Source organism: Orbicella faveolata, unplaced genomic scaffold (genome assembly GCF_042242905.1).
Source record: "Orbicella faveolata isolate gen_17 unplaced genomic scaffold, um_ofav_v1 contig_47, whole genome shotgun sequence".
Classification (NCBI taxonomy): domain Eukaryota; kingdom Metazoa; phylum Cnidaria; class Anthozoa; order Scleractinia; family Merulinidae; genus Orbicella; species Orbicella faveolata.
Genome location: NW_028301577.1, coordinates 13,535,350 through 13,605,160, shown reverse-complemented (window position 1 = coordinate 13,605,160; position 69,811 = coordinate 13,535,350). Strand labels below are relative to the sequence as shown.

The 69,811-nt window shown below is 41.4% G+C and overlaps 8 protein-coding genes and 1 pseudogene across 8 annotated transcripts in view; 5 read left to right on the top strand and 4 right to left on the bottom strand.

The window, feature by feature from the left end:
• Positions 1–1,149: 1,149 nt before the first annotated feature.
• On the bottom strand, positions 1,150–4,565 carry LOC149097244 (uncharacterized). Its single transcript, XM_089279873.1, has 2 exons — positions 4,498–4,565; positions 1,150–3,834 (listed from the first exon to the last, which is right to left on the bottom strand). The coding sequence occupies exons 1-2, from the start codon at positions 4,563–4,565 to the stop codon at positions 2,469–2,471; spliced, it is 1,434 nt and encodes a 477-aa protein (XP_089135999.1). The 3' UTR covers positions 1,150–2,468.
• Positions 4,566–9,425: 4,860 nt separating this feature from the next.
• Positions 9,426–34,079, bottom strand: LOC110054296 (uncharacterized). The gene is made up of 16 exons (XM_020760677.2): positions 33,884–34,079; positions 33,134–33,246; positions 28,900–29,006; positions 27,686–27,784; positions 26,209–26,307; positions 25,750–25,805; positions 25,103–25,173; positions 23,904–24,207; positions 19,728–20,002; positions 18,314–18,506; positions 17,373–17,470; positions 16,003–17,118; positions 14,773–15,029; positions 13,693–13,839; positions 11,603–11,908; positions 9,426–10,946 (listed from the first exon to the last, which is right to left on the bottom strand). The coding sequence occupies exons 1-16, from the start codon at positions 34,002–34,004 to the stop codon at positions 10,778–10,780; spliced, it is 3,531 nt and encodes a 1,176-aa protein (XP_020616336.2). The 5' UTR covers positions 34,005–34,079; the 3' UTR covers positions 9,426–10,777.
• On the top strand, positions 29,104–32,787 carry LOC149097243 (zinc finger protein 862-like; annotated as a pseudogene).
• Positions 34,080–39,352: 5,273 nt separating the features above from the next.
• Positions 39,353–42,629, top strand: LOC149097242 (uncharacterized). Its single transcript, XM_089279872.1, has 3 exons — positions 39,353–39,388; positions 41,212–41,541; positions 42,493–42,629. The coding sequence occupies exons 1-3, from the start codon at positions 39,353–39,355 to the stop codon at positions 42,568–42,570; spliced, it is 444 nt and encodes a 147-aa protein (XP_089135998.1). The 3' UTR covers positions 42,571–42,629.
• A 2,149-nt stretch (positions 42,630–44,778) lies between these two features.
• On the bottom strand, positions 44,779–50,060 carry LOC149097241 (uncharacterized). The gene is made up of 2 exons (XM_089279871.1): positions 48,994–50,060; positions 44,779–48,029 (listed from the first exon to the last, which is right to left on the bottom strand). Exons 1-2 carry the CDS (start codon positions 49,937–49,939, stop codon positions 44,779–44,781), a joined length of 4,197 nt encoding a protein of 1,398 aa, XP_089135997.1. The 5' UTR covers positions 49,940–50,060.
• Positions 50,061–50,755: 695 nt separating this feature from the next.
• On the bottom strand, positions 50,756–52,192 carry LOC110054274 (uncharacterized). Its single transcript, XM_020760648.2, has 2 exons — positions 51,997–52,192; positions 50,756–51,138 (listed from the first exon to the last, which is right to left on the bottom strand). Exons 1-2 carry the CDS (start codon positions 52,141–52,143, stop codon positions 50,956–50,958), a joined length of 330 nt encoding a protein of 109 aa, XP_020616307.1. The 5' UTR covers positions 52,144–52,192; the 3' UTR covers positions 50,756–50,955.
• Positions 52,193–52,829: 637 nt separating this feature from the next.
• LOC110054349 (uncharacterized) lies at positions 52,830–53,920 on the top strand. Its single transcript, XM_020760733.2, has one exon. The coding sequence runs from the start codon at positions 52,915–52,917 to the stop codon at positions 53,794–53,796; it is 882 nt and encodes a 293-aa protein (XP_020616392.1). The 5' UTR covers positions 52,830–52,914; the 3' UTR covers positions 53,797–53,920.
• A 2,308-nt stretch (positions 53,921–56,228) lies between these two features.
• Positions 56,229–57,565, top strand: LOC149097240 (uncharacterized). The gene has a single exon (XM_089279256.1). The coding sequence runs from the start codon at positions 56,955–56,957 to the stop codon at positions 57,486–57,488; it is 534 nt and encodes a 177-aa protein (XP_089135382.1). The 5' UTR covers positions 56,229–56,954; the 3' UTR covers positions 57,489–57,565.
• A 2,491-nt stretch (positions 57,566–60,056) lies between these two features.
• The window catches only part of LOC110054322 (uncharacterized), an 11,939-nt gene continuing 2,184 nt past the window's right edge, over positions 60,057–69,811 (top strand). Inside the window, exons 1-7 of the mRNA XM_020760705.2 lie at positions 60,057–60,440; positions 61,521–61,609; positions 65,775–65,826; positions 66,681–66,746; positions 67,454–67,521; positions 67,988–68,143; positions 69,373–69,439. Coding sequence (XP_020616364.1) covers positions 60,347–60,440; positions 61,521–61,609; positions 65,775–65,826; positions 66,681–66,746; positions 67,454–67,521; positions 67,988–68,143; positions 69,373–69,439 — 592 coding nt within the window. The 5' untranslated portion in view covers positions 60,057–60,346. The remainder of the gene's footprint in view (positions 60,441–61,520; positions 61,610–65,774; positions 65,827–66,680; positions 66,747–67,453; positions 67,522–67,987; positions 68,144–69,372; positions 69,440–69,811) is intronic.

Here is a 69,811-nt window from a genome sequence, read left to right as displayed (position 1 = left end):
CGTTTGTTCAGAGAAATCCCTGTCATGCGTAAGTTTTAAACCAAAAGAAAAAATATTATTTTAATTTATTCGTTCCTGGTTGTGGGCGGAGGCTGATCAAACGTTCGAGCGGTTTCGTGCAGAGGTTCCTTCTCTTCTGTCGCCCAGGAGAAGGAGATGGGAATTTCTCTCGCGTGGTAGGGTCGAGGGGAAACAAAAGTCACCTTGGGGCCAGTCATGAAGTGTTCTCTTATACCCCCCCAACTCAAACATAGGCACGCAAGGCGTGCAAGGGTTACTTTTTTTGTGAAGTGTCGGAGATAGGAGCATTCATGGAGCTGTTTACAGACATGATTTGGTTAATTTGACAAGTTTTTTGGTTGCCATGTACAGCAAGAAAGAAACTGGGAATTTATGATCTACATGCGATGTTACATTGGTCATGGTAAGATAGCTAAATAGTAAGCCATAAAATGTTTGACTGAACAAACTACAGTAATCTGACACGTCTCCAGATTAATGTAGACACCATCTTATTTTCTAACAGGCAATTTGATTCGTTCTTTGATACAACCCTCACTGTGATTGCTGTGACACGCGCACATGCATAACTCCCTCACTCACCGATCACAAAGGCCTTCCACCCCCAAGAGGAATTTTTGCTTAAAATTACTCAAGTTAATTAAGAGACCTTTTCGCATTTTATACGAGTCGTAAGGTTACCCTTTTTACTCAACACAACACTACTTCACCGAAAATAGAAAGAAAGAGAAAAAACCTCTGACACGTTGAAAGTCTGATTTAATTGAATTGCACTTTAACCTGGTGCCACGCATTCTTCAAAGAACATTTGAGCAATTTTCATACTTTTTACCTTTGAAAAGATCGGACTGAAATGAATGTCATCAAATAAAACTATTACGTAAAATACGGGCTCCTGATTTAAATAATTAAACTTAGAACAAAACACGATGAAGTCTATTTAATCAGTGAGCAAGATGTGAAGAAATTGATGAATTCACGCAGCGTTGTGTCTAGAATATAGCGAATTTTATTAGAATTTAGAATTTTAATTTCCCAAACAGAACAGCTGTGGAGCGAGGGTGTTTCACAGTTTCTAGATGCCATAATTCACTCTTCTCTATCGATAAAGATGCTCCGAAGCGAGTGTTTCTTTTTGTCACAAACTTGAAGAATACGCAAAGTTCTTAGTGAAAGGACTCGATGTTCATTCCGGTAGGTGCCCTCCATAAAAGCCTGGGTATAAAAGTCATGCATGATAGGATTCCAGTCAAATTCGAGGACCATTCATTCGACGGCAGTGGAGAACACTCCGACGTCCACACAAAATCAACATCGTGTTCGAAAGAACTGCCTTGGAAATTCGTGTAAAGTGCGCATGAGAAGAAAGAGACTGCTTTAGCCGTAAATGTAAAAACGTAAAAACCGTCCAGAAATGAAAGCTTCTCTTTTGTTTAATATCCTGGAAACAATAGCCGATAACTTGTCAGCTCTAATTGAATTTACTCCCATATAAAAAACAGAAGTGTTAAGTTACCATTTGTAACTAAAGATAGCAAACATCTCGTGGGAAAGAGTGGTGACGATTCGTCAGCTCTGAATTTACTCCCTTGTGAAAAACACCCGTTACCCTTTGTAACTAAAAACTAAAAATATCTCGTTATATTTGCATGCAACAAGAACAAAACAATCGTTACCTGCACTTACTATTGTAAACGCTAGAACTGTTTCAAATCTAAATAGTCTCGTCTCCTCTGAACATGTCCTAAGAACTAGAAGCGACGATTCGTGACCTCTAATTGAATTTACTCCTTGTAAAAAACAAAAGTATCAAGTTACCTTTGTAACTAAAAATGAAAATGTCTCGTTCCATTTGTATACTACTAACTCACGAACTGTTTCAAATCTCCAGGCTCATCTCGTTCATAACTAAAATCCTCAGCCTAACCCACAGAAAATGTCGAAGTAAGCCCAATATATGAATACTTCTTCCTCTTTTATAGAAGAATAAATATGGCCGTTCTGAACTTTATCGGGATCAAATCTTCTCACATACCATTTACCTTTACAACAAGAAATTTGACTGGCTGTTTACAGTATATCCAATCTGATTGGTGTGGTATACATACATACATACTTGGTGATGTACCACTTGATGATGCACCACTTGATGATGCACCCCTTGATGATGTCCCACTTGATGATTTACCTCTTGATGATGTACCACTTGATGATTTACCACTTGATGATGTACCACTTGATGATTTACCTCTTGATGATGTACCACTTGATGATTTACCTCTTGATGATGTACCACTTGATGATGTACCTCTTGATGATGTACCACTTCATGATGCACCACTTGATGATTTACCTCTTGATGATGTACCACTTGATGATTTTCCTCTTGATGATGTACCACTTGATGATTTACCACTTGATGATTTTCCTCTTGATGATGCACCACTTCATGATGTACCACTTGATGATGCACTACTTGATGATGTACCACTTGATGATTTACCTCTTGATGATGTACTACTTGGTGATAGCTTACTACTTGGTGATAGCGCATTACTTGGTGAAGGCGTACTACTTGGTGATGGCGTACTACTTGGTAATAGTGTATTACTTGGTGATAGCGTCCTACTTGGTGATAGCGTACTACTTGGCGATAGCGTATTACTTGGTGAAGGCGTACTACTTGGTGAAGGCGTACTACTTGGTGATGGCGTACTACTTGGTGATGGCGTACTACTTGGAGAAGGCGTACTACTTGGTGATGGCGTACTACTTGGTGATAGCGTACTACTTGGTGATGGCGCACTACTTGGTGATAGCGTACTACTTGGCGATAGCGTATTACTTGGTGAAGGCGTACTACTTGGTGAAGGCGTACTACTTGGTGATGGCGTACTACTTGGTGATGGCGTACTACTTGGTGATAGCGTACTACTTGGTGATGGCGTACTACCTGGTGATGGCGCACTACTTGGTGATGGCGGACTACTTGGTGATGGCGCACTACTTGGTGATCGCTTACTACTTTGTGATGGCGTACTACTTGGTGATGGAGTACTACTTGGTGATGGCGTTCTACTTGGTGATGGCGCTCTACTTGGTGATGGCGCACTACTTGGTGATGGCGCACTACTTGGTGATGGCGCACTACTTGGTGATGGCGCACTACTTGGTGATGGCGCACTACTTGGTGATGGCGCACTACTTGGTGATGGCGTACTACTTGGTGATGGCGTACTACTTGGTGATGGCGTACTACTTGGTGATGGCGCTCTACTTGGTGATGGCGCACTACTTGGTGATGGCGCACTACTTGGTGATGGCGTACTACTTGGTGATGGCGTACTACTTGGTGATGGCGTACTACTTGGTAATGGCGTACTACTTGGTGAAGGCGTACTACTTGGTGATGGCGCACTACTTGGTGATGGCGTACTACTTGGTGATGGTGTACTACTTGGTAATAGTGTATTACTTGGTGATAGCGTCCTACTTGGTGATAGCGTACTACTTGGCGATAGCGTATTACTTGGTGAAGGCGTACTACTTGGTGATGGCGCACCACTTGGTGATGGTGTACTACTTGGTGATGGCGCACTACTTGGTGATGGCGTACTACTTGGTGATGGCGTACTACTTGGTGATGGCGCACTACTTGGTGATGGCGTACTACTTGGTGATGGCGCACTACTTGGTGATGGCGCACTACTTGGTGATGGCGCACTACTTGGTGATGGCGCTCTACTTGGTGATGGCGCACTACTTGGTGATGGCGCACTACTTGGTGATGGCGTACTACTTGGTGATGGCGTACTACTTGGTGATGGCGTACTACTTGGTCATGGCGTTCTACTTGGTGATGGCGCACTACCTGCTGATGGCGCACTACTTGCTGATGGCGCACTACTTGCTGATGGCGCACTACTACACGGCAGTATTATCGAGTTTTTCATATGTGTTATGCCCAAACAAACAACCGCAAAGAGCACTAGAAAGCTGATTGGCTCCTAACGACCTCCCTAGGATGTTCTAATCTGACAGACACGGTGATTGGTTTCTAAGAATAGAGGATGTGAGCCTGTGATGTGCTAGAATGGTAATCGCTATGTTTTGGTTGTGGTGGACTTGCTCACCCGTGCAGCGAAAATGATACCCATTCACGGCAGGCAAAACTGTAGCCAGTGCTCTCATAAGGGACGTTTACTGTGGACGTGGCATCCCTGAGTCAATGTTGACAGACCGTGGCTGCGAATTTGACAACCAAGCCCTAAGCGCAATTGCCCGAGAATTCGGCATTGACAAGAAGCGTATCTCGGCTCTACATCCCCAAGCCAATAGAATCGTTGAGAGGAAAACAACAGACTGATGTGGAGATAACTGAGATTTAGAGATTCCTTTTGTGCAGTTTCACTACATGAATCACCACCACAGTGCCACTGGTTACTCGCCATTCTACCTGTCCTATGGCTATATCACCCTTGCACCACGATTGGTTCTTGCACCACCTGCCACATAGCGCCAGCAAACAGCCCATCAGTGGGCATCAACTCTGGCCTCGCCTCTCAAATTAGTGCATTCTGGAACTGTCACTCGTGACTTGCAAGCAAAGCAAAGGAGAGTTGTTAGATGTCCTCAGGAGCCAAGTCCACTTTATGTTGGGGACTCTGTTATGATGTACGCTCCCCCTCGACCTGGATACCCTACTAAGTTGCAGAGTTGCTGGTAGGGTCCCTACATAGTTGCTGGAAGGGTACCTACCCTATCTAACACGCTAAAAATTTCCAGAAAAGGATACTGCGACACCGTGATCAACTTCGTGTTCTTCATACATGCCCAAAAAGGTTACAACCCACTCACAGTGAGACCCCCACTGACCCTCCCTCCGTAGTCCCTGCTACTGTTTGTCCGGGAGCGACTGTTTCTGTGTCACTCCTATCCAGCCAAGTGAAGGACACTGCTAATCCTGAAGATACCGCTTCTGCCCTACACCAATCTGGCCAAGTGAAGGACAGTGTCATGCGGGAAGATACCCCTTCACAAAACACACAAACCAGAGCTTCTCTAGGCCCCCGGAATAACATTGCTCCACCAAGTGTACCTACTGCTCACTTAGAGAAAGGAAGTGTACCCGAATCGTGCCCAACGTTACCTTTGGAACTTCGTCGGGATGAGAGGTCTCGCAGGCTTCCCCAAAGATATGGAGACTGGGCACTGAACCCTTCGGATGATGACAGTGATGTTTACTTTACACAGTGACACATAGTTACCCTAAGCCCGTAATTGTTTTGTTAATTTTGGTTAGGAAACTGATATTTCTCAAGGGGGAAAGAGTGTGACAGTCCTGAGTGACGCGGCAATTACGTCACTCCCATGAGGGAGAGACTGAGTCCGAGATTGAGTCTTCTCGCGGAGAGCTTCGTGTGTCGAACTCTCTGTTAGTTATCTTAGGTTTTTGGCCCTTTAGTAACGTCTACACAGTGATCTTAGATTATAGCGTTCGCGGGTTCAGTAGCCTACGTCAGTGTAACGTACATAGCTGCCGCGTATGCGAGTCAAGGAGCGTGACAGCAGAGGTCGCGAAGACGGCGTTTGTGACAGCAGCGTTTACGAGAGCAGTGATCGTGACGGCAGTGTTGGCGAGTCCAGCGTATGTGACCACAGCTTTTCTGAAGACCAATGTTCACGAAAGCCGCGGTTGTGAGACCAGCGTACGTGAGAACAGTGTTTGTGACAGCATCGTTAGCGTGCAAAGTTGTCATAACGCCAGCGTTCCGTGTGTGAGGCCCTACACCTGACAGCGGGGTTTTCGAGAGCTTGCTGCGTTTAAAACTGCAGCGAGCTGAGTGCGGGACGCGACGGCAGCATGTGCCGGGGTTTGCTGCGCGCGTGAGTTCAGCGACCGTGACAGCAGGTTCGTGTTCCATGAGCGTGACTGCAGCGTTAGCGAGACCAGTGATCGTGACGGCAGCGTTGGCGAGTCCAATGAACATGTGGCAGTAGTGTTGAGACCAATCTTCGTGACAGCAGCCTCGACGAGTCTAGCATTCACAACAGCACGTGGGGGTCCAATGTTCGCCACAGCAGCGTGTCAGAGTTTAGCGGTGATACAAAACAACAGCGTTGGGGAGTCCAGTGTTCGCGATCACAAATTTCAGCGAGTCTGGCATCTGTCATGACAGCGCTACCATTGTGGTGGACAGAGCTCGAGACGGCACTTTAAGGCAGTCCGGCTTTCGGTACGGCAGCAGCATTTCCGTTGTTCTACATTCTGTACAGCAGTAATTTGGGAGAATAGTGCTCCTGACAGCAGCATGTGGGAGTCCAATGTTCGCGACAGCAGCGTTTACGGATTCGGTGTACGAGACGGCTGCGTTCTCGTATCCAGTGTTTAAAAAAGCAGTGTATGTAAACTCCCACAGAAGGTGTTTGCGAGTGCATGCAGTGCTCATACCTGCGGCGACTGCGAGACGTGACGGCAGCGTATGCTAGCACAGTGATCGAGATTGCAGTGGGTGTGCAAGTCCAGTGAACGTGACATTCAGTGTATGTGATAGCAGCGTACGTGACGGCAGTATTTGGGATGCCAGTGTTCGCGGAAGAAGCGTGTGTGTATTGTGTTCGTAACTGCGGCGTGTGCGAGTTCAGTAATCGTGTCGGCGGCGTTCATGTACCGTGTTCGAAACTGCGGCGTGTGCGAGACGTGACAGCAGCGTGTGCAGATACAGTGAACGAGGGAGCGGCGAGAGCGAGTTCGGTGATCGGGGCCAACGGCGTTCGTGTGCAGTGTACTTAACTGCAGCGCTTGCCAGTCCAGTGAGCGTGACAGCAGTGTTCGTGACGGCATCCTGTGGGATACTAGTGCTCGTGACAGCAGCGAGTGCGAGTTGGTAATCGTGGTAGCGGCGTTCATTTGCAGCGTTCGTGACTGCAGTGTTTGCGAGGCGTGACGGCAGCGTGCAAGTATAGTGATCGAGGTTGCCACATGTGCGAGTTTGGTGATCGTGGCAACAGCGTTCGTTCGTGCAGCATTTAGGAGACTACAGCGTTGGCGAGTCCAGCATCTGTCACAGCAGCATTTGGGCAGGGAGTCCAATGTTCGCCACAGCAGCGTTTGCGAATCCAGTGTACTTGAAAGCGATTTGGGATGCCTTTGTGCGTGACAGCCGGCAGCAATTGGGAGGCTGGTATTAAATCTGGTCTACATCAGGCGCACCCCATTACGTGGCTGAGGTTCTTGCGAGTGCAGTATTCGTAACTGCAGCGTTTGCGAGTCCCCTGTTCCTACCTTTAGTGTTCGTGAGACCGGCGATGTTCGTAACAGAAGCGTATGTGAAACCAGTGACAACAATTGGGAGTCCAGTGGTCGCTACAGCAGCGTTTGCGAGTCCAATGCATGTGATGGGAGCATTTGGGACGCCAGCATGCGTGACAGCCGGCAGCAGTTGGGAGGCTGGTATTAAATCTTGTCTGCATCAGGCGAGTGCGCCGTTCGTGACCGCAGCGATTGCAAACCCCATTATGTGGCTGAGGTATTTGCAAGTGCAGTATTCGTAAATGCAGCGTTTGCGAGTCCCCTGTTCCTACCAGTGGTGTTCGCGTGTCCAGCGAAGTTCGTAACAGAAGCGTGTTTGAAATCAGTGACAGCAATCGAGGGTCCAGTGGTCGCGAGTGTGGGTAAGTCGGTACCAGCGGCGACTACGTATCTGATGTCCGGGTGACAAAGACAGGGTTGCGAGGGCCGTGTACATTTGAGACAAGAGAGATACCAGCCGAGTCTTCGTAACACCAATCCTGAGTTCGAAACAGAAGCAACGGCAAAGCGAGTCTTTGGTAAGTGCAACATGGCGAGCGGAGTAGATATAGAATTAAGTTGGACATCGATCCTGCTCGATCTGGACGAGCGAAATGGTCGTGATGTTCGAAGATGCCATCGCGTAGGTGTACGCAAAGCTGAACAATCGAAACGGCGAGCGAACCGAGCGGAAATAGCAAAATGCGCAGGAAAACCCGGCGAACGACCGCTACGCGTATAGACCCAAACGTGGAGACGAACGTACCAGGCGAAACGCCCCACAACTGAGAGCGAGAGTGAGGTTGAATAGAGCCTAGGCCTGGACCTTCCTTCGCTAAACATTAACTTCTGTCAACGAACTTGACACCAATTAACGAAAACACTGTATCCCAGAGGTCTTCGTTTTCCCGTTCTGCCGGCCAAGGGTAACGAAGGCTCTGGGAACGAGATTGGTCGAACTTATGTCCGGCTACAAGGCAAACGGGCGTCACGTACGCTGCTATCACATACACTGAATGTCACGTTCACTGGACTTGCACACCCACTGCAATCTCGATCACTGTGCTAGCATACGCTGCCGTCACGTCTCGCAGTCGCCGCAGGTATGAGCACTGCATGCACTCGCAAACACCTTCTGTGGGAGTTTACATACACTGCTTTTTTAAACACTGGATACGAGAACGCACCAATTAACGAAAACACTGTATCCCAGAGGTCTTCGTTTTCCCGTTCCGCCGGCCAAGGGTAACGAAGGCTCTGGGAACGAGATTGGTCGAACTTATGTCCGGCTACAAGGCAAACGGGCGCTTACTAAGTACGCGTTTCTTAAATCTATCGTTTGACACATGATTGGTCAACGAACTTAATGTTCCCATGGGAATCGTTTTTACAGGCTTGAATTTTCCATTTCTTTTCCACTTTTTGGATAAATTAACCTTTCTCTATCGATCTGGCCCCGGTTGTTCGAAAGGTGGATAACAATATCCAAATAATTCACTATCCGGTGAATAAGTGTTACCAAAACAAACCACGCTATCCGCTATTCGCTGTATCCGGTGAATAGCGTGACCCACCCCTCGAACAACCCGGGTCTGATTGTTACGTACACGTTACGGGAAAAAAAAAAAACATAAGCTCCGTGACGGTGGAGTTAAATCCGTGACAGTGAAGTTAAACCTACAATCCCGGACAAAAGTGGGACAGCTGAGCTGGATCACGTATCCCCCATCCCCCCTAATCAATGTTGGAAAATGTCGCGTTGTTTCAACAAAACGGGAAAAATCACCTGATTATCAACATTGTAAGTAGGGGGAGGGGAGAACTTGCTTCGTGTCCTAACGTTTTTGACTGGGATTGTCTGAAAGAAATGTCACACCTCTCGTTGTAACAAAGGTTGGAGGAAGAGGGAGTTGTACCGTCTCGCGGGGTACAGCTAACCAGCGCTACCAAAAAGAAACAGCTTGCAACGACAAGTTTTACCTGACCTCAGCCCCTAAAGACGGTGGAGCGAAAAAAGGAGGGGCTGGGTGCAAGCATTCGTTGTGCACCCCAACTAACTGAACACTGGAACTCGATAAACCTTACCCGGGGTTAGCGAGAATTCTGATTTCACTTTTGTAACTTTCGGTTAAGTTTTCTGTTTTATTGTTTGCCGTTCAATTTTAAGTTTGAATAATCTAAAACTACACAAAACATAAGTGAAAAACATATTTATACTAGAAAAATTAATACGTCAGTTTACTTTTAATCCTGGGTTAGCGTAACCCGGCTTCCAAGATTCACAGCAATAAGTGAAACACGCGCCCGATAAAGTATAACTTAAAGCGTGAAAATAATTTTGTTCGATCTTTTTTGGTACTATAATATTTGAAGCATATCAGTTATACAGGATTTTTGTATCATCTACACTTCTGTCAACTTGAACAAAAAAAACAAGACCAGCATTCCCCAATACGGTCGAATAAACTAGCTCAATGAACTATTTACTTTTATGGCTCTTTTATAATTCTGCTGTAAATTAATGCGTGTGCAGAATTCTCTTTTTCAATTTGGGCCAGTTTTCCGTTTAATATAAATTGCAATACTTTTGCATGGCTGGCTGTTTTTGTTTATATATCTCACTTAGGGAAAATGTTTTCCTTTACTCGCCCCTGGCACTATTGTCCGTTCTCACTTTGTCGTCGCAGCAAATTCAAGGCGTGGGTTTAACTTTCTGCGCACACATTTGTTTGCTTTTTCCCATTACCAACGTCTTTGGAAATAGTGCAATATTACTACTTTCACTTCCTCATTCCGTGAATTTTGCCCCTTCAGTCGGAATCAGGTGGTTAGTGTGAACTCTTCAAGTGTTAACTTCACAGTCAGAACTATCCCATTTCCTTTGCTGCTAGGGAAACACGAGACGTCTGCAGCCCCAAAGAAAGGTGTCTGGTAGTGATTCTAGATCCCGCCCAATTGTCAAACTTGAAACAAACAGTTCAGTTGAAGCCAGCGAACAGGTTTGAACGATCACTTCGGTCATTAATTTACGTCGTGAATCTCTTGGCACTCTGTTCAGTGAAGGGACAGCATGAAAAAAGCCCTTTCATCAACTGTTTAACCGGGTCCGGTTTTAGGATTCCCTCGTGCTTAACTCGCAAGCAGTCGATGATTAAATTACCAGCTCGTATCCTTGTTACATTTTACCTTGATTGCTTCTTCTTGGCGTTCAAACAGAACGGAAGTGCTGACGCAGTACAGATGTTCTGCCATTTCGCGGCACCAATGTCTTTACGTCACAACGAACCAGCTTTTCTTCGTAATCATTGCACACCACCTTGTCGCGAATAGCAGATCACAATCCATTGGCGTAAGTTACGCTGTTGATGGATTAACTCCTCGATGAATGCTGTTCGAGAGTCCGTTTTTCAGTGCTTTATCCACTGCGATATCGGCCAACACAAGACTCCGTATGATAACATGTTGTTAACCCCAAGGTTTTGTCACAGCAAACATGACCAGAGCCAAGAATATTAGAAACAGAGACAGTGCCAAAGCCTTGTCACGTGGTTCGCCTTGGTAAGCTTCAGTCAGTACCCAGAACAGCTCCTCCTTGCATACATCTCTGTAACATATTCCACTCTGATCCGCAGTCCTGCGAGTAACAGGAACAACAAGCGTCAATTTAAAGCAAGGACTTTGTTTTTCTGAAGGCGCGGTTGCCTCATGGTTAGTGCGCTCCGGATCGAGCGGTCCGGGTTCGAGTCCTGGCCGCAGTTGTGTTGTGTTCTTGGGCCAGACATTTTACTCTAATAGTGCCTCTTTCCACTAAGCTACGTAAATGTTTACGGGTGAATTTAATGCTGGGTTAGACATAGACAGAGACAGATTTTTTAGGATAATTTTGTCTTACGAGGAAAGGCGCCATGAGGTTAACCCTATGTGAAGCACCAACGTGTGAGACAAGGCCACACCACAACACCGGAAACTCCGTGCCGTACTCCTTGCGATGAGAGTGTGAGTTCTTTAACGTCCCCTGCTAAACATGTAACACTGAAGATGAAGGAGACGGGGCCTACGGTTTATAGTCCTTATCCGAGAAGACTTAAACGTCTAACCATTTGCAGATGCTCATGTTATTAAAAAAGGCAGCACGTTCTCCTCAGTCATTTTAAGACCATGAGAGTTGGTCCGGGGAGGGTAGAAATACCTCTAGTCGCTTCATACCAGAGACAGCGGGAAGATAAGCGCCGTTCTGACGGGCCACTTGGCTCGTATAGAGTCTTTACCATTAACATTAACCGAACTCACCTTTTGACCCGCTGAGGCTTGACGGCGGGTACTTGAACGAAAACAACCGAGCTCGTGATCATAAAGTGCTGAAAACGAGGGGCATACTCCCTGGCTTCTGTGCCGTTCACATTGGAACTGGAGTTGTGTTTGGCTGGTGTTACAGATGAGTTGGTTATACTAAGGTTGATTGATGAACTGGCAGCTGTTGGAGTGATGGCTGAGGGACTGGGTACCACCTGTGTAAAGCTTGTGTCATTTCCAGAAAGAGAGCAACTCAGGCCGTAACCGCTGACACACTTGAACTGCCAGGTGCTATACCGGTAGCTGGTATGAGTTAACAATAATATGCAAGTTTCTTAAAATAAATTATAGAAAGTCGACCTCTACCAACAACTGATTGGCTGATACATTCCGTTATAATCAAGAGATAGAAATGACATGTGTCTTTAAATCAGCTAATGCAAACGTAGAGGCGGTTTGGGAGAGTTCGAAATTTATTGTAATCTGGAGCCACAAGTGAGAGTTTACTTGATGAGTACATGAAGTTTACAATCAGTAATATCGTCACCAACAGTGCACCGGTTACGTCATAACTGCGCCTAGTTCAGATCATCATAACGACCACAGCGAATTGAAGCACAAGTTATATGATCAGAACTTCATAGTGACCAATCAACACGTTTGAAGGTTGAGTTAACAAAGTTAAGAAATTAGTTTTGACTCAATCTATACGAAGTGAAAGATAACTTGTCTTCAAACAGAACCGGCCGCTAATTATTCACAAAATTATGCGCGGTAAGGTTGCCTTGTATAATAATAGAGTTTTAATATAATTTCCAGAGGTGAATATAAGAATTGGACATTTTGATTTGTCGAAAAAGCTCATCATATGACGCTATATTCACCCCGCTAGAGCTTGGTTACTAAGCTCGTCATCTTTGCCATCCCGGCAAGTAAACATGGCAGACAGTTGCTGAATTTAGTTTTCATTTATTCCAAAGACATCACTCCAAGCCAGGATATTTGAAAGGGTGGAGAATTTTCAAAATGACTGCTGTCGCCCTTGGACCAAAAATCTTTTCAAGAACTCGTATTCAACGCTTTTAAGAATCGTAAATGAAGTGGTTGCGTCGATCGCTAGCAGGTCAGATCGATTGACCGAAATTTAGTTTTCTTCAAACTAAAGCTACTCATTTTTAGGCGGTGATGACAACTCTGAATGAAGCCAACAACGATAAAACAAAGGTACCGGATGAATTCTTACTTATTCCTAGTGTACCCAATTAATTTTAATTCGTATTCTTAACTGTACATTTTAAATTTCAATACATTGTAACGTAGTAGTGTCCCCAATTAGCTTCTGAAAGCTAAATACCTACCCTGACACTTAAATAAAGTTATTATTATTATTATTATTATTATTATTATTACTATTATTATTATTAATTTTTCGTGGTGTTTCGCTCGTTTCCTTTACTGCGGAACTCGATGAGTAAATTGATTGACAGTCGGAGTACATGTAAGCTTATTAGGGAGTTAAAGAAAACCACGACGACAACGACAACGGGAACGTCACTGAACAAAAGGTTTAATGAGCAGAACAATGGCTGTGCACGTGGTACATTTCTTTGCCGTCCTCTGCAAAACATCAACGTGAAATGACCGAATTCTGCCTTGTCTGGAGAACGTGAACGACAACGGCTAATTTTTGAAATTTATATTCCGTATTTAACACTGTGTTCCATATTCAGTTTCGAGGTAATTTTGACCGTGAGAAGCAAACTAAATGACTTTAGGGTATCGCGAGATTCGCAGGTAAAATATAAGTTCATTTTTTAACCGACGTTGTCCTCGGCGTCGCCGTCGTGGTTTCGTAAACTCCCTAATTATTAAAACTACGGCTGCATATATGCACACGAACAATTGCGTCTGTGCTTTTATGTTTTAGTCCGTTATTTTGTAGTCCTTGATATTCACCTCTGAATATTATACTTAAACAATTATTCGTCTCAGGCTCAGTGAAGATTGGTGAATATTCACCAATGTTCTCTTTGGCATTTAAAAGCTACGGGCATTCTACTTTCGGCAGTGATTACTGTGATTTTTACCTTATTTTTGTTCCCACTACTTCCATTTGAGGTACTCCTGCATATTGACCGGCTTCTGTGACAAGCATCTCAATTACCAGCCCGCTTGGGATTCCAGAGCACGTTCCTTGTTCTGAGGTTAAGCCTGAATTATTGCTTCGCGATTCACTAAAGAAAAGCAAATGAGGAGGCTTTTGAACTGTATGCTCTTGGTTTTATGTTTTTTGACTAGTAGTTGAAAAATATAAATCGTATCTAGATTCCAGGCATCTCTCCATGTCATAGATGTGTCTTCAATATTTAGCTCTTATTAACCGAGCAGGAGGTCTGTATGGGAGAACATTACCGGTCTTAGATGCCGGTCTAGATGGGAAAATCTAGACCGCTTTCAATATCGATTTCAGCCAATCAAATTCGTGAATTCGGTAGTTCCCAGTCCTTGTGAGACAGAGCCATATAATAACCTAAAATACTGATGTTGGACTTAGCGTCATTCTTGAAAAGTGTAACCGACTAGTATGTTAAATCAGGCACCTATTTCGATAAGGGCAAAGTCAATCTTACGTTGTTGTGTATCTTACATGGCTCGTCTTTGACATAGTTGCAGTCGTAGTGGGGGGACGTGAATTTAGACCACGAGCGCGCAAACTCGAATCATCACAGAAGCTGCCACACCGAAAAGGGAAGGTAGGTAGATAAAGTCTGTCTACGAGCCTACTGGTCCATGAGGCCGGAGCTTATCCCGGTTTCTGTAGCATGAAGCAACCAGGAATATTTCCACTCTCCCCTGGATGGGATGCTAGTCCATTGCAGTGCTACCTACAGCATTAAGTTCGCCGGTACCCAATTATACACCTGGGTGGAGAGAGGCCTTGTGAGAGTAAAGTGTCTTCCCCAAGAACACAACACTGTCCCCGGCGGCTGAAACCCGGACGGCTCGATCCAAAGTCCAGCACACTAACCATGAGGCCATGACGCCTTCCGTGCCATTAAGGGTAGGATAATTACAAAGGTACTAAAGCAATCAAAAACTCACCAAAATAAGATTTTTCAGGGGTCCTTATCAACGCTTCAAACAATGAGGGACAGACGTAATCTCACCTTATTACTGGAAGCCAATCGTCGGGAAAAGCCAGGTCAGCGTTCCCAGTGCGGCCGACATGCGTGGCTTGAACCAGACGAGCCTGATTGGTTGACACCATTTCCTGTAACGAGGAACAGTTGTTTATGTCATCTAATGATAATCTCAGCAAACAGCCTGAAAATGAATTCTCGCCATAAAGGACTGGGGTGAGAGTTGAGCTCGCGCACAAGCTGTCAGAGCCTGGTGACCAGAGTTGGATTTTTCCAGCTGTGACCTAAAGGAATTAAAAAACAAACATAGAGAGACTAAATTCAAAGAGAGAAATGATAAGCAGGGGAGTAACGTCTACGTCTAGTTATGCATTACAACCATCCAAAATCAAATAAGTTGTAACCTTCTCATGTTTCAGCAGGCAACAATAAACGTGTGTAGAAGCAATTCTCCTATTAACTTTCTTTTCTCGACCAATCAGAAGTGCGTATATTTTTTGGAGCTAAAGCCCTTTCCCCGCGCATAGATAAGTTTAATTTTTATACGGTAATAGAGCGCGTGTTGTTCCTGTTGCCAACTCTCCGCTGGTTGAGAGAGACCTTTGAGATACCAAAGTCTGCACAGGTACGTCATCAGTCGGCAATTAACTGTGTCGAATCTCATTGAGCGGGAGAGGAAGAGCGTTTACAGAGATCATGCTTCTGTTTGTATGATCATTCACAGGTAGTCACCTAAGTTAATTTGCACTAAAATCCCATGCCAATTGTCCTAAATTCCTTGACTTTCCTTGGAGAACAATTTTAATACAACAGAGGTGTCAATCTCTTTAAATTACACGCGGATAACAGCGGAAAACCACACGGACCTATGACCTCTAACGGCTCTACTCTGGTGAAATGTCCTCCTAAAAACACAGGATTATTGCTTAGCAAAATGTTCAAAGACCCCCCTATCGTACCATACAAAAGGGGCAGATCCTTAAAGATATACTAGTTCGAGCAAAACTTTCAAAGCGGCTGTTACACGTGGATAGGAGTTGTGTAGGCCTGTCACCCCATAGTTATCATATACGCTGATTACAGCCGGAACATTCTGCGCAACTTGCTGGAATCACAAAAATCAAATCCTTCCAGAAAAATGCCGACCTTTCCAAATCCCGAAATATGTATCAATATTGCAAAACTGACGAAACTCGAGCGCAAAATATCTCATGCTATGCTTCAACAAAGATTGAAGGAAAGGAGCAACGAACTTACCTGTCCTGAATTGTTCTGCAGGCGACCCAACACTGGACGACCACGCACATAGCCTGGGTTCCCTGAACGCTGAAAAGGAGTCTGACTGGCACTAGACGAGTTTAGCGCTGACGAGTGAAGAAACTTCACAGAAAAACTCTGGCTGAGAGTGCTAATGAAGTTATTAGATGTGGCGAGGCCAGAATTGGCTTTGATTTCTGGAATTTCAACGTCTCCAAGCGTCACTTTCGCCTGTACCGCGTCTACTCGTCTTTCACGCCATTTAAATTCGTATTCGACTTTGACCACCACATTGGAGCAGATTCTTGTTGTTTTGTTAAAAACTGGCGCCGGTGGCAAAGTCTCACCGTCATCAAAATTGCATCTTGCCGGAGTTTTATTTTCCTGTGTGTTTCTTTCAAAAAATGATGAACTGTTAACAGAGTCTTGTGATTGAAGGCTTGCCTCGGAAACATATTCGGCAACATCGGCACAGTAATATTGTACCTCTGTGGTTGATATCTCGGGTATGCCGCCAACAGTGTCATTAAGTCTGCCCTCAGCTAGCACTGCCGGGGGCAATGGGCAGGCGGGTCGACTGAGTTTATTGGGCATTATATAGTTCAAAGCGCTCCAAGGTGACTCTGAATCACAAAAAGACTCTTCCAGCTCAAGGACACAACCAGAAGAGACGTCTTCCAGAAATCGTACGGCTGCATTCTGCAAACACAAGCCGTTGAAAAAAGACTGTGGTAGATTAAGAATGCCAAGTGTTGCTCTTGCATAGTTGACGTCTTCAGTATTCGCAGCAGTTTTGATCGTTGTCCCTGCAGAGTACAAGCCACCTGAAAAGCTCGTTTGTCGTTCCTCGCTCTCGATAAAAGCGAAAACTTCTCTCTTTTTCTTATCAGCCAGCGTATTGAACGAAGTAGCATCCTGCGCTAAAGGAGGGGAGGTGAGATTGTAGAAGTAGCCAATCACCGGGCTGTTGTTAATGGTAACACAGAGAAATGGTTGCCAGTCTCTAGAGTCAGGCCAGGAGGCTTGGCAGCTAAATTCGAAAAGCTTCTCTGACGTGGCGCCTCCAAAGAATCCTGGGATACAAGTGGAGGTCTCGTTTTCGAAGTCAGTACAATCCTAATAAACAACATGAAAGAACAATGCACCATTACTCAAGCAACCCAGATGGAAGGAGCTGCCGATACGTCAAACAAACCTTTAAGCCAGACAACTGTTTTAAGGCGACACATAAAGCGGACTTTCTTTTGAAAGAACCGGCCGGATATAACTTGATTGTAGAGACTGTCATTTCGTTGTAGTGTTTCCGGTTCACGGGGTTTCTTACAAAAATAGATCAATGTATTATGACATAGACTGTTTTTTGGTAATACCTCGTCACAACAACAGCCTGTGTCGCAGGAATTTTCCTTCAAGTCACACGGACAAGTCAAATCTACATCAGAGACCAGCGTGCTTTTCCTTGTTCCACCTACAAACAGATGTTTGAATGAATGCTTAACGATTACTATTTTCATTTATATCAACATCATTTACCGTGTTACGAGTTGTTCTACCATGTATCCGAGCTGGACCATCATCTAACTATTAAATGTATGAAGGTCTGTACACGACTGCTACACTCTTAGTTATCAGCTCTCAGCTATCAGATGCAATCTCAACCCATTTCTCAGCTGTCAGTAAAGGCGAGAAAAGAGGAGAAATCGTTTATTTAATTAATACAAGGTAAATTATTGTTTGATGGGGAGTTCCAGCTTTTCCCGAAGCACGCTTTTCTTCTCTAAAGTATGAAAACAGCAACATTTCTGAAGCCTATTGTGCTTCGTGGGCAGGCAGACATTAGGGAGCTTAAGCAAACGACGGCTTAATGAGCAGAACAATAGCTGTGCATGTGCGTTATAAATCTTTGTACATTTCTTTACCGTCCTCTACAAAACAAGAACGTGAAACGACCGAGTTCTGCGTAGTCTGAGAAACGCGAACAACGACGGTTAATTTTCACGTTTTTAGAGCCATTGGCGTACTCAACAGATCTAGACAACTGCGAATTTCGCTGGTAAAATATAGGCTGCGTTGCTTTGGGGTGATCTAGATCAGGATCAGTGTGACCTTGGATCACTGATGATCACTGATGATGTGATCTTGATCCGGATCACCCAAAGGAACGCACCCATAAATTCATTTTTGACTAGGCGTCGTCCTCGGCGTCGCCGTCGTCGTTACTTAAGCTCCCTAACAACACAAGAGGGTAAAGTACTCAGTGCCCAGCTCAGTTAAACGTAGTTTATCCCGGTTTCCCTATTATTTTACTTACTCGTTATACTACTCCAGTCTATAGGTTGAAGTTTACGGAGTTCAACCCAAGTGAACGCCACCGCTGACTCGTTGGCGTACCGAAGGCTCAATCCCGTATCTTGACCGCAACACGTGACTCGCACCAGGCTCTGTGTGCGCCATGCAGGACTTCCAGACAGCGTCAAGCTTATTGTCTGGAATAACTCATCTTTCTAAAGAGTGAAACAAATTTCCAAATGACATGTTTTAATTCTTTAACATTTCCTTTTTCTGTGGCTGTTTTGAGGTGTTCAGATATTCAGATTTTAAGAAGAGAACAATTTCTTTTCAACAATATGTATATTTCAGCAATTTTGAAAAAAAGGAAATTGTACATTTATTGCGCTACAGTCAAGGAAATTCAAGCCGAGGGCTATTTAAGTTCAAACTAAGTTCTTACGCTTCTGAAGATGCGTGTTGTAACACACGAAACGTCAAGTTGAATATACCATGTGTAATCTATTTGTTATGTTTGTTACCCCTGTTTGTTTTCTCTTTCTCCTGAAATTGAAATGGCCGAAAAACAAGAATGTTTATGAAGTTATTACAACTTATGACAACCTGGCTGGGAAAATTTGAGTTAAATAAAGGTGGGTTACTTTTCATACCCTGTCAACTATAGATCCCAGACGTCTGTTCAAATTACTATTGATCCCAGAGTCTGCTGAAATGGCCTTTTTTCAGTCCATTGCACGCACCGTTGGTTTCATTCACGGATTCAAAAAAGTGATCACGTGATGACGAATTTTATGATCGTGTGATGAGTGGTGAATCTCCTGCTGTCAGGAAAGGTGCTTCTTAGTTTGCTTGCAAGTTTGTTGAGTTTCGCACTTTCTAATAAGATACAGTAAGAGAAGCAGAGAAGAGTTCGAACGATGTAAAATCCATCGCATGGATAAGATTTGTCTCAAACTTGATACTTGTGAGGAATTTGCAACAGCTGTGCTGCAGACTGTAGCCAAGAGATGTTTGTCATCAAGTGATCACTTTTTTTAATCACGTGAATGAAACCAACCGTGCGTAAAACGGCCTAAAAAAGCCATTATGCACATTCACTGATGGTAAGACTGCTAAGTTCACTGAAAGCGAAAAGCTCAGTTTAAATGGCAGCTATCAAATTGTATTTGAAAGCGTATTATAGAATACTTCTTCACATTACTGAAGAACACTTGGTCAAATAGAAATGCTCTTTTTTGGGAGCAAAACATCTATCTTGATTCTGCGAAGACACGTGTTCAGCCAAGGGAAGATTTTTGGAGCAATCAGAGTATTTGCTGGGTAATGAAGGTTTCATCTTTCTGGGTGGTGGCACGACAGTGTAGGGGAACGGTCTGTAAGAGTGTTAAGGATCTGCATGTATCATGTTCTACTTTTGTTATCTACGGTCAACAAACCTGGAACTGTATGTCTTTCTTGTCGAGCTTAATCTCCACAGTAGTATTAGTAAATGCAACTTGGTCTCTCGGGGAACCGAGGCAAAGCTCCGAGGTATTATCCAGTTGAGCCCCAGGGGGAACAGTATCCAGTGAACACGTGATGTCTACAGTGTTCTCAGCTAGTTCGTCTAGAACCAGGACCGCGCTAAAACTACCGCTAGGTACCCGGATGAAACCAGCTGGAGGGAGAATCCGTAACGGGGCAACATCCATAGCAAATGTAACAGGAGGCCCTGTGAGGGAGGGAACAGTTACAACAGCAAATAACATTAATGTACAGTGATATTCACGGATGCGCAGCAAATAACAGGTCAACAAGTGACTTTCCACTTTAATTGGCTTCATCAACTCATAGTTTTGAATTTGTTTTAAAGTATTTAGCTCTTATTAACCGAGCAGGAGGTCTGTATGGGAGAATCTTGACCGAGGTCGGGAGTACAGACCGAACGCAGTGAGGTCTGTACACACGACCGAGGTCAAGATTCTCCCATACAGATCGACTAAGCTCGGTTAATAAAATGTTTATTATATGGCAAACAAGAGAAAATTAATTTGTTTAATGTAACTGGTTTGTACTAGCTGACATTTTACTTGCGAACGGCGATGGGCTGAACTTAATTCTGCCGAACTCGTCCTTTACTTTTTTCCCTCATCAGGCTTCGCACTTCCATAATATGGATATTTTCTGGAACTAATATTTTGGAAGAAAATAGTCAATATTTTTGTATTTAGTTTGCAACTTTTTCACGGCAAAATGTAATCGGTCAAGATGCCCGTCTAGATGGGAAAATCTAGACCGCGGTCAATATCGACCTCAGCCAATCAAATTCGTGAATTCGGTAGTTCCCAGTCCTTGTGAGACACAGCCATGTAATAATAATCAGTATTACCAGGAATCATAATCCAAAATTAAAAATTACCTTTCTTTCTGAGGTTTTCGCCTCATCAGATTTAAGACCCTCTAAGGACTTGACGTCTTACAACGTTTTAGCTCGAAAGGGTTCTTCGTTTTGTAATAAAGCACGTTTGAATTTCCAAGCTTTTGTGTTGCATAACATTAAAGTGGGTCAAAACATGACTTAACTGAACAGTTCTTGCACTAGTAGAGTACAGAGTAATAACTTTTTGTTTCAATAGCAAAACTCAAAGACAGATGTTTCTGTTAATTAAGGGGCACCAACATGGCGTCTCCAGACAAAGCTCTTTAAATCTGGGTAAAACACTTTCCCACATAACGCGCGAATGAAAAACCGCACAGACATAAATTTTAGCGAGGTTGATTATGTATCAATCATCTATCACATCCCAGATTCTTGACTTTATTTTTTTTAATGGTTACGACTCTTATTTTCGATGAAAATCATAAATAGAGGAAATCACCGAGTTTGTATCCAATCTACTTTAGCCACAGGACTACCAAGCTCCTTGGGATCCGTGAACATTTTAAATATTTTTCACTCAGTGGCGTAACACAGTGTAAATATAAGAGTTTGTATGGGAATGAAACCAGCGTTTACAGTAGTTCGAAATATGGCCAAGAAATTATACCCTTCTATGTGCCCCTTGCCGTTTACGTGACGTTTTGAGGCCGTTTCAAAGCGATTATACAGCAAGTTTTAGTTTCACTGTTTTCCTCTCTTCGTTGAGAAGAAAACAGTGTAATACAAATGTTCACGGCTCGCGAGGAGCTTGGGAGACCTGTGCTTTGGCGTGAGTATTCCCGTCGTTGAGAAATACATGTAGGAGGAAATAACACTGCGACTCAGAGGTTTCTATGGATTGGATGTTCCATTACACGCATTCCAGTGCAGCTGACCCGGAAAGACGGCACGCTCGTCAGGAATTTTGAAAGAACCACTAAAAGGAACCAGAATTTCGTTTTGTGGGTGTGCCTTAAATTTATTTTTACCCCAAAGAGGAACGACTTCTAAGGCAATACATCAACTGACAGTGATATTACTTTTGGCTCGCTGTGGATATCACGATTATTTAAGTGTTACCCCAATTGCCACCCATCGCTAATTTGTACTCTTTGATGACTACCAGCAGTACCCCCATCATTTTTATAGGAGCCCACCTTCCCCCCCCCCCCCCCCGCCACCGAGACAGCTTGGTGCTCTAAATTTAATAAGTAAAATCACGAAGCTGTGATGCTTTACAGTAATGCAACGGTTTGTTTGATCTTACCTGAATATTGCTCAGATAAACACAGAATAAGGACAAATTCAAACAGCAAGTTGGTTTGCAGCATCGGGATGTTTTAGTTCCCCGGGTTTAGTTCATAGTCAACGACGTTGAACACTTAAGGTTAACGTTTAAAATTAAGACAGATTTAAACAAGTCCACCACATTGCTTCTTTCACTACTTTCCTTTCCTCGGCTCAACTCCAGTTTTTAGTGGCAGAAATTTCTAATTCATCAAACGCTTTCGATATTTGACTCGCTCTATCGAACAAATACAACACCGAAAAACATGGACAAAGGTTAATCTATTGTCAGTGAGTACAACGAGACAAAAAGGAGTTAAAGTTTAGAGCAGCTTGAATGAAGTGAATTATGAACACCCCAATTTAAACAAACCAAACACAAATACTCTGACTTGTCCACAAGCCAGAGACACAAATATAATACTTCGCCTCTACTTCTATCTGTTATTCAAACAATTCTTTTAGTAATGCTTTTCAAAAAGCCTTTTCATGAATACAGAAGATTTAGACTCGTTAACGAGTCAGACAGGAATTTTAATCATTTTGATAGTAGTGAATGCAATAAAAGCACTAGCTATTGTATTTTCTCTGTCAACCGTTTCTCCTCAATCTAATTACGAAATGCCAATACCAGTCAAAATTATGCACATTCTGATAGTACTTTCATGAAATTATATGGGAACTGTTTTTGTTACCCAGCCGTGTATGTTTATTTAGCTTAGAAGGGAAAAACCAACAAGCCACAAAAAGGTCAGCTCCGATCACAAGATGCAGTTTCAGAGCGTGAATTCAAATGATAAATTAAATCATAAATAAAATCAAAAGACAAATTAATCAAAGTGTCATTTTGCCAGTTATATTTCATTCTTGCATAGCGCAAGGGTCCACGAAGAGAACAGGCGGTGTAAGAAAGTAAAGGGGTTGTCGCGATACGCCAGTGCAAGCGGTAATTAATCACGATAGACGGCGCGTATGAAGCGTCAGGACGAAGCGTTTATCTCGAATATGAAGGCACAGCGTTTATCATCCATTGTTCTTCAACCATTCCAATGGTCTTTTTGATATTTAAAGGAGAGAAAACATTTATTCTTGGTTTCAGTAATTTCAAGATAGCACTTTGGTTTGCACCTCATGGGCTACATATACAATGTACTTTGTTCACTCACACCCACCCTCAAGAGTTTTTTCCTTGCTTTGGTTTAGATTTTCTTCAGTTCTGTTCGGTAAAATGATCCAATACTTACAACACACAAAATTTGACTGAATAAAAGCTCTATGAAGAACAAATGAGGGGTTATGAAGACATTTAACTCTCTGTAGCGCAACTTGATTTTCGTCATAAAGATTATTCCAATGAAGTGGAATAGCGCAAAACATATATGAAACGAAACTCGAGATAACCATGAGGTAAAGCCGGAAAGGTAACATTAATTTTTTGTCTCTTGCCACTAAAGTCTCGAACAGCCAAGAAACTATATTGAAATATACATACCAAACAATTTGATTATAAGTTCGAGATTTCTATCACGCAAAGAAATCGAGAGCAAGTAATCTAATTGCTTAGTAAAAATCTACCAGTCGTTCAAAACTTTACCTAAATCCTCTTCACAGACACGCAAAGAAGCGGCGGTCATTTCGTTAACAAGAGTACACTGCTACGCCACTCACTATTTATCACAGAATAGATAGTGAGTAGCGTAGCCAATCACAGAACGGTATTCGTGATAGAACGGGAATTTAATTATCCATTTGCATCGAAATTTTCCTCCAAAACTTCGGAAGAACGAAAAAACGTCATTTCCTAGACGATCTCCAGCCACTGCACACTAATGGCTGATAGTGTTCAATGGCTCAGCCAATCAGATTACAGCATTTGCATTAGTATACTAGTAGAATTCTACTAATAGTGGATATAGAGTGTGGTTACCTGCAGAATTGTTGAACCAGTACTGAAGTCCACTCCTGTTAGGAGAGACACTTCTCCGCCGTCTCTTCTTAGCACCACCTCCTGCCACAGATGCAGATCCACTTACTGCCAGTGAACTGAACGCCGAGGCAGCTGTCACAGTAATCTGATTCACACTGCTTGTGACTTGATGACTTCTGCTTGGTGAGATCCGTGGGGTTGAGGAGGAGGAGGAGGAGGACACTGGTAGTGCTGTGACATTGGAGGACTGTGCTCTGCATATCACTTGCACAGGACTACCGACAGACACTATCTCATAAGGAACCTGCAATAAAGAAACAAATAAAAGACAGGCTGCTAAACCTATGCTGGGTGGGGATGGGAGGAAGAGGCACCCAAGGAAAAAAGTGACTGGGAGATCAGAGGGATTGGGGTATGAATTCTATTATATTTTGTTGGCAGGTTCTTTTGGGGGTTAACTTAAATATCAAGTTCTCACATCATACAGCTTATTTGACAAAAAACATTTTATATGTGAGGTAAAAAACAAAAAGTCTGTATACAAACCAAGTGGCTTATCAGGCCAGCCCTTATGTCTAGTTTCTGTAGCATGAAGTGACTAGGAGTATTTCTACTCCCCCCTGGATGGGATGCTATTAATCTGTCATTAAACTCAGCATTAAATTCATCCATACCCATTGATACACCTGGGTGGAGAGTGACACTGTGAGAGTAAGGAGTCTTGCCCAAGAACACAACACAATTCCTTGGCCAGGACTCAAACCAGAACTGCTTGATCTGGAGGTGAGTGCATTAACCATGAGTCCCATCTATGGGGCACCTCCTACTTATGGGAAGGAGGAAGGGGATACTAAATAAATTATCCTAGCTTTACTTGCTACTTTCGTTCAGTAGCCCTCCTGAGGATCAGGATTACAACTCTAAAAAGTGTGATAAATAATGTATAGGTCTAAAGTCAAGAACAAAATAATGGGATTTCCGAATCAAACAAACTTTGCCCGGGACTCCAAGCAACAATGGAACTATTCCTGATGACATTACAGTGTACAGTGTAGCTAGTCCAACTGAAGGCTAAACACTACGTGAAAATTTAGATAGATTATCAAATAATCTCATCAATACTCTGTGTTCATGGAAAGAGGGTACTCCATCCAAAAGGCATAAGATACAAAAGTGATGAGTCTCATTTAATTAAATACCTGAGCTGTAACAGCATCAACACCAACCCTTGTCTCTGTGAGTTTTAACTGTAGCACCCCTGATGTGTTTCCTATGAAGACCAAAAATTACACATTTCACACAATAACACAGGTGAAAAATCTTTATTCATGCTTGCCGTACTTCTGTCTATTCAACCTAGAGACACTAGTGGCTTGTACGAAACAATTTAATCTCTATCATGATGTGACTGACTTTCTTCACTATAGAGATGAACCACTTCTTTGGTGTCTTGCATGCATTCCACACAACTCATTGTCATATGTTTAAATTTGATTGGAAGCTTTGCAAATTTGCTTTTTTGAATCGGAAATTAAATGTCCTTTTATCTGTTAAGTCTTTATTATGGTGATTTGAGCATGGCTACATCAAGTAAATCAATGGTTTTCAAACAGATGGATATAAGCCGTTGAAACTCCTGCAGACAAATTATTTACACTTGGACGTCTCCAGTGTGATCTTAACTTTTCTCATCAACCAATTCCCATATGCCAAGACTCCCACTACATCCCCAACCCAGGGCAAAAAGCCTTAAAAACAAGACTTACTGGGTAAGAGAGGAACCGACTCATTAAAGACCCACTTAACAATTCACTTTTTCTCAATCTGAAAGCTGTAATCTGCTTACCAACTGACTCAACAACAGAACATTGAACATCTACAGGCAAATCTCTTATCCTCTCACTGTAGAATAAACAAAGTGTGATTTTAACTTTTTTATTAAAAAAGTTATATAGTCTTAGCTTGTGCCTATAAGACTTGGACTGAGGTAGATTGTCACTCACCCACTTGTACCAAACACTTGAATGTGCTGTTTTCCCAAAGTACATTCTTGTCCATTAGGGGCATGTTTCAATAGTTACATGACTGTACAACTCCAAGGGATTTGCTCACCCCCCAAAAAGTTCATTTTAGGTACTTTGGGGGTTGAATTAACACCAATGTTAATTTTGGACGATCAAGAAAGGTAATTTGGGGATCTCCTAAATTTTGAAATTTTTAGGTTGGTTACAAAAAAGCTAACAAACTGTGATAGCTAACTGTGCTTAAAATAAATTTTTCAACTACAGGGTATTATCATTTTCACCTGAATTGTACTTGAAAAGTTGATTTGGGAAGATACTTGTGAAGCAAAATAACATCTGGACATACATGAAGAGTTGGTGCTTTAGTTACACGTAATGACCTAAAACACAGGCAGAGTTATCATACATTATCAATCAAACAGGAGTAATCAGTGAAACCTTTTACTACCTAGTTGTATTGGGTGCATATCTATAAAACAAGAATGATCATCTCAATATAATAGGCTACATTTTTGCACTGGTCAGTTAATTAATAAACTCAACTCCAGTAGATGAATTTGATAAGAAATGACTAATTTGTGTTTGTATTTTAAACATGAAGTACATGAGTTAACCATGAGTTGAGAAAACTTAAATGACTAAAACACATACAATAACCACTTACTCCCTATCCAGGATAACATCAATATTAATATAAATTTATTATACATGTATTATATAATAAATTGTTATATTTTCTAGAGTGCCTCCATGAACACCATGTACTTTTACTAGTTAATAATTATGAGTTTACACTAAGCTGCCCCAACTCAAGCTGAATCCCCTTTAACTAAATTTTCATAAATGGATGACCAACAAAGAGTGAAATGTTGAATATTCTTAGTGACCATGAAGCTGCTATATGTCATTTACAAGATGATTGACTGGGAAAAAGGTCAGATCACCACAGGATTGTATTAAGTAAAGATGTTGAGTTAAATTACCAGTTCGTTTACTGAGTGTAAACCATGCTTGAAGCTAAGATATGGAAAAATCCAATAAGTTCTAGTGATATGTTTCAAACTCCACTACCGGTATAGGTGATTGAATGAACACGATTGTTATAACAAGGTTATGTCAGGAAAATTAAGAAATAATTTAGTATGTATCTTTAAGTTGTGGAGTCTAAAAAGATTGCTGGTTCCGTGACCTTTGCTTGCCCATCTATTCTGGTTGTAGATCAAGTCTGTCAACCCTGGTTTTCTCATTGAGTACATACTACCTTTTTTTGTCCAAGGCAAGAATTATTGTTTTGGATTGATTATTTTAACTTTGGTGCTCTCAAATTCTTTCTTTAATTGTGTAGCCTAATGAATATTCAACAGAAACAATTCAAAAACAACTCACTTCATAAACCTCAAACACTAAACAACAAAACAATCCCATGGTCTTATCTTAGTGCAAGCTGTGAAAGTTTTACCCAAGACTACCTTGCACACCTCGCTGTTCAACCGAGATTTATTCTCTATTATCTATATTATTCCTTGAATATCAACATCATTAACTCCTTATTCATGTGGGTCTGCTAGAATGCCTCCTTGGGTTTTGGCTTCTGTAACACTGTGGGGCAGTAAGGATGGAATACCACTTTGATTTATAAAACGCATTTAAATAACTTTTGAACCACTGGTAAAACAAATCAAAACATATTTTAAAACTTGCACCCTCATGTTGTCACTTAGTTGGACATGAGTAAGTAGATAAGAAAAAAATAATTACCCATTGTTTCCCTTTGATTCAGAAAATGTGAACTGTTCGCTGTTGCCATCACTCTGACCTGAGCACTGGATTGTAACAGCCCTACCAGCTGATGTGATTCTGTCAATGCATCATAAATATTTATTTTATTTGTTAGAAAACAACCCTAAGAAAATATGCAAGCTGACTGGTTAAAAATCGTGTTTCTATAACTTGATAGAAACACAGAACTACATGTAGCAAGAGCTGATGACGTAATGATGGCATGAGCAAAGGGAATTTACATTTTGATGATCAAATTAAACAAGCTGTTTTTCCTTTTTTCGTTGCGGTGTTTTCTAAAAGAAATAGAAAACATGTTCTCTGTGTTTCTATCGCAGTTATAGAAACACTCATGAAAGTTTGGGAGAACTCGAAAAAGTTGTGGAAACACTCGCCTGTGCCTTGTGTTCCCACAGCATTTCTCATTCTCCCAAACTTCCACTTGGGTTTCTATAACTTGATAGAAACACGGTACATGTTTTCTATTTCTTAAACATTAATCAAGAGAGTTACATGACTGTATGAACAGCTGATGCCAAGTCAAAAAAATGCCAGTACCATATGTGCACATTTGTATTGGAAAAGTGAAGAATTTGTAGCAAGATGCTTCTCTCACATTATGCTGACAAATCTCATTGAAACAGGCATATTTTACTCATTTCAGTTATTGACATTGATTGGTACATAATGTATTTCAGTAGCTTATAAATACATTGAGGTCCGTGCATGTTCTCACACCCAGGAACAGACTAGTGTGAACAAAGCAAAGGGCTACAAGTGCATATTGCAGAACAAACTGTATTATGAAAGTATCTCTAATAATTTTCATATTTAACATCATTCTTTGCACAGACAATACCTTACAACCCTGACAACAATGTCACCAATTTGGCCAGATGGGCATCTAGGCGTCCTGTGGACAGCCACTTATTAAAGAAAATTGTTTTATTTTTCACATGTTGTCTTATAAATTGTTCATTTGAGCAGTCCCTATAACATATTTTGGATGCCCACTTTTCAAATCCTGGCTAAAAGCCTGATTGTCACAAATGCCATACTCTGGTGATCCTATGTAAGAGACCACCCATAGTTAAAAGGGAGAACAATGGTCACCCTAGGGTGAGTAAGTTGGACACTGAATCAAGGAGTTGATGGAAAGTTCTAATCTATGATTTGCTGTAGTTAATATATACCTGAATGTAACATCCACCTGAGTTGTACCAACTGGGGCTGAGGTATTCCTAAACTCTACACTTGTTAGGCCAGGACCAGTTTCCAAAACACTGCAAACAATTGTGACCTGAAAGTAGTTTTGTTTTAATTTAGACAGGCAGTTAAAAAATAAGTACTCTAAAAATTAAGAGAACATTTTTTTTTATATTTAGAACATTCATGTTATGGAGTGACTCTTCAAGTTTTTAAGCCTCCTTCTATAATTTTACACCTCCACTGCTCCCCAAGATACACACATATGTAGTTATTCAAGATAATTTTTAAGTGGAAAAGCAGCATTATTTGACTAAGTTACATCAATTGTACAATTTGCATCTCTTACATAGCTCTAATGTACATCTATCTTGAACACCAGAAAACAGAGATCCTGGTACAATTCACAATTTCTCCTTAAACAAGTCCCCAGGGGTATAAGTGGGTTATGGCTAGCACGAGAATCTTAAGGCAACTTGTCCAAAACCTTACCAGGGATAAGGGATACATTATTAGCCTTTAGAAAATAGCCCAAATAAAATAGACATGCTGGCTGGTTAAAGGAGAAGGTCACTCCAAAAACCTTACTTTTTTTGTCTCTTGATCTGGGTGAGAACTACCTCAATGATCATGCTTGTCAGAAGTTTGTTTTGTCAGCAGCGAGTATAATTCGTGATGATATCAAAAGTATTGTGGCCAAGAACCATTTTGTTGTTGAACAAGAGATTGTTTACTTGCATTATATCGATTTTGATTTCATGGCTATTACAAGGCTAATTGAAATAGTACTGCTTGAGAAGGCAAATGCAGTAGGAATTTATGTACAGCAGCATTCAGAAAGGTCTAGAAACAGTAAATCTGAGTTTTGAGAAACTTCAGCCATGGCTCCAGGACCCAGCTTGGTGTGTGCAAATTTTGATGGTTGCAATGTTATGCTTGGTCAAAGGGGAGGGGTCATTAGCCAAATCAAGGAAGTTATCCCAACAGCTCTTGGAACTCACTGTGTTGCCTATAAACCTGAGCTGGCAGTCCTTGATACAAGCAAATCTTGCCCACAAATGTGTGGTTCCAGAAAAAATCCATACCCCCCCTGCACGGAGGGTCACGGAAATTCCGAGGGGTAGGGGTGTCTGACATAGGTAAATTTCCGAGGAGGGGGGCTACTCAAAGAGTTTTCTTTCCAGTGGGTGTGAAATGCAATTGAATGAACACTATTGTACTTTCCCAATCGATTCAGGTAACTAAACCAACAGAAATGTTCCATCCATTGAAATAAGCATTCAATTCTTGGTCATATACTTTCCATTTTTCTTCCGACGTAGTACGACAGACGGGAATCTTGAGCATCGTGTTTGTTGGACATGAAGTTGAACAAAATGCCGACGAAGAGGTGGAGCAATACATGAACAATGATGATATTTTATACTTTGAAGGTTGTGCTGTACTTAGCTTAACTGCAGCTCAGATGCTTTTTCCAGCATTGTTCTTTGTTTATTTTGTTTGATACTCGTATAAAATTATTCCCCGTTTCGGACTTGCCGTAACTAGGTTATCGCATATTTTCATTGTTATCCGTGTAGTTAATAGTTTGCTAAGTGAGCAAAGTCAATTCAAAGCCATTTGTCTTGACCTATATGTAACTGTGGACAGCGAGGAGCGTTGGAGCAGTAGCCGAGATTTCATTCAGTCATTTATAGAATGACTGAGTAATGCGTGTTTCACGTATGACATGTATGACAAATTAAAAAAAACTAAGGCATAAAATGATTTTACTATCATTTACAAACTACAGAGACAAAGCGTATGACTTAATTGATGTATTCATTTGGTGAAAGGAACAATAAAGCGGCATTTGAGAAACAGCTGTTTTGAAAAAATGTTGCATGACAACTTAACTGCGTGTGTAAAGTAATTCGACATGTTGTTTTGACCATGCATAAATTAAAACTTCAACTGGGTTATCTGAGCGAGCTTTATGTACGTTTTGAGATTCTTGACAGTATGAAAACACCTTTTAATGACGAAAAAGTCAGTGGCTATGCCATCTGGGAGTGAAGCACTTCTAAGTCAGTTGTTTATTAGTTCAAACACCGGTTCAAACATTCTAACATGACATGAAGGAATGCGCCGCGTCTGCAGTCTACCGTGAAAGAGTATGTCTTCATCTACAATGTAACTATAAACAGCTGCGGTTAAATTTTATTACAATTAATATTTCCGAGGGGTAGGGGGGCCTAAGTAGAAAAATCATGGAAATTCCAGGGGGTGGTGGGAGTACCGTGAAGCCCCCTGGAACAGAAAATCCTGGTGGGTGGGGGGTCATACTGAAAAAAACTCTCCATGGGGGGGGGGGGGGTATGGATATTATCTGGATCCACACAATGGCAAAATTTGAGAACACACTGAAGGGAATATTTAATTATCATCATTTCTCTCCTAAATGCCAAAGGGAATTAAAGGAAATCAACCATCTTTTTGAAACCAAACTTGCTCATTTCAGTGTAGTGAAACAGGTTGGATGGCTGGCAAGCAAGGAATGTGCTGTTTCTGCACTGAAAAGAAATCTGGCTACTGTGGTACTGCATGTTGAACATCGCCACACTGAGGGAACAAGGGCAGAAGATTCAAATCGAGCAAAAGGCTACCACATAGAGATCACATCAGTCAGCTTCATCAAGATGTTGTATTTTTGCTTTATTTCTTGCCAGTCATTGCAAGGCTTTCAAAAATTTTCCGGAAAGAAGAATTTCTTACTATATCTTTAAGATTCAAGATGTTGTTGAAAGAGCAGTCATTGAGCTGTCTGCCCTGAAACTTCATCCAGCAATGAACATGAAAGAATTTCAGGAAAACTCAATCTTAGTGAAAGAAAATTTGGAGACATAGAGCTGACTGGCAATCAGGAAAACTTTGTGAGTTACTGTGATGACCAAACCACAAGAGAACTCATTGAGAACACAATCCACTATACAGAACAAAAGCAGTGAAAAACATTTTTATAAAAGAAAAATGAATACTGCTGTTAACTTTTAAACCTGGGTTAGCGTTAACCGGCTTTCGAACAACCCGGCCCTAGTCTAGCAACTTGAAGGAGGAGCCACTGTCTCTAATGACAGTGTTTGACTTTCACAAATGGCCACTTGGGTCTCAAGAATTGGGAACATTTGGAAACGATGAAATAAAGGAACTTGTTTGTGAACACCTGGATCACTTCTTTCTGCCAGAGGAAAGGAAGCAATTCCTGCAGAGTGGATTTTGCTGAAGCTTTTTGTGCTTTCACTGAGAACAAATCCATTAGTGGATGTTTAGTCACTTGTGCTAAAGCAGAAGCCTTCAGCAATGAGTCACATTCTCAAGTTATTAGAGTACCTCTTGGTTGCAGGGTTGTTATCAGAAGCTGAGACCTGGGTACCAGCACCCATCTACTTTGAAAGGAATACCCAGCTTCTTTAAGTGTGTCAAGTACAAAATTGAAAAACAAAAAAGACACACCTCAACCTCCAATAAAAATGAATTATTCTTTGTGAGTTGAATATTACCTTTAAAAACCCTTTTTTGTCAATTACCTCGCATCTTTTTCTTTTGCGAGAAAAGTGCTTTTTGGCGGTTGCACTTTGCATTCATCGGGCCTTTCTTTTGTGAAATGCCTTTGCTGTTACATAACTCTTGCAGGTGACATGTTGCAGGGCATACTTTACAAAATTGTAAGAGGGTGGAAAGTGCTACTTCACTGGGAGTTAACTTGGTGAAGAAGTAGCTGAACTGAGCATGTGCAATGCAGCTAACAATTCTCACATTGAAAGCTGATGTTTGAATGACTTACACTGTTGCGTTTTCAAAAGAAAATTTATTTCAAGCATTGAAATGAATGGCGGTACTCAAAATTCAGAAGTGCATTAAATGGATGTTGATATTTTGTAAGTTTCAATTTTTTGGTCTGTGTGTGTGTATTTAAGCATAAGACTGTCTCACATAACAAATGTGTACTCACAGGGCTAGAGCTCTCAGGTTCTGGGCGAGTAAAGTAGCAATACCAGCTAGCTCACAGCCATAAAGACTTCAAAAACGTCTGCCTGCCCTATGTACTTGGAATTCCTGTCTATAGAATCCCCATTCCCTCAAGAATCCTGAGATGAAACCTGTGGTATGGGTATGGATATTTTCTGGACCAACCCAATACATTCTACAGTATTATCATTAGCTAAAAAGGGTAAAGCTTACTGGTTCGGAGTTCACTGCTTCTGTGAGATCAACTTGAATCTGTCCTTGCTCCTGATTCTCTGGCACACTCAGTATACCATCCTGGAATTCTACAAGGTTTATATTTACTTCCCCTAGAATTGGAAAGTAAGAAGAAAATGATAAAAAGACATCTTAACTTTACAATGTCCATAATTGTTTTCTTATGTAGCATAAAACAATAAAATTCTCTGTTTCAAAATTAAAGTTGTTAACATATTAAGTAGAATAAATTTATGCTATTATCATCTCAACTTTCCAAGGAGTATAATGCCTATTGGTATTATGCAAAGTGTTACAAAAGATTAAAATGAGATGTTTGCACTGGGTGCTGCATTCCTGTCGCCAGAGCTGCCTGTCCCTCCTAGCTGGACAGCCTGGTGAGACCATTCCATAAGCAAAAAGTGGTTCTGAAGACACACGATTTGATTAACAGGGATCCTTGAACTAAGTTTTTCATCCACAAATATGACTTGTGATTTACGCTATACATTTTTATTACGTAAATAAGTAATCTTACATCTAAGCTCAAGTATAATATGCCATTGGCTTGTTTTGTACATGCAAAATGTACAAACGTGATTGAAATATTAAGACAACCAGTTCACAAATCTGCCTTCTCATCCAAACGCCTCCCTTAGTTATTGCTTACTACTTCAGTTTCTCTTACGGTTTTAAGAAGCTACAGTTATGGGCTATAAGCTTAACTATTAAGAAAATCTCTCAGCTTACCTCCATTGGCTAACAATACGATATAATTGGACACAAAGGTAAATACCAGAATTAACGCCCTAGTTTTCATTATTTCGACTGTTACTGAACAAATTCTGACTTTACAGAGCAAAGAGTACATGCAAAGAGCACATGATTCCTAAAACTGTTGCCATCGCCATCTTGAAAACAACTCTCCAGGAAGTACGTCATGTATGGGGACATATCTTGTACCGAAATATATGTCTCGATGCTTACTTGAGGTGCTTTGCTTACTTGAGGTGCTTTCCTTGCTTGAGATGCTATGCTTACTTGAGGTGTTTTCCTTACTTCAGGTGCTTTGCTTACTTGAGATGGCTTTGCTTACTTGGGGTGCTTTGCTTACTAGAGCTGTTTTGCTTACTTGAGGTGCTTTGCTTACTTGAGATGCTTTCCTTATTTGAGTTGCTTGACGTACTGGAGGCGCTTTGCTTACTCGAGGTGCTTTGCTTATTTGACATGCTTTGCATACTTGAGGTGCTTTGCTTACTCGAGATGCTTTGCTTACTCAAGGTGCTTTGCTTACTTGAGATGCTTTCCTCACTTGAGTTGCTTTCTTTTCCTGAGGCACTTTGCTTACTTGAGCTGCTTTCCTCACTTGAGGTGCTTTCCTCACTTAAGGTGCTTTGCTTGCTTGAGATGCTTTGCCTACTTGAGGTGCTTTGCTTACTTGATATGCTTTCCTTACTTGAAGTACTTTGCTCACGTGAGGTGCTTTCCTCACTTGAGGTGCTTGCCTTACTTGAGGTATTTTGCTTACTTGAGGTGCTTTCCTCACTTGAGATGCTTTCCTCACTTAAGGTGCTTTGTTTACTTGAGGTGCTTTGCTCACTTGAGATGCTTTGCCTACTCGAGGTGCTTTGCTTACTTGATATGCTTTCCTTACTTGAGGTGCTTTGCTTACTTGAGGTACTTTGCTTACTTGGGGTGCTTTCCTCACTTGAGGTGCTTTCCTTACTTGAGGTGCTTTACTTACTTGAGGTACTTTCCTCACTTGAGGTGCTTAGTTTACTTGAGGTGCTTTGCTTACTTGAGATGCTTTCCTTATTTGAGTTGCTTGACGTACTGGAGGCGCTTTGCTTACTCGAGGTGCTTTGCTTATTTGACATGCTTTGCATACTTGAGGTGCTTTGCTTACTCGAGATGCTTTGCTTACTCAAGGTGCTTTGCTTACTTGAGATGCTTTCCTCACTTGAGTTGCTTTCTTTTCCTGAGGCACTTTGCTTACTTGAGCTGCTTTCCTCACTTGAGGTGCTTTCCTCACTTAAGGTGCTTTGCTTGCTTGAGATGCTTTGCCTACTTGAGGTGCTTTGCTTACTTGATATGCTTTCCTTACTTGAAGTACTTTGCTCACGTGAGGTGCTTTCCTCACTTGAGGTGCTTGCCTTACTTGAGGTATTTTGCTTACTTGAGGTGCTTTCCTCACTTGAGATGCTTTCCTCACTTAAGGTGCTTTGTTTACTTGAGGTGCTTTGCTCACTTGAGATGCTTTGCCTACTCGAGGTGCTTTGCTTACTTGATATGCTTTCCTTACTTGAGGTGCTTTGCTTACTTGAGGTACTTTGCTTACTTGGGGTGCTTTCCTCACTTGAGGTGCTTTCCTTACTTGAGGTGCTTTACTTACTTGAGGTACTTTCCTCACTTGAGGTGCTTAGTTTACTTGAGGTGCTTTGCTTACTTGAGGTGCTTTCCCTACTTGAGATGCTTGTCTTACTTGAGGTACTTTCCTCACTTGAGGTGCTTAGCTTACTTGAGGTGCTTTCCTCACTTGAGGTGCCTTCCCTACTTGAGATGCTTGTCTTACTTGAGCTGCTTGAGTTACTTGAGACGCTTGACTTCCTTGTGATGCTTGTCTTACTTGAGGTGCTTAACTTACTTGAGATTTTTGTCTTACTTGAGATGCTTGTCTTACTTGTGATGCTTGTCTTACTTGTGATGCTTGACTTACCTGAGATGCTTGACTTACCTGAGATGCTTGACTTACTTGAGGTGCTTGTCTCACTTGAGATACTTGTGTTACTTGAGGTGCTTGTCTTACTTGAGATGCTTCCCTAACCTGAGATGCTTGACTTACGTTAGGCGCTTGTGCAAAGCCCCAGAACACTTTGAAATCCATCATCAGTCAAAAAACCGAACAACATGTGTAACTTCTCGCTATCAGGAGTTTTCGGCTTTTTGAGAAAGTGGAGGAAATTTTTAATGGCATTCTGGTAAAGGAAGATGACTGAAAATCCCCAGTATTATTAAAACGATAGGCGCACATAAAAAAAAAATGGTTTATAAAACAATGCTGCTCTACGAAAAAATTAATAACGAGAAATCAAGAGGTGTTTTGTTGTATTTAACAAATTCAGAAGCTTTTCTTGAAGAACTTTGTAGTTTAATGATGCATCTCAAGTAAGCAAGCATCTCAAGTAGGCAAAGTACCTCAAGTAAGCAAAGCGCCTGAAGTAATCAAAGCACCTCAAGTAAGCAAAGCATCTCAAGTAAGCAAAGCACCTAAAGTAAGCAAAGCACCTGAAGTAATCAAAGCACCTCAAGTAAGCAAAGCATCTCAAGTAATCAAAGCACCTCAAGTAAGCAAAGCACCTCAAGTAAGCAAGCATCTCAAGTAAGTAAATCACCTAAAGTAAGGAAAGCACCTCAAGCAAGCAAAGCACCTCAAGTAAGGAAAGCACCTCAAGTAAGCAAAGCATCTCAAGTAGGCAAAGTACCTCAAGTGAGCAAAGCGCCTGAAGTAATCAAAGCACCTCAAGTAAGCAAAGTATCTCAAGTAAGCAAAGCACCTAAAGTAAGTAAAGCACCTGAAGTAATCAAAGCACCCAAGTAAGCAAAGCATCTCAAGTAATCAAAGCACCTCAAGTAAGCAAAGCACCTCAAGTAAGCAAGCATCTCAAGTAAGCAAATCACCTAAAGTAAGGAAAGCACCTCAAGCAAGCAAAGCACCTCAAGTAAGGAAAGCACCTCAAGTAAGCAAAGCATCTCAAGTAGGTAAAGTACCTCAAGTGAGCAAAGCGCCTGAAGTAATCAAAGCACCTCAAGTAAGCAAAGTATCTCAAGTAAGCAAAGCACCTAAAGTAAGCAAAGCATCTCAAGTAAGAAAAGCATCTCAAGTAATCAAAGCACCCCAAGTAAGCAAAGAATCTCAAGTAATCAAAGTATCTCGTTTAAGCAAAGCACCTCAAGTAAGCAAAGCATCTCAAGTAAGCAAAGCACCTAAAGTAAGCAAAGAACCTCAAGCAAGCAAAGCACCTCAAGTAAGGAAAGCACCTGAAGTAGGCAAACCGCAACAAGTAAGTCAAGCATCTCAAGTACGTCAAGAGCCTCTAGAACGAAAAGATCCTCAAGCATCTCAAGTAAGTCAGCAATTCATGTAACGTAAAGTACGTTAAGAACCTCAAGTAGGCCAAGAACCTCAAGCAAGCAAAGCACCCTACGTAAGGAAAGCACCTCAAGTAAGGAAACCACCTCAAGTAAGTCAAGTATCTCAAGTAAGTCAAGCAATTCAAGTAAGCAAAGCACCTCAAGTAGGCAAAGCACGTCAAGTAAGGAAAGCACCTCAAGAAAGCAAACATCCTCAAGTAAGCAAAGCACCTCAAGTAAGTCAAGCATCTCAAGTAAGACAAGCATCTCAAGTAAGACAAGCATCTCAACTAAGTCAAGCATGTCAAGTAACCTTAGAAAAATCAAAGATCCTCAAGTAAGCAAAGCACCTCAAGTAACTCAAGCATCTCAAGTAAGACAAGCATCTCAAGTAAGTCAAGCATCTCAAGTAAGACAAGCATCTCAAGTAAGTCAAACATGTCAAGTAAGTCAAGCATTTCAAGTAACCTTAGTACGTCAAGAACTTCAAGATGGCAAAGCACCACAAGTAAGCAAAGCACCCCAAGTAAGGAAAGCACCCCAAGTAAAGAGCACACCTCAAGTAAGGAAAGTACCTCAAGTAAGCAAAGCACCTCAAGTAACTGAAGCACCTTAAGGTCATTCCCTAGTATTGCATTGCGCATCGTTACTGCGCATAATTTATGGCGTCATTAGCGCGCATTCGTGTACGCGCACATTGAAAACATGGCAGATTTGCCTTGATATTGAGCTCTGTCAGTTGAAAAATGGCTATAGCTCACTAACGAGCTCGGGCACCCCAAATTTTTTTCCAGTCATTTTAATCAACTAATCATTAGCTTTGTGTAAAAACTGGCTGATCTGATATCTATTGTTGAAAATTGAATAAATAAGGAAAATAACAGCTGCACCGTGGTCTTTTCTATTTTGTAGTTTGATAGCCGTGGCAAGCAATTTGGTTGCAATATTTTAACAAAGATTCAGCTGTCTGTCAAAATCAAACTTAAAAAGTTTATTTGTGTCCGACACAAGTATTGACTGTAGTTTGAGGCGTGCTTTCATGAGTCTGGGGTCACAAAGAGTTTACAATAACTGGAATGAGTTCTTGTAATAAGGATTAAATAACGCTAAAATGGGACATTTTCAATACCTCACTGCTCCTTAACGAACATGGACACCCCCCTTTTTATTTCATAATTAAAGTTCTCATATGATAAATATTCATTGGACAAAGTTTGAACAAAAATCTATGTGCAGTTTTATTTCAGGGGAATTACCTTAAGTAAGTCAAGCACCTCAAGTAAGGAAAGCATGTCAAGCAAGACAAGCATTTATGAAACATATTTTTCGGTAGAATATATGTCCCCATACATGACGTTCCCACCACTCTCCAGATTTCAACCGCTTACCACGTTGTGCGCCCTCTGTTGCTCACGTACGACATGTACGAGCGTGCGACGAGCGAACTGCCTGAACGAACTGCGTGTTTAAAGTAAACGGCTCGCAGAATTATTCCATGTTTCTAAAAAACTACTTTTGTTTTTCTTATGTATCTATGGAAACTCCTCAAGGAATAGCGCTTCGGTCCTCTTTCGACAAATACATCAAGACTGGGCTGAATTTGAGTGTAGCCTGCGAGCAGGCTCATGTTGGAGCACAAGCGCGCGCGGCGTAGCCGCGTGCGCGAAATCAAGCGGCGAAGCCGCGAGATGAGAAAGTGACTTTCTGGGCGCCTCTTCACCAGACTCCTTCCCGTCGGATCGCTTTGCTCTTCGCCGCTCGCGCGTGTGACTCAAAGCTGAGCCCGCTTGCAGGCTAATTTGGGTGAGGCAACACTTACCTTGTAATCGTATCTTTTTTAGTTCGCGGGGATATAAGTGAGAGTCTGGTCAAACCGAGTTTGGTTCGTATTCTGACAAGACCCAGTCGGGACGAAATGAGCCTAATAAGGCTAATTTCGAATACGGTAACCATACAGTAAGATCAAGGCAGTATGAAACCTATTCACACCCAAGTTATAATATCCATCGAGCAATCATATATCTTTTAGAATTTCGTTCTGTTCTCACTTTTTTCACAAAAACTTTGTCAAACGGAATTAGTTATACCATGGCAAGACTGTGGGAAGTAAAACTCTCTAAACAGGTAAGTCAAGTTCTTTATCGAGAAGAATAACATGACAAAAATCAGTCATTTGCCATTTGATTATTTGCTAAAACCAAAAGCCGTGATGACACAGAAATGACGTTCCAAACCTTGAAGCCTAAACCCAAGAAAATTGTCAATTATTTCTAGTATCACTGCGTAATGGGTAACACACCAGGAAATTCTGACTGACTCTGACTGACTGACTGACTGACTGAATTACCAATGAATCTGTTAGAAGCTCTGTCACCACTTGTTACCTTAAAATTCCCGGTGACACCCTCCCCCCTCCAAAAGTAAAACCCCACGGGCGCCCTTAGTTACCGTATCAAAATTTGTACTCTAATTCGCGAAAAAAAGTGCAAATGTTAAGCTGAACAGCGCAAAAGTGATCATTTACACGGGTAACTTGCGAACATGACGCCTCACAGAGCTACTTGCAACTCAACTCGACTGCGCGCGCACGAAAGCCAGTGCGTTCTATCTTAATGGCATTCTTATCCTTTATGATGTCATTGTTTCCATGGTTCCAAGTAACGAAGTCAAACTTTCAAGCTGTGGATACAGACGGTAGGCTTCTTTTCCAAGAACACACATTCTCTAAGGTGAGCTGTCTTACTTACGAGAAAAAGATCACCAAAAATATATTTGCTTATTTCATGGTTTGAAACAAAGAATCCATTTAGGGTAGATGAATTTTTCTCTCGTTCCTCTCACGATGGAGATCTACATCTCAAAGTGACTCCATCGTGAGACAAACGAGAGAAAAATTCATCTATCCACGATGAATAATGTACACATCTTTAATGACAAAGAATCCATTTGTCTATACCGGATATAATCTCCAAGAAACTGGCATATCGTTTCTGCATTGAAACAAGTTAAACTCTGTTTTTTTGTTGTTTATTCAGTTTTTGTTTGTTTTTCAGAGAGCCGACTAACTGATTAACTTTAAAATAAACAATGGAATCTGTCAGCGACAGAGCTTCAATCTCGGCCAATCAGTTAAAGCAAAACAATCCAGATCGTATAATTCAACAGGTAGGGACAAGAGTAAGGGTTATCCCTCAAAAGAAAACCATGTAGAATGTTATTCACAGTAGTATGCTTGTTTCAAGAGATATGATTTCCAGCTTAACTTGCCATGTGAATTATTACGTACAGTCTAAACCAACAAATAGAACATATGATGACTTTTAACATGCGTTCATTTTCTCGCGCTTTGCATCAGTCACATGTCTTTTGACTGGCGTTTGTTGTAACTGACCAAACGCGATATAATTATAAACGCGATATTATTCCCCAATTAGCCCACATGGGCTCAATACATTGACACTTAAATAAAGTTCCTACTTATTCAGTTGGGTTTAGGCTTAACAAAAGCTTCCTAGAAAATGTCTAATACAGTTCATACGGAAACCATATGGACACGGACACAGTTTTCACGGTTTAATTCTGATAGAAAGAAAAGAAGTACAATTCAGAAACTTGACGAAAACACAAAGCTGAAGCCATTTTCAAACATTGAGCACGCCTGGTGCCAATCGTTAACACAACCCACTGTCAGCTATCGGGTAAACGCGTAATCTGATTGGCTACACAGTGCCATCTAACGTTCAGTAGACGGCACTGGGAAACTGAAAATCAACGAACATGCTTTTCTGAAAGAAAAATAACATGTTTGCTTTATAGACTTTTATAGATAATTATATTAGACAACCCATATGTAGTCAATCGGATGGCGCATTTACATGATAGTTAGTTTGTGCTTATCAGTCTAATTATGCGTATTGTAATTATCGATTGCTTTGTGCTCCAAACAGAAATATTCCCAAGAAGAAATTGACGCGGCTCATGCTCTTCTAGCGCTGAGCAACTCAACCCCAGCAGTCTCTCCATTAGGTTTCAAGACCGCAGTCAACAAGCCTGAGGCAAAACTTCAGTCAGCAAACTGCTCGAGAGAGAACCAGTTCTCGCCTTTATCCCAAGCTGTGCCCGAGCAACGTCACCTTCAGACTCCTCATCGGATGCCAGAACTGATACCAGCTAGTCAAGTATCACCTCTGGTTGAACTTAACACATTTGTAGCTGCGACTCTACCGGTTAGAGAGGAAATTTATGTCCACAACCCCCTGTACCATGTTTCTCAGCCTGTGAGTTTTCTTCTTTGATGAGGCGCTGCATCATTTTGCCACAAAGTAAGGCCCCGTCCCCTTACGCCGGAAAAATTTGAAAAAACAACAATCAGTCACTGGCGACAGAAACACCTCAGTGTGTAACCTTGAGGATTATCGTGATTATGATTATCGTAACGTTGTCGTTTTCAAAAAGCTCCGTTTTCAAAATGTTTTCCGTCCACACTAGAACGCAGAGCCATGCAGCGTTTTCAAATTCCTCCGGTTTGAAGAGCATTTTCGAAAAGTTTCGTATCCAGTGGACAATTTCTCTGGAGTTGTGTGGAACGGTAGACCTAACTGTAGAGATGAAGCTGTTTTCTCAAATTTCTCCGTCGTAGTTTGGACGGAGCTTGGCAATATCCATGTCATGTTTTCTCCGCGAAATTTAGGTCTAAAAATAACCTACTCACAAATCTGTTAGAGCGCGTCGTCATAAGAGATGTACACTTTTAACATTATATACTTCTTTACATTATCTGCTCTTTTGCATTATGTACTTCTCTGTGAAAGAAAGCTAAAATTGTCGTTTTATATCTGATACTACTGTGAATTATAACTTAAATATAAAACAAGCGACGGCTTACAAAACACGCCGCATAAATGAGGAAATTGAGATTTTTGTGCAAACCTGACCCGCAGACGAAAGTCATAATTATACATGGACTTTAGAGTTCTCCCATTACCTGAGCATGGTTAATATGTCTAGCCCTGCTCTGAGCACAACTGAGTCAGTATTAGCATAATTTTAACCTATAATACTTTGCTAGAGAAAATGGTCCCTTATACTTCTTAATTAGACAATGTTAGTTCCATCCGCTCTCTCGAGTCTTGTATCATTCCTCTACGTGAGAAGAGCGCGGGCTCCTTTCCTGAACAGCGGCTGGCAATCGAGCTAAACATCTAACTTATTGCTTAACTCTGTTTCAGCGAGACTTTACTATGTGGAGATGCGAAAATCATGGATCGTGGTCTTGTCAGCAATGCTTCCATGCTGTAAACCCGTAACGTGTTATTTTGTTAGTCTTGAGTAAAAATGTTATAATAAAGAAGCTTTGTTTTGTTCAGTCTCGACTATTGATTTTAAGTCAGTACGTGTAGTAACATGATAACGGAAGAGAAGCCCCAAAGATCCCCGGAAGACTCAGCTAGGAATAAAACTGGCTGAACTTGGTTAGGTCCCATAACATCAGTTCTCATGGTTGAACAGGTGTCTTTCATTAAAATGTAACCTCATTAAATGAAATTTGCTTAAAAGCGGCTTCTCGTGAAATACTATGATACTGTCGGTTCAAATAAATTAAGACCGAATAACTCACGCCTGCTTGAAACGTAGTTTGAATGCCTTGCCGAAAAGAGCCCTAAACCATTTTGGCGCATTTTTTTAGAATTAATGTGAAATTTTGTGGGATGCCTGATTGAGATACGAAAATGTCTTGAGTGTTCTCGCCCGCCCCTGAATGGACCTTAGCTTGTTTTTCTTTATTGGCATTTTTCTTGGAAGTTTTGTTAATTGAAATCACGAGTCACGTGTCTCTTTGGAAACTTGCAGTAAGAGGTGTTATATTTCCATCCTTTTCTTTCGCCTTCCCCCTTGGTTCCGTAAAAAACCAAGCAGACAATCTAATTGGGCTACGCCAATCGTATAATTTATTCCAGGATTCAAGATTATTCGATCTAAAGAGGTAATACAAAATTCCATTGAGAAACCAAACAGACGATCGGAATATAAACGCAAACCTAAGTTACATTGTTTTAAGCCTGAGTTACAGTACTAAACTTACTTCTTTGACGATGTCCAATCAGATTGTTTTGCGGTTTGTCCAGGTCAGGCAACAGATAAACAGATTTGAAAACAGCAGAAAACGGGTCAGCGAAACAGGTCAGCAACGAAGGCGTTCACAGTGAAAATATCTGCGACAATAAACTAACTATCCAAGCTCAAAGGTCAATTGACCGTATCGGTTACGCGGCTAAATGTCAATCAAAAGGTATTTACGAAATCAAACGTCAATCAAATGCTAATTGTTCATATATTAACGGAACATTCTCCGCCCCGATAAGGGCGTAGTCCTTATCTTATCAGCTGTTCGTTCAGTCGTCACCTTCTACAGGGTGAATGACTGCAATCTTTGTAACTGGACGGCTGTACTCTCCTGTGGCTGTTCTGACTTTAACATTACGAACTCGTCCATCTGGTCCAGGATAAACTTCGATTATTCGGCCCACTGCCCACTTGCCTCTTACTGCATTTTGCTCAGCCACTGTTACTATGTCATTAACTTGTACGTTTCGCTTCTCCACGTGCCACTTCTTTCTCGGTACTAGGACAGGAAATACGTCCCTAGTCCAACGCTTCCAGAACGAGTCGACAATTTTTTGCACGAACTCCACTCGTCTGCGTGGGTTTCTTGTGTCTTTGAACGGACCTTGTGGTACTTCTGGTGTTGCTCTTCCAAGGAGCATGTCGTTCGGACACAGGTAGGCTCCGTCATCTGGATCAGTGGGAATGCGACCGATGGGGCGTTGATTCACTAAGTTTGCAACTTCTAAAAGACAGGTGTACAGCTCAAAAGGCGTTAGAAGCTGCTCGCCAATTGCTATCTTAAGTGATTTTTTACAGCTCTTTACAAGGGCTTCTGCACATCCATTTTGGTGTGGCGCAGCTGGTGTAGTGAAGATCCACTGAATTTTCTTTTCCCCGCAGAACTCACGTAATTGATTGGCATCTAGACCTTCCACCATCTCTCTCAGTTCGTTAGCAGCACCAACCATCTGTGAACCGTTATCGCTTAGCATTACTGCCGGGTAGCCTCTGATTGAAAAGAATCTTCTTAGGACGTGCATAAACTCCATTGTAGTTAGGTCAACTGCTAATTCCAGATGGACAGCTCTTGTGTTTAAACAGGTAAAGATGACGCCATAGTGCTTAGCCGTCTTGTTTCTCCCGATTCTTACGCTGTAAGGACCAAAGTAATCGCAGGCGGTATAGTGGAACGGAGGCGTGTTTGGTGCTAAGCGGAGAACAGGGAGGTCTGCCATAAGTTGCGTTTCAGCCTTGTGTGCCAATTCACGGCAGAATGCACACTTGAATTTCACAGATTTGCTTAACTTGTTCGCCTTCAAGATCCAAAACTTTCTCCTGGTCTTGCCTGTCGTAGCTGCCACCCCGGTGTGTCCGTGCTGATGGGCGTGTCTTGTTACCAGCAAAGAGATTCAGTGGTCACTTGGAAGAAGGGCGGGGTGTCTTGTCTCATATGACACGATAGCTTCGTCCACTCTTCCTCCAACTCTTATTACTCCGTTTTCATCTTTGAACGGGCTGAGAGATTTGAAATCGCCTCTTTCTAGGCGGCTGTGCAAGGTTGACTGTGCTTGCTTTATCCAGTAAATGTCTGCTTGCTGAAGCTCTTCAGGGGCCAGCGGTCCTTCCTTTCCGTCTTGATCGTATTTTCTCAGTCGTATTTTCACCGCTAGTCTGCGTATACGTGCCGTCACGCGGATTAGTTTTCTCCAGCTGGAGAACTTGGACGGATCGATCGCATCTTTAGCTTTCTGCGTTGCAGCTGCGGTCAGTATCCGTGCTTGTCGACGTTCCATGTCTTCATCTGAGCCTGGCGAAGCGATCTTAATCGGCCACCGACCTTCTGGGAAGTACAAGAACTCCGGGCCATTCATCCATCTGCCCTGCAGTTCATCAACAGAGATCCCTCGTGACAGGTCGTCAGCTACATTATCCTCACTGGGGATGTGCTTCCACTGGCTTGGATCTGAGTTACTCTGAATTTCTCCCACTCTGGAGGATACGAACGGTTTGAAGCTGCGAGACGGACTTTGAATCCAGGCCAAGGTGATAGTGCTGTCGGTGAAGAACTTAACATCTTGAAACTGTACCCTAGTTTCCTCCTGAATGGTTTTGGCTAGGCGGGTTGCGAGAACGGCTGCCTGTAGCTCCAAGCGCGGGATCGTGAGCTGTTTCAGCGGTGCTACTCGGGACTTCGCTGCGATGAACTTGACTGAGTAAGTGTCATCCTTTCTTTGGCATACGTAGGCGCATGCTCCGAATGCGTCTTGCGATGCGTCAGCGAAAACACACAGCATTGGCGGATCCACGGCTTTGTCTGCAGTTAAACATCTTTCGAAGGACACATTGTCCAACTCTTTCATTTCTTTGAACAAAGAGATCCACTGATCCTGAACTGCGACTGGTACCTCATCGTCCCAGTCTAATCCCAACTGCCACAGTTTTTGCAGCCCTATCTTCGCCCTGATTATGAATGCTGCAGCGAATCCAATCGGATCGTAAATTCGAGCCACCTGGCTTAAGATCATTCTCTTCGTCATCTTCAAAGGCACAGGGTTTGGTCTGTCGTCTAGCTTTAGCAACTCTGTCCTCACTCGGAAGTAGAACTCGTCTGTTCGAAAGTTCCACAGGGTTCCCAGGACTTTCTCCTCGTTTCCTTGAAATAGATTCATCTCCTTCTCTGTGTCACTGTTTTCTTTCTCTTCAAGCATCTCGTTGGAAATCCATCCTTTAACTTTGAATCCTCCAGTCTTCAAGACCTTGTCAATATCTGTCGTTAATTTTCGGGCTTCATGTACTGTGTCTACAGAATCGCAGATGTCATCCATGTACACGTTGTTTGTGAGGACTTCAGCTACTTCTGGGTAGTCTACCTTGTTCTCTTGAGCTGTTTTCCTCAGGGCTATTTGCGCCATAGCGGGTGCAGGCTTGTCCCCAAATGTGAGAACAGTTTTGAGGTAGATGTCAGGATCTCTGTCCGTTTCCATGTTTCTCCATAGAAAGCGATGCACATGTTGATCCCTCTCGGGAATTAGGATCCTATGATACATCTTGGAGATGTCTCCCATAACTGCGACTTTCTTCTCTCTGAATCGTAAGACAACTCCAAATATGCCGTTTAAAAGATCGGGACCTTTCTTCCAGTAATCATTCAGAGTATGTCCTTGAAATACAGAAGATGAATTGAAAACAATTCGAACTGGAGTGCTCTTCTTGTCTGGCCTCAGCACGGCGTGATGAGGAATGTAGTGAACAGGTCCTTGATACGCGTTTTGTTCTTCCTTGGACAGCTTTCGCGCAAACTTCATGCTTTCCATTTCTTCCATCTGTTTGCAGTAGGCTTCGATTTGTTCAGGATTTCTTTTCAGGCGTCGTTCTGTTGACTCTAGGCGTTTCATTGCCAAATCTTTGTTGTCTGGGAGCAGGGTGGGGTCCTTTCTCCAGGGGTATGGAATCATCCATTGACTTCCAACTTTGATACATGTTTCCTCTATTAGCTTAGCTTCTTCTCTTTCTGTTTCAGACAGTTTGTCTGCATCGCAGACACAGGGTGTCACGGCCACACCCATAGTCTCTGTTGTCCAGAAGTCAGTTAAGTCTATTGGTGAGGCGTACTTGACGTGTAATATGCTGGTTATGTCACAGATCTGCTCTGGTTTTCCTCCAAAAACTACCCATCCAAGTGGCGACTTGCGAGCTAGTAGATGGTCCACTTGTCTCGTTTCACCAGCATGCATATGTGCGTGATCAATACCGATTAGCAGGTCCACATGTCCCTTGCCGCGGCGAAATCTCGCGTTAGGCAGGCCAAGAAGCTCCGGTAAGTGCGAAGTTTTCACTGTTGGGATTTCATCACTGATGCTCTGAATGCCGATTGCTTTAACGGTAAAACGCTTGCCGGTGTCTATGCAGGTTAGCTGAATTTTGTATTCTTTGGTTTTCATTGACTCTTCCTCCCCGCCAACTTTAGTAATTGTTATGGAAACATCCTTTCCCTTCAAGCCGAGAGTTTCTGCGGTATCCTGACGAATAAGGCTTACTTGAGCGCCAGAGTCAAGAAGAACATTTCCACATTTAAATAGGCCGTTAGCGCTGCCGATGTTTGCGGAGAGTACAGGGAGAATAGCTTCTTTCGTATTGACTGATGTAGCGACGCTAATCTTGACAGTATTGCTCTTATGAAGCAGCTGATGGTGATGTTGTGGACACCGCATTCCATTCTCCAGCTTTGCGCACTGTTGTTTACGCCTGCGGTTATCTACAGTGTGTCCCCTTCCGGCCCTCTTCAAACAGCTGAAGCACAGGTGATTTGCCTTTGCAGTTGCGATACGGTCATCAATGCTGAGAGCTGTAAACTTCGGGCATTGATCGGGCCAGTGGGATGAAGTTTTGCACAGCCAACATTTGTGCCAGACAGGTTTGCCGTCATTAGATGTGTAGTGATTCACGTGGCGTCTTCCAGATGAGCCCACTCTGATAGGAGCTGTGGCACGCATTCGTGACTTCATTTCCACGTTCATCCAGTTCATCAACGCTTCCAGGGTAGCAGGCTTCTTTTCTCTCTCCAGATCTCTCGCCCAGACCTTTCTGTCGTCAGAGCACATCTTTTGTTCGATAATGGAAAGCATATGGCTGTTGTCCATATCACTAGGGAGACCAACTTCTTTCAGGGTATTATTGTTATGAGAAAATTCGCCGTTGCACAGGCATTTCTTTATTATTTGGAAAATTATAGGAAAAAACCTAACGGTAGCCTCTTTTCAGTTAACAGCTAGAAATCTAAAGTTATTGTTCTACTTTGTACTTTGCCGACTCTTTGTACACCTGAGCGTGTGCAACGCTGTTTCACTAACTTTCATTTAGAAGACAAGTAGTTCGTTATCGGGTCATTTGAATTTCTTTTATTATTACAATCTACTTTCCGTTCCCCCAGAAACTAGCCAGCTGAACTACTTTTCTCTAATGAAGTTTTATTAGTTTTCTCGGAGGTTAGCCAGCTGAACTACTTTTCACTAATGGAGTTTTAATGCTTTCTATTCATAGGATAATTTTTCTTGCTGTCGGTAACACCAATTCAGAATTTCAAATTTAAGCATCTCGCTTTTAATTTCCTAAGTTTGTTCTATCTTAATCTCAGCCTGTGTAATTTTAATCCTAGCACTCTATTTTTAATTTTGGAAGCCTCGTGGTGTTGATTAGAATTCGCTATCTTAATTGTGTGCTTTCCGCTCGTATTGTATACTTGAAGTTACATTAGCATATTGTAAACACTTGACGTGTAAAGGATGATATATAAGCAAGTAGGTTTGTAAAGCATTTTCGATTACATCGATTACATCGATTACATCGATTACATCGGCTACATCGTTACGATTTTACAGCGGCTACTCCGCCGAGTATGTCAGTTTCACCCTCGACGTTAGAGTGCAGAATAAACTACTGTTGGACCAAGTTATGTCTCTTCCTTGACGTCCGTAGTGAAGACCATTGAAGTAGATCCTCGTGTACCAGGAAATCGTGACGAATTTCCGTTCCCGCAGCCAAGCAGTGCTCTCCAGAGTTAGATTCCCCCAGTTGTCAGTTCAAGTGTCCGTTCAGTCCGAAATTTACAGTGTTGCAGGAAAAACCTATCGTCACATTATAACATCTCTTGACTAGATGTACCAGGTCGCAAAATCGCGCATCTTCCCCTTCCTGCAAGGCTTTAAATTGGACAATATCCTGGGTCACAGTGTCTGACACAAATCTCGGGTCGCCATAGATCGAGTCCAGATATTCCCAGGCGGCGTCATAATCACTTCCGATACCTTTGATCAGTTCTAGCGGCTTATCTCTCAGGCATGTACGCAGGAGCGTTATTGCATCTCTCTTTGCGTATTTTGCTTCTATTGCGTGTTTGAAGTCAGAGCGGAAAATTGCATAATCTCTTACATTCCCAGCGAAAACAGGTAGTTTTGGTTTTTCGAGCTTAAACGTGCACGCGCCAGCTTGACCTTTATCACTAGTGGTTTCTTTGTTTATTGCGGGATTTTGCTTGTCATCGGCCTTTTGAACACTGTTAATTTCTTTATCTGAAGTGCCTTCAACTTTTCCGGCGTTAATTTCTGGGGGTGTTTGGCTAATTGGTTGAATATTTGTCATTCCAGGGGTGTGGCTAGGTGTTGGAGACTGCATATTTGGAATTCCTTCATTACCCGGTACTTCATCGGTTAAAGCGCTCTCCTTTCCTTTACTTAAATCACCATTCTCAGCTAAATCTTTCGAACCACACTGCTTAACACTTTCAATGAACATTTTCGCGTCTACTTCTAGCCTCATGAAAATTTCTTGGCATTCAGAGAGCCATTTTTCTTCAGTTTCATACGCTTCATCATCTTCGATGTGCTTGGCATAATCCTCATGTTTAGCCACTAAGTTCTCATACGCTCCCTGAAGCTTAATTATGGCTTGTCTTACCTCATTCGGAGGCCTTTTGTACCCAACTGCATGTACCAACGCTTTTCCAACTCGTGTAAAGTTCGATTTGGCAGTACGTCGGTCGGTCTTGGCTTGTTTTACCGCCGCTTCATCCATGACCGAGTGCGTTTCTGTGGATCAGCGCAGGGGTTTTCTTCATCCAGCCAAGAAATCGAATGAAATGGTTCCGTAAAAAACCAAGCAGACAATCTAATTGGGCTACGCCAATCGTATAATTTATTCCAGGATTCAAGATTATTCGATCTAAAGAGGTAATACAAAATTCCATTGAGAAACCAAACAGACGATCGGAATATAAACGCAAACCTAAGTTACATTGTTTTAAGCCTGAGTTACAGTACTAAACTTACTTCTTTGACGATGTCCAATCAGATTGTTTTGCGGTTTGTCCAGGTCAGGCAACAGATAAACAGATTTGAAAACAGCAGAAAACGGGTCAGCGAAACAGGTCAGCAACGAAGGCGTTCACAGTGAAAATATCTGCGACAATAAACTAACTATCCAAGCTCAAAGGTCAATTGACCGTATCGGTTACGCGGCTAAATGTCAATCAAAAGGTATTTACGAAATCAAACGTCAATCAAATGCTAATTGTTCATATATTAACGGAACACCCCTGACTTCACATCTGATCTAATCACCGAGCACACAGCCTGCTCCACGCTACTATCCCCTTCCCCCTCCCCTCCCCCCCCCCCCCCCCTCGACAAGACCTGACAAGAAGCAATTGGCTGGGTGGAACATCTGTACAACCAGCACCTTTCGGGCTACCAGTTTTCACGCGGCCATTTCCTTTCTCTTAAGTCTCCATGACGAAAAGACGAATTTCAATGGTATTACAATAAGCCTTTGTCCGTTAACTCTTGTAGGAGAACCGGAAAAACTAAATAACTGACAACTAATTCGGATTTTGCAGAGAAAAGTCTTACAAACACAAGCTTGGCATTGAAATCCAGGCAAGTACTTAGCAGTACCCTGTGAGTGTTTGTTCAGAGTGAAATACTTCCCAACAGAGGAGATAGTAGAGATAATAGAGATAGTAGATTCGGTGGTTGGGTTATGTTTGAGCTCACTTGACCTTTAAGTCATGTTCAGCATTTCCTTTCATAGAGTCACAGGGCGTGAATCTGTGGTAAATTTGATTCCACGTGAACTGTCTTGACTTCGGGTACTTTAGCAACGGGAACTTGTTTATCTCCTGGTTTGACCAGCAAACGAATCGTGTCGGACTTAACATCAACATCAGCTTTATCTTTTGTGGCCATGATTGTCAGAACACCGGCCTTGTGTTCCACCTGATAAGAGATTAATACAAGAAGAGAATTCTGACCAGTTACGTTCTCTTTTGTTCATTATCCACTGAGGCCAATCTACTAAATCATTTTCCATTTGTTGATTTGTGGTTTAATTTACATAACAAGATCACATCGTAGAGGTTAAACTACAAAATATTTACCTGTTTAGAGTATCAAAGGGCTTAAAGATAGATCACACGTTTTTAGACATTTGTGCACAGCTCATGCGGATCACAGGAATATCGCGTCGTCTGACTCAGCGTCCGCCAATTCTCAGGTAAATGTGTAAAGAGTATGTTAAAATTCAAATAACGAAAACCTAACTTGAATCTGCAATATTTGAAAGGCTTGTTGCACTCTTTTGCGCATGTGCGGCGATTTGATTTTTGATCCAATTTCAGTTGATTTTGGTGAGGTAGGGGTCAAAGATCAAATGACGATGAAGTTCCAAAGATTTCAGTTTACAAGCTTCTTTTATAAAGCCGCGTGCAACAGTAACGCTACAAGCGATGGCAAACTACGATAAGTTCCTACGTGGCGCTTTCTTTCTCTCTTCAATTTCGTGTCCAGAATTGTCTTATTATGCCTTGGCTACCTTTTAGGCAACCGAGGAGAAATCATTTAACCACTCAGTCCCGGAGCTAGCCGTAACTAATTAACTAAAACAAAGTTTTACTTAAAAACTGGCAGAAATATCGAAACAAGTGAGCATCCGTAAGCTGGTCAAATGATTTGATGATGAGAAAGTTAAATCAAAAACTCTGAAAAATCCATAAATAACAATCGAAAGTGCAATCAACACCGATCTCTCTAACTCTCGAGCCACAAAATCGAAGTGTCAGAAAAGTCCTTCATTACCTGGAAGTGTGGTTTTTGAAACTCTCCAGAATCTTGTGGAACTGGGGAACATTTAATCGATGATATGTTTCTCGTGGCGACAATAACAAAACAGTAAACAGCTAGGAGCGAAATTTTCGAAGAACCCACAAGAGGTAAAGCCGCCATGATGGGTATTTAAGTCACGAACAGGTTCTGAAAACAATGGAGGAGGGGTAAAGGACTACTGGCATCCATAAACAACCTGCTCATTAAATTAATATTGAACAAGATACTGAATAAGCCCCCTTGGGTCACAATTGTCTTTTTTAGTGTTTTCAACGTCTAATGGCTCTAAAATCTCAGGAAATGATATTTTGAGGTTCATCGTTTACCATCGTTACCACTCTAACATGCTGAAAATAAAACAAAGAAACAGTCTAGTGTTCCGCTTAGTTTAATTTGTAATTACATCATTTGATTAACTAAAGAAAATAAACATTAGAAACATGTTTTCCAAACTTTAATTAGCACCATCACTAAACAAAAAATAAAATCACAATTTTCAAGCCAAAATCGAAAATAAAAACCTTTGTTAAGGTAGCAAAAAGTCAGTTGCTGGAAAATATGCCATTTGAAACGATCTACGGGTCTTTAACGAACAGGCACATATTAACCACCCGACAAAAAACCGCTGGTGGGACGCGTCTGAATACAAGACATTGACTTTAATTTTACTTTTTTTATTTGAGTGTTGATGAAAAAGTGCTGATAAATTCACTCAGTGGTGCTTTGAAATTCAAGTAAAGTTCGAGGTCATCATGGAGTTCTTCCGATGGGGGTTTTCGTCTAAATGAACATAGAATGTTCTAATAAATTATTTAATAACACTAATCAAGGTTAAAGAAAACAATAGCGATTGAGTGAGAGGCGTTTAGCTTTTTGATTTTGCCTGCCAAGATGGCAATCGTCTCTAGAAAATACCCTTTTTACGGTAGCAATAAGCAGTTAGTCAGTTGTGTTCTGTTCACTTCTTGTTTTATCTTGCAATCGCTTTGGATGCCTACAGCTCTGGCTGCTGAAAGCGCAGGCCAGAAGGCGCATTTTCAAGTTGAGGACAAGTCAGGGGAGATGAAAATTACAGCAACTAAGGACCAAGCGAAGGTAATCGCTCAAGCAGACTCCGTTCAAGTAGTGGTTAAGCCTGGAACAGCGGATTATCCCGTCCTCAAATCGGACAAGCCCGTAGTACATGTAACTCAGCCAGGATGGAGTTCCATAAGCATTCGTAAATCTGCGATTTTCAAGAGAACGAAGCCTTTAACGAGGCAAACGAAGAACTCAGTGGCAAACAAACCAAGGAAGGCACTTATAATAGGGAAAAGACTTTATTCAAAGAATGCAGAAAGATCAATGTCGGGACAGAAACTTAAAAAATTTTTTCCGAGGGAAGGCTGTTCATTTTTCCCCGAAAAGCGAAGAAAATGTTTTGAAAGGAAGTCTACTCAATATAAAGCCAAGAATGTTTCAGGAAGTAAAAAATCTGATGTTAAATATGGAGGATTTCACGTAAGTGGTGATGCGGGGAAACTTAAAATGCACGTTACAAAAGACGAAACAACGCTAAGTAGTGAATCAGGAGGGGTGGATATTTCCCTTAATAAACATCCATCATCATCCGCAGCGTCAGACCAGCGAAAATTGGACACTCAACCTCAAATGTACAGGGAGGAGTCAGCTGATAAGGCGGTACACATCGCTACTGAATTGGAAAACAGTTTGTCCAATTTTTCTGGCTTGAGAAAATCAGTTATCACTAAGCTCAAAAAAGATTGGGACTGATATGACAACAGAAGGCTTTAGTGCTGTCCATCGTTCAGACTCTATCATCTATTGGACAACTTGTATGCCTTCAAACATGTAGAAAACCGTGAAAGTGTGAGAGAAGTTATAATCTGACAACTGAGTCTCTCCAAACCATTGTTGATCTCTATTATTTGTGCTTCGGGCAACACATACTAGCCCTGAGATGATCTAAAAATCTTTAAAATATCAAATAATTACCTCTGCAGCCTTCTTACATTCCCCATTTCCCCAATATTTCTAATCAGTTTTCATTAACTCGTCAGCTATACCTTTATCGGCAAAGCTCTCTCAGTGTCACTAAAAACAAGAGGAAAATAAATAAATTACTGAATGGTATTCATTGATATGGAAAGAGGCACTATGAAAGTAAAATGATCAGGGCTCAGGTCAGGGCTTAACCCGGACCGCTGACTAGGATCAATTGTAGTCCCAACCTCGTCCTCAGGGTCTTCTCCTCGACGATTTTCCAAATGGCGGCTCGTCAACCTCGTCCCCAGGGCCTTCTCCTCGACGAGTTTCTCCCGTCCCGCCATTTTGAAGAGTGGAGAAGGCCCTGGGGAAGAGGTTGCGGCTCGTCGGGACGCCATTTTGAAAAGTGGAGAAGGCCCTGGGGAGGAGGTTGACTCTAGTACAGCAAACTATCACGCTTCCACGCCAGGGATAGCACTATGGCATCCTTATTTGACTACATCGGGTTAACGGTATGGTGCCAATGAACACGTTGCCAAGGACGACTTCAGCACTTACCTAACTTGAATTTCTTATTTAAATGCGTGAAGGATTTTTGTCACAGTTTGTTTAAGAATTTTTATCTTCCCCAACTGTATTTTGACCTCTTCAACATATATGTTTAGTGCGACAGGTGGTTGAACTGAAGGCTCCCAATTCGATTATAACGTGAAAGAGATGCAGCGGCTCTTTATCTTAGTCGTGAAATATATACTACGCTGTAGGCTAGCGAATGCGTTGATATCTATTCAAGATTTAGTCATGTTACTCCAATGATCGAACATCTTGGTTGGGACTCCCTTGAAGATCGTCGACTCCTCTTTCAAACTACTATGTTCTACAAGATCTTAATGGGACATGTTGGTATTAGCTTTCCTGCTGAAGTCCACGAAATAACAAGGGCCACCAGATTACTGAACAGTCGTCCTTTCCAACAAATCCGTGTATCAAATGATGTCATATGCTTCTGATGATGTCTATAAGTTTTCCTTTTATCCAAGGACAATAGTAGCATGGAACAATTTACCTATTTATGAAGATGTTGATATAAATAATTTTAAGACTATTGCTCTTGCAGCCATTAAATCTTTTGTATAGTGTATATCCAGACGTCCTAACTTGTCTCGACGAGATTATACTTAATCTATTTTATCTTATCTTTAACTAACTTATAATTTTTACTGTATATATACATATTGTAATGGCTATCTCTAAAACGGGGAACGGGGAATCGAGGAACGGGGAATCGAGGAACGGGGAATCGAGGAACGGGGAACGGAGAACGGGGAACGGGGAAGGGGGAACGGGGAACGGGGAACAGGGAATCTCTAAAAGGGGGAATCGCTAAAAGAGGGAATCTCTAAAAGGGGGAATCTCTAAAAGGGGGAATCTCTAAAAGAGGGAATCTCTAAAAGGAGGAATCTCTAAAAGGGGGAGTCTCTAAAAGAGGGAATCTCTAAGAGGGGGAATCTCTAAAAGAGGGAATCTCTAAAAGGGGGAATCTCTAAAAGGGGGAATCTCTAAAAGGGGGAATCTCTAAAAGAGGGAATCTCTAAAAGGGGGAATCTCTAAAAGGGGTAATCTCTAAAAGAGGGAATCTCTAAAAGGGGGAATCTCTAAAAGGGGGAGTCTCTAAAAGGGGGAATCTCTAAAAGGGGGAATCTCTAAAAGAGGGAATCTCTGAAAGGGGGAATCTCTAAAAGGGGGAATCTCTAAAAGGGGGAATCTCTAAAAGGGGGAGTCTCTAAAAGGGGAATCTCTAAAAGGGGGGATCTCTAAAAGGGGGGAATCTTTAAAAGCGGGAATCTTTAAAAGCGGAAATCTTTAAAAGTAGGAATCTTTTAAATGGGGAATCTTTAAAAGCGGGAATCTTTAAAAGCGGGACTCCTTAAAAGTGGGAATTTTTAAAAGCGGGAATCATTAAAAGCAGGAATCATTAATAGCGGTAATCTTTAAAAGACGGAATCATTACAACTGAGAATCTTTAAAAGTGGGAATCTTCAATGCTTATGGCCTGCGAACATGCTCTCAAGTGGGAAATTTGCGAAACGAAATTGCAACGCTCGGCTCGGCTTCCCTTCGCTCGCAAATATTTCTTTTCGTCCGTTCCACACGTTCTCGCTAGAACGCCTGTTCGCAGGATAAAATACCTTTTTATAAATGTTTTTAAAAACCAGGTAAAGTTTACTATTAGTAGTTATTACTGCCTCTGACATTCCGCAATCTAGTCATTTTACAGGAAATGTCACAGGAACGCGCAAAGGTCAAGTTTAAAAACTGATCTCCTCAGGGAATATCTCTGTCAGGTTATATCTGTCAGAATATATATCTCAGGTTTATATGTGTATGCCACTTTGTTCCACACGTTGGTCGATGAAAGAAAAACGACAATACGGGATTGTTATTCGCTGACGAACAAATTTTAACCTACATTTTATCCGGACTTGTTCTTTGCGACCACTTTCGCTAAGATGTCGCGACAAGATCGGTTGTCATCGTTCACTGTGCTAAAACATACCTGGTGAGGCGTTCAATTTCAATTGTTGACAGCCCTAGGTTGTTTAACGTTTTGAAAATTTTCCCGATATGTGCTGAAGTTTATTACAGCGTCAGTTTACAGACATATAGATTATCTTCCATTGAGGAAATTTCAAACTCCATTACAATAATTTTCTAGTTACAAAAAAATTGAATGGCGGGCGACCTGGGAAACCATGTGAATGCATGAATCGCCAACTGCTCGCGGGAGGTTTGATTCAAGGCGTCGCATCGGTGGTAAGGAGAGTTTCATGCCAGTTTTTCACAATACTTCCTAGAGAAATTCATTTGTTCTAGTCAGAGATTTTGGCAGAAATTTGCTCAGTATATTCAGTGATTCCTTGCTAATCCAGACCGCTCTTTGCGCCATGCCGTCAGGTGGAGAGGAATTTAAAGTTCCACTGCCATTTACTTTTCGAAAGAAAAAGGTCGCTAAGTTCCAAGGTCTTCCACATTTTAAGTGGGATGACCTTGGCACACAAGATGTTATCGAACAAGGTTCATTTGGTGCCGTATTAAGAACTAAATATTCCCAGAACGCTCGCGAATCAGTAGACGTCGTAGTGAAGAAACTGCTCTCGTCCTCTGCGGGCTTTGTTGAAGCTTTTGCCAAAGAGGCCACGTTGTTGTCACAGCTACGCCACGAAAACATCGTCCAGTTCAAAGCTGTTTGCCAGGACCCCATGGCAATTATGCTAGAGTACGTGTATTTCGATATTGAAGTTTTCGGCGGTGAAGGAAAGCTGAGCTCGTTAAACGAGTTAATGTACCTTATCGACAGTCAAGACTGCAATGGAATAGAGGGCACATTTATGGATAAGATTGCCGCTGATGTTGCAGGAGGACTGCTCTACTTGCACAAAAATGGAATAGCGCACAGGGACTTAAAATGTTTTGGTTAGTAATCACCACTATCGTGCGGAGACGGACCGAAATAAGATAGCTTACGCGTGGAAACACGAGCCTGTGATATGTAAGCTCACTGATTTTGGCGAAAGCCGATCGCTAGATATACAAACGAGATCTGTACGTCACTCCTTAACTAAGAATATAGATAGAACCTTTAGGGCTTAGAACATAGGCACATATCGTTGCCAGGTTTGTTAGTTTTGTTCTGTTGTTTTGGAGTGCTTGACGAAATCCTGCTTTCTGGTTTAATTTACGATAAAGGCAGATATTGTTCAGTCGCCATCAATTTGTAGGAGCTGGGAAAACACTAAGAAAACACTAAGAATATACTGTTATGAAAATTTGTTATTTGCTTTTGTGGTTTAGAATAAATTAAATTATCGTTTTGTCTACAGGAAAAAAAAGCACGAGAGTAATATCAGGAGTGAGGAGTGTAAAAAATTTACAGATTGCCCCTTTTAGCGATTGCCCCTTTTAGAGATTGCCCCTTTTAGAGATTCCCCCTTTTAGAGATTCCCCGTTCCCCGTTCCTCGATTCCCCGTTCCTCGATTCCTCGATTCCCCGTTCCCCGTTTTAGAGATAGCCATATTGTAATTATTTATTACGTGCTTTTATTATGTTATTTTAAACTCCTAGTATAGTTCCACTGTTTAAGGAGTATACTTATTAAAGATTAAAGATATCATTCAGAAATCATTTCTTGTGACTCGTTTGTCACGGATCGGACCTATCGATGAACTTGATCGGTGTCTGTGATCTGGGAGGTTTCAAACACATTGTTTCTTTTATGTTCTTTGGTTCCATTTTTTCTTTTTTTTTTTCTCTGTTCTAGGCAGTTGTTGTTAGATATGGTGCGTTTTTCAGAGAATAGACTCGTTTATGTGATCATTGAGTTTTGCCCAGTTTCCTCTCGACGTTTCGACCTTTTTACTTCATGTCTTTTTCATTGACACGGACCCGTTTCTCGTCATTATTGCCACTAAAGCGATTCTAGCTTTAAATTTGATTGTTTCTTTCTACTCGCCGAACTCAGTTGGCCATGGTTAAACGTTGAATCACAGTCATACCGTCGCTTGCATCTAAGCGTGCACACGTGACGCCGAAACATGCTCTAATTGGGTGTTAAACATGGCATGATTGGACATCAAACATTTGAAGTTTAGCTGACCGTGGCGCGAACTTTCGCACTAAACGTTCAGCACACGACATGGCAGAAGGATTGGACTTGTGGTTTTACTTGAGGGTCGTACAGGGATATTCTCGTGATGCGTGATTAGCTGATTTTATTGTCCGTGAAACGTGCATTTAGGAAATTATTCTTTATGATCCGTGACCTGAAGGTTTTCCGCGACCCGTGAAGAACGACCTTCTTCTAGTATAACCATGAAAATATATTGGTTTCGCCCGTATTTGTTGATGGTGAACATTTTGAGCGCGAAAGCTCGCGTTACGGTCTGCTAAACTTCAAATGTTTGATGACCAATCATGCAACGTTTGACACCCAATTAGAGCATGTTTCGGCGTCACGTGTTCACGCTTAGATGCAAGTGACGCTAACAGGCCCTCAAGAATCGAGTCCAATGCAAATAAGAAAAAAAAATTGCATTAGTCTGAATTTATACATTTTGACGATAACCGTGGCCTCATCGACTTTTACTATAAAGGGCTATGTCACAAAATACGCCCGATTTCAAACGGGCCTGCAGTGCAGGCGTTTTAAGTGTGTTCATGGGTTATCGGTATAGCTTGCGATCGAGTAATTCGGATGGCTCTCGCCTTATCAAAGTGCGCTCACTTGCCAAAATACTACGCCTGCATTGCAGGCTATTAGTAACACGTAAGGTTTCTTCTCGGGGTACCGGACACACTACCTGTTTTTGAGTCGTTTTACTTTGGTGAACACCCTGGCGGCAGAGGGTCATAACGTCTCGAGCTAAAGGTCACTTTCTTTCACTTTCTTTCTTTCTTTCTTTCTTTCTTTCTTTCTTTCTTTCTTTCACAAAAAGGCAGAACAATTGATCCTAATGGTCTGAACATCCGCGAAGAAACATATTAATTGTTTCCATTTGTTTTCTTTTATTATGTTCTTTTATCATGTTATTTTATTTTACCGTATGCTTATCTTCAATTTACACTATCTATTACTTTTGCGTATTTCCGGTATTACGTAAATATCGGCTACATAAAAATACGCACCAATGTAAAATCTTCCATTTTATTATATGGAGAAGAGTGTTTTACTGGGAACTAAACCACTCGTAGATTCCATACGCCACTTCATCCGAGACCCGAGTGGCGTATTTTCCGTATGTCACCTTTGTGAGTGTCGTATCGTTCAATGACGGCACGATTCCCGCCGTTTGCTTTTGTTGAATTGGTTTCTCCATATAATAAAAAGAACATTACACGTTGGCTCGAAGATATGAATTTTATGTTCTCGTGGCAAGAACAATATCTCACGAGTGAGCGAAGCGAACTCGTGAGATATTGTTCTTGCCACGAGAACATAAAATTCATATCTTCGAGCTACCGTGTAATATCCTCTATGTACCTGAAGAACGCTGGTTTGGCCAGCCGAAATATAGTACACCTTCAAAAAATCATTCTACGTTGTGTCGGTTTTTGCTTTTGTATTCTTCATTTTATATGTAAAGCCGATTAGATCACTATTGATCCAACGTATACCAGCAGGATCATCGTTCCGGTTGCTTGCTTAAACATTTTATAGTCACTTTCTTTCTCTGCTCGGTTAGGACTGGAACGAGACTCATCGTTTGTTTTGATGAACTTTGTTGACGAATAGATTTCGCGAACTTGTGTTCTGTGAATCGATTGAAAGCTTGAAACACAATGTTAGGGAATCAAGAGTCGCAAGGAGAGCCCCAAGATCAGCTAGCTAGCCACCTGGAACCCGATCAGGAGGTGGCCGCAGTGTTAGGAAAAGGTGAGACAGAAATCAAAACCACGTGGTGACGGATATGAACTACGATGAATGAGACTCCTAGTTTGATTCTACATACGAGCTATGTATCTACCTGGACACAGGATATATGTTAGTTAACTGTTTATTATCGATTAACATGTAATAACTGATTACTAAAAATTCAAACCCCTGTAGAAAACACTTGTCGCATTAGAAATTCCAACAACTTGTTGCATTGAAATGTTCTTGAAATCTTGAAAAATTACTTAAGGTGGCTTACTACAGTTTTGATGGATTATAACAGCCCAACTTCTAACTCTTTTGAAAAATGTTCCAAGATTTTTTTTCCTTTCTCTCTTTACTGTTTGTTTAAGTCATTTACCATTAACATGATTCTATGTGAAACGCCAACAAATAGCCAAAATGAACGACCGGGTACCTAAGGAGAGACTGGGCACTAGTAGGTTAAGTCTGTTTTTCTCAAAATTTACCGGTCTTACAGGGTTTTTTTTAAAATTTTGGTTCCAAACGTGATTCACCCCTACAAATCAACTGTGAAAATTTCATCATGGGTTGTATGGTAGGGTTTTGAGCAGTCCTGGATCAAAGACTGGCTCTTACAGCCTTGGATGAGAATTGAATATTGTGCATGCCCTTTATTTAATCAAGCATGCGCTCATTTGACGCCATGTATCACGTGGGAGAAAGCAAAAGTAAATTAGAGCTCTTTTACTTGTTGTTTATCAAACTTTTTTGTCACACTTTTTTATCCCTGGGCTTAAACACATGTTTGAATGGAGTTTGAAACTATTGCTACGTATACTGAAGTGCTTGAGTGGTTTTAGTTTCTTCTTAGGGTTACTTGCATCATTTTTGCACGTGCAATTAATACTGACGTCTGGCAGACAATCATAGTGCGCACTACTGAGTCTCTGAGTAAGCCACCTTAATTAAGCTTAATTCATTTAGCATACGCTCAATAAAAAATGATGTATTTCTTGAAGCAATTCAAAATGTGTTTTTTGATAACCTGTATGATTTCGTGCTGTCTGTTTCAAGCATTTGTGTAATTTAATACTTGCCATGTTCTTTCCCATGCAGAAGCTAATTTTCCTCAGTCTGGTCTCCCTGCTTCAGTCAAGAGAGGCTCAAGGTCTTCTTCCACAAAGGAATTAACTACTGGTGTAAAGGTGTGTCCTGCTATATACCCTCGTCTGCACCTCTCTGTCTGTCTGGGTAGTCACAGGCCAAATTTTAAGTTCAAAATTTGTAAATATCTCATTGATGGATTAATAAAAATAACCATCAAAACCCTACTATGTGAAATACAAGAGATGTGAACTGCTGCTAGCAGCAGGGGAAATACATGTATATGGGCAATACAAGCAGGTATGAACTTGAGTTTTATAAACCTGCGAGCCAGCGAGCCATGCAAGCCAAAGGGTGAGCCAGGTCGAGCCATGCGAGCCATGCGAGTCATGAGAGTCATGTGAGCCCTAGAACAAATGTTAAGGTTTTTTTATTTGTTACATTTATATTCACATGAGAACAAGAACAAGAGCAACGGAACAAAATGAATAAGATCACAATATTAAATTCTTGCAATATTAAATTCTAAGGGAAGAGACAACCACATGCAGCAGTCAGCCAACCGACAAAGTTTTGATAACTCTGATTCACTAAAGAGTGAACCTGTTAAAATTACGCGATTCACTCACCATTCTTGACGCCAATTCACGGAGTTGCCCTGAAGTACTGTTCTCTTTTTTCTTGGATGATTTTCAACGTGGATATCAATGAATGAGAGGTGCCAATGGATACCATTCACCTACCCATTCGAGTAGCGGTGGGGCGGTGGAGCCGTACGTTTCTCTCAGAAAATTTTCTTTACTTTAGTCTTGAACCTTAATAAATTTTTGACGCATTGGTTTTATTTTTTGCGGATCCTGGGCGATTTGAATAGACAAAATTTTCTCCAAAAAACAAAAATGTGAAACAAAGAAAAACATTCGTCACACTTAGGGCAGCCATTACTATGACGCAAGACTTGGCATGATGTACAGATGTTTAGAGCATTTTTCATATTTGCTGCACCAGCAATAGTTCTGGTAACCGAAGCAAGATTAGGATTTTCTTTTGGGAATATTTCAATTGTAGGCACTTTTGTAGCTAAATTTAAAATTAATTTCCCAGGGAAAGAGAGAGTACCCTGGGAGCAAGGTTATACTTGTTCCCAGGGTCATCTCCACTTTCAGGATGGTGGGCGGGCGGTTTATAGCGATAGTTTAGTGATAGTCGGGCGCGAGATCTATGTTTCTTGGTGAAAAGTCGACGACCTCCTAGACCAATTGAAAAAAAAAAAATACTTGCAAAAATGGCTCGCATGACTCGCATGACTCGCATGACTCGCATGGCTCGCTGGCTTGCAGATTTAGCAGACCCTATTAACTTAAATTGTTGTTTTCTGGGTCTGCAATGAACTGAATAGTGACAAGTAGTGAGGTATCTAGAAACTTCTGGGTCCCAGAAATGTTTGATCAGATCTCAGAATCTTAGATTTAATTCTTTAATTTGTGATGACCTGTTTGATTTTTGTGTGTTTCTTTCTGTCTCTGAGTCTAAAATTATCAAGCTTGATCAAGTTTCAGTTTTGGATTTTCAAACAAAGCTAGATCTCAGCATCTCAGCTAGTCTCAGATTTACTACTTGTCATGCGTCCAAATTCCATCATATACCCAGCTCTTTAGTGCTAAGGTTGCCCTGTTCCAGTATGGTTGTCCTGTTTTCAGTATGCCCTGACACTTGTAGGAAGGTACACACACCACCTAAATACCCAAGTACAGTCCATGTACATAAAGTTCATTCAAAACATGTGCAAAATTGAAATGTATTAAGGAAATATTGTCAAAATGCTGAAAGCAAATTATTATCCATGATGCAGAAGATCTTTGGGCAGGTGCAACCTGCACAAAATACATACTGACTTAAGGACGTTTCCGCTAATTGTTTCTGCGCATCAATCTTACTGTGCACGCAAATTCACATGCCACATCATGCATCAAGCACATTATAGGGCAGATGGCCATTGCTCATAGCTTTACCTGGATTTAACAATCTTGGACATTCGGTGACTCCTACAATAATGGACAAAAGTCTTGGGACAAATTGGCGCTTTTGGCGCTTTTGCGTACACGCCAGGCGCGAATACAACTTCACCTGCCTAACCTTGCCCCCCACCCCCTATACAATGTTGAAAACTCGTACATGCAATTTCACCTGATTTTCAACATTGTGTTGGGGGGGAGGGAGGACAGCAAACCGTTTACAAAGGATATAGCAGCGTTTTCTTCATACTTCAGTTCCAAAACACAGATAATCCTTTACATTACATAAGTTTCCCAAGGACTTTTGTCCACGATAGTCTGATTTTCGCGTCTCGTGAAAATATGCACAATCAGCATGTTTTTTTTAACCCTAAATGCATTTAGAACCCAAGAATGTGAACATCTGAGATAAGAAAGGCATTTCTAAGAACTTTTCCACAGCTTTTCCGTATTTTTAAGTGGTTTTGGACCGATTGGGAAGGGTGTTGATCTCAAACAATCTAGAAACTTTTGTATGTGATGGCAGTGATAACGGCGTCGCTTGATTTGGATCCGTAACGAATTGTTTACATTATGATGTACAGTTTTGCAGATACTTCAAGTACTTAAGCGACAAATTTGGTATTTAATTCAATCTTAGTGATCATCTTAACAGTTATTATAGCGTGTTTAAGTATACTGAGGCGCTATGCTCTTTGTAGTGACGTCACCGTTTATTGGTCGTCGCACAGTACTCAGTGGCGAAGAAAAACAGTGTTTCGTCAATGTTAAGTATCAACTAAGTAAGAAAACCAGCGAAACTACTTTTCAACATGAGATTTATGGTACTGTTTCGAAATTACTTCACAAAAGTCATGTCACAGCACACTGGTAGTAAATACAACGGTACTCACTTGATTCAGTATGGAAGAATTGACTTTAAACAATTCTTAACAGATGGAAAGTGAGTACTGTGCTTGCAGAGCTCAAAATTAAGTTTTTACTAGCTATAAAGGTGTAGAAAGATCGATTACCAAACACATTTCACTTCGACATGTCTTAAATGTGAGCTTTCGGAAATAAGTAGGTACATTTTAAGGTTTTAAAGTGAGTACTGTTACTGAGAACTGTTGAGTTATGCAAATAAGGAGTGTCCACAACACTAAAAAAATGTCACACAATATTGTTTCGTAAATAACTAAAAAAATGACTTCCACTGGCGGGAAACAACTTGCTACTATTTGGTTCGGTACCCTTTTGACCAAATTATAGTTTACAATGCCCGCTCACTGCATGTATCATATTCATGATACAGATGACTTCGAGATATGACATTTCTGCGCGACTTCCTGGGGTGAAAACCTTCCGTTTTCCTTCAAAAAAATAAAACAGACTTTTACTCGCTGTTTGACAGAAATTCTTGTCATATGCACAATAATCTATGGTGCCTTATGCTCGTTGCTACCTTGAGCGTTAACCATGTGTGTCCTTTCAAATACCGCACGCACGAGTATGAGATAGAACAAATTCCGATTTACGCCACGCGTTTGTGTTGGGAAAAATTGAAAAGAAAAAAAACATGAGCTTAAATAAACCATAAAATAGCTCAAAAATAATCTTTGTATTACGATCTATTCACAGAGTCGAGAGAAAACACATTTAGACTGTGGAAAACCGCTGAAAAGTGACATTTTATTTCTGAACTGAAATTCAGACAATCACGGACAAAAGTCTTGGGACAAATTGGCACTTTTGGCGCTTTTGCGTACACGCCAGGCGCGAATACAACTTCACCTGCCTAACCTCGCCCCCCACCCCCCATACAATGTTGAAAACTAGTACGTGCAATTTCACCTGATTTTCAACATTGTGTTGGGGGGGGAGGGAGGACAGCAAACCGTTTACAAAGGATATAGCAGCGTTTTCTTCATACTTCAGTTCTAAAACACAGATAATCCGTTACATTACATAAGTGTCCCAAGGACTTTTGTCCACGATTGTAGTTTTCTTCTGGTGGGTCATTTTCTCTACCAATTTGCTACATTTAGCAAAAAAATGAAGAAAATCTATCGATTAGAAGTTTGAATTGTTTGCAAAATGCATGAAATTTTTGCACGAACATGCTTAAGCTACATACCTTGAGCACTTCTTGAACTTCCTTTTTTTAAGACAGTTTATCTTTTTAAGTTTTCTATCGCAAAGTTCTTCAAAATAATTGTTTTAATTATTTTCTTCATCCATCTGACATGTTTGTTTACTTGTACATTTGTAGTTAGAGCAAGAAGTAAAGGAGAGTCTCAGCAATGGTGATACTGCTGCACAATGTAAGCTTGATAAGATTTTCTTGTATAAATTATGTGATCATAATGAACAACACAATGTTACTGCTCAAAATTGTTTGCTGTCATTCAGGAGTTTATGAATGAAGCATTCAGACGTGATTTTGAGACACAATCAGGGGGGATTTTGAAATTGGAGAAATGTGACAGCTACTCAGTGCTGGTACCTGTGTGAAGAATAACTTAGCAATTAAGAAATATTGCTAGAATGCCCTTACTGTTGGAAAGCTCCCTATTAACCTTGCACAGGTTATTCTCTCAGTATTTTGTAAGGTTAGCTTAAAAATTTGCCAGTATAGCCAGTATCCACCCATAGGGTGTAAGAGGGACAAATATTTAGCACTTTTCTCACAAGTTGTGGAGGTGCAGTGGCCTCATGGTTAGTGTGCTCATCCCTGAATTGAGTGGTTTGGGTTTGTCAGTCCTGGCCAGGGACACTGTGTTGTGTTCTTGGGCAAGACACTCAACCCTCACAGTGCCTCTCTCCACCCAGGAGTATAAATGGGTACCGGCGAATTGTTGGGGTAACCTAACAAATTGCGGGAGTGACCTGCGATGGACTAGCATCTCATTCAGGGGGAGTAATAATACTCCTAGCCACTTCATGCTACAGAAACCAGGATCAGCTTCGGCAGCTATGAGCCAAGGCTCCAAGGCTTTACTTTTCACAAGCTGTGGGAGAGGCAGCTGAGTAGAAACTTTACCTGATCTAGGTGAGTAATACAGCAATCTGATAAGGTAGCTTTAGTGTTTGGTCCTGTCAACCACAAAAAAGGTCAGAGCTATTGTAGCAACCTAAGTTCTTTGAAGTCTAATTGGACTGCATTTGATGTTTTCAGACCCCTCTCTACATTTCTTGGCAGCCCAGGGTGAAATTGCAAAGATAAAGGAAGAGATTGACAAAGGTGTGTTTTAATATAATTTTTTTGAGAATGACTGGTACATGCCAATGGTTAAAGTGTTGTATCTCGATCAGGTATCTACAAGTGGTAAGTAATGAAAGTAATTGGTATGCATTTCACAGTTGTTACCTATGATGATATAACCGCCATCTTTTTCTGAGTCAAAGACACCAAATTTTTTTCTTTGTAGTGCCAGGACTTTTAAAGACAACCAGAGGTCAAAATGTATCCGAAGACATCCAAAGATCTCCATAGCCTATGTACAGCTGCCCCCTCCCTCAAAAGAATCAGAGATTTTTTTGAGGGGAGGAGACAGATGTACAGAGGCTAAGATTTCTGAGGCATATTTGTGAAGATTTGCGAAGATGGTTTGAACATTTCTAGTCTCAGTCTAGAGAAGTGCTTCAATCACCAAAATAATGCTATTGTCAGCACTTTTCTCTTGAAAAGTGGCAACACATATGGGAAGTGTACTCATCATAAACTTTTAATTATTTATCTTTCATTGGTTCAAGTTAAGCAGGAATGCGTCATTTAAAAACATTTTTTTTAGCTATGCATGAGAGATTGGTCTGTCCAAATAAGTGGGCATGAGATGTGGATCTCACCCAGTCCTCCACTCCCTGCCCTCAGGCCAGAGTCTGGTTCATAGACTTTCAACTTCAATAATCTGCCATATCTGGTAAATAAGTGAGTTTTTTTTCCTGCAGGAACAGATGTTAATACTGTGGATAAGACAGGGCTGACACCCCTTGCTTGGGCAGCAGCTCACAGACAGGTTAGGACAGTGGAACAACCTAGACAGAGAAAAATCGATCAAACTCGTGGCCATAAGGCCATCCCGTTTCTTTGAAATTTTTTTCCCAATCAAGTTCAAATTTCCGAAAAAATAGCTTACATGTACCTTATAGGGAAATCTTGTAGGGAAATAAATACTGTAATTATATTGGTTATTGCCCAGGGGGCCCAGGTCCCCCCTTATTTTGGGTTATAAAAGAAGAAGTCATAGCAGGAAGAAAAGCCGGCAGGGCAAGCAAAACAACCCCCCCCCCCCCTGCCACTGCAACAGGTAATTTGGTGTGGGCAAGAAAGCTCCATGTTGCCTGCTAGGGTAGCTAATCACAGTGCAGGATTGGTCTCATCTTGCTTGTTCACATTGTTAGCCCAGTTATAAGCATGAATTACTCCAGTGTATAATAATATAATAATTTTTATGACTGATCAAGCTCAATTTGGTATTTTAGAAAGCAACAATAACAGTACTGCTTAAGAGCGGTGCAGATGCCACTTTATGTAGTCCCACTGGAGAGACAGCACTCTCATTTGCTGCTTGTCAAGGCCAGCTGGATGCTGTGGAACAATTGTTGGAATATGGAGCTGATCCTGATGTTGCAAATGCGGTACGTATTATATGCAATAGCGTGAAATGGGCTTTACAATTTATGCCATTTGAAGTATGTTGTCTGCACGAGGGGTACATATTAAGCCATGGGTCATTTGCCATTGTATAGGGTTGGATTTTTAATCAATTTCCAAATTGAAAGTGACCTAATGGACTCTGGGTATTGGAGTACTAGACTTTCCACTTTGTTAAAAGTAAAGGTCGACAAGCATATCCTATGGTCAAGTATATTAACAGACTGCAAGAAATTAGAGACCAGTTGATCTAAGTTCACTATTTATAAAAAGTGAACTTGTAAACTACAACTTGTGGAGCAAATTTGAACCTGTCGCACATCTTTTTCAGTCTGTTGGTTAACCTGCTAACCATATATAGAGTAATATTATTTTCACCTGTAGAGTTCCCCTCAAAGAACATTCAGTTTGACTGTATCCACATAATCGTGGCATATTTTAACTGGTATTTTTATTTTACATCACACAATTTAAATTTTAAAAATGAATGATTTAGCCATTTTAAAAATAACTGAGCTACCCATTTTCTTTGCAGAAACACTGGTTGCAAAAATGAGTTAAACCTGTCTTTTAACTTGGTTTCTTTGATTTAAAAGTGCTGTGTTAAATCTTTGATCATTACCAATACTTTAATCATAAAAAGTAGTTAATACAGTCGAACCTCCCGTAAGCCACCGTCCAAAATGTCAAGCCTATGTGGTCGTTTACGAGAGGTGGGCACTTGTGAGAGCCTGGACCATATTGGGAGAAAATTTTGTCTCGTTAGCATATGGTAACTGCAGAGACTTACTCCATGTTTTAACTGTTTTATTCATGTCAAAAGTCAATTTTTCGAGAAAAAAAAATACAGTATTTCCCATTGAGACATTTTCATCTCTTGTACTATCCAGGAATGCGATAATGTTACAACATCTTATTATCCAATTTCCACTTTATTATCTGTTAAGTAGTCGCTTATGGAAGGTTAAAAACAAAAGAAAATTTCAAACTTTTAGCTCTTAAAGTGGTCGCACTTGCTTATGAGAGATGGTCGTATACAAGAGGTTCCAAATATAATGATTTGACTTAGAAACTTTTGGTATTTTGGAAAACTGGTCACTTACCAGAGGTGGTTGTAACCGGATGTTCGATTGTAGTTGCTAAATGTAGTAAATCCGTATTACAACATTATAAGAGTTTGAATGTTTACCGTGCAACTAAATTCTGTAAACAGGAAGGAGGTACACCACTTATGTATGCAGCTTATAATGGCTATCCACAGGTAGTCAAACTTCTACTAGGTAGGTAAACATGTCATGTGCTCAAACATTGGAAGTGGTTCACCTATTCATTAGTGTTTCTATTATGGTCTAGCTGAGAAATACTTGCAATTAGTTGCTTTAGCCAATAAAAACTGAGATATCTGGTTCAAGCAGGGTCTAATCAAGTTTAATCTTTCTGAGGTTGTGCAAGTTGCACTGCATCTGTTTTACTTGTTTTTTCATCACAGTTATCCTAGGTACATGTTATTTAGCTTGCAAATTACATGCAGTTACCTCTTAATGCTGCTTGTGAAAATGCCTGTACATGGACGGATCCAGGAGTTTTTGATTGAAGGGGACCAAAGTTTGATTCAGACGTTCATTATACAGTCACGCTCATACATTTGATCT

Coding starts and splice junctions, on each gene's coding strand:
- LOC110054296 (XM_020760677.2), bottom strand. CDS start 34,004: ATGTACTCTTTGCTCTGTAAAGTCAGAATTTGTTCAGTAACAGTCGAA. Junction 18,507..19,727: donor AGAAAGACATACAGTTCCAG/GTTTGTTGACCG, acceptor TTCACTCTTTAG/AAAGATGAGTTATTCCAGAC. Junction 17,119..17,372: donor CAGGCTGTTGTTGTGACGAG/GTATTACCAAAA, acceptor GTTGTTTATTAG/GATTGTACTGACTTCGAAAA.
- LOC110054274 (XM_020760648.2), bottom strand. CDS start 52,143: ATGGCGGCTTTACCTCTTGTGGGTTCTTCGAAAATTTCGCTCCTAGCT. Junction 51,139..51,996: donor TTCAAAAACCACACTTCCAG/GTAATGAAGGAC, acceptor ATCTCTTATCAG/GTGGAACACAAGGCCGGTGT.
- LOC149097241 (XM_089279871.1), bottom strand. CDS start 49,939: ATGGATGAAGCGGCGGTAAAACAAGCCAAGACCGACCGACGTACTGCC. Junction 48,030..48,993: donor ATGTTATAATGTGACGATAG/GTTTTTCCTGCA, acceptor ATACCCTGAAAG/AAGTTGGTCTCCCTAGTGAT.
- LOC149097240 (XM_089279256.1), top strand. CDS start 56,955: ATGCCGTCAGGTGGAGAGGAATTTAAAGTTCCACTGCCATTTACTTTT.
- LOC110054349 (XM_020760733.2), top strand. CDS start 52,915: ATGGCAATCGTCTCTAGAAAATACCCTTTTTACGGTAGCAATAAGCAG.
- LOC149097242 (XM_089279872.1), top strand. CDS start 39,353: ATGGCAAGACTGTGGGAAGTAAAACTCTCTAAACAG. Junction 39,389..41,211: donor AAGTAAAACTCTCTAAACAG/GTAAGTCAAGTT, acceptor TGCTCCAAACAG/AAATATTCCCAAGAAGAAAT. Junction 41,542..42,492: donor TGTACCATGTTTCTCAGCCT/GTGAGTTTTCTT, acceptor ACTCTGTTTCAG/CGAGACTTTACTATGTGGAG.
- LOC149097244 (XM_089279873.1), bottom strand. CDS start 4,565: ATGCCCACTGATGGGCTGTTTGCTGGCGCTATGTGGCAGGTGGTGCAA. Junction 3,835..4,497: donor GAACCAATCGTGGTGCAAGG/GTGATATAGCCA, acceptor ATCACCAAGTAG/TACGCCATCACCAAGTAGTA.